At 41.4% G+C, this 72089-nt stretch overlaps 1 protein-coding gene and 1 non-coding gene across 2 annotated transcripts; both read right to left on the bottom strand.

The window, feature by feature from the left end:
* Window positions 1-16583: 16583 nt before the first annotated feature.
* Window positions 16584-58418, bottom strand: HTR3B (5-hydroxytryptamine receptor 3B). Its single transcript, XM_068556047.1, has 9 exons — window positions 58379-58418; window positions 52930-53090; window positions 29833-29877; window positions 29403-29512; window positions 28444-28613; window positions 27773-27930; window positions 18448-18658; window positions 18132-18314; window positions 16584-16819 (listed from the first exon to the last, which is right to left on the bottom strand). Exons 1-9 carry the CDS (start codon window positions 58416-58418, stop codon window positions 16584-16586), a joined length of 1314 nt encoding a protein of 437 aa, XP_068412148.1.
* Window positions 17346-17449, bottom strand: LOC137772777 (U6 spliceosomal RNA). The gene has a single exon (XR_011075579.1). It is a non-coding gene; the product is annotated as a U6 spliceosomal RNA (small nuclear RNA).
* Window positions 58419-72089: the final 13671 nt, after the last annotated feature.

The following is a 72089-nucleotide window of genomic DNA, read 5'->3' on the forward strand; positions in this document are numbered from 1 at the left end:
GCCTATCTCCACTTCATTTAGTTGTTTTTCTGGGGGTTTTTCTTGTTCCTTCATCTGGTACATAGCCCTCTGCCTTTTCGTCTTCTCTATCTTTCTGTAACTGTGGTTTTTGGTCCACAGGCTGCAGGATTGTAGTTTTTCTTGCTTCTGCTGTCTGCCCTCTGGTGGTTGAGGCTATCTAAGAGGCTTGATGGGAGGCTCTGGTGGTGGGTAGAGCTGACTGTTGCTGTGGCGGTCAGAGCTCAGTAAAACCTTAATCCACTTGACTGTTGATGGGTGGGGCCGGGTTCCCTCCCTGTTGCTGTGGCGGTCAGAGCTCAGTAAAACCTTAATCCACTTGACTGTTGATGGGTGGGCCTGGGTTCCCTCCCTGTTGGTTGTTTTGCCTGAGGCAACCCAACACTGGAGCCTACCCGTGCTCTTTGGTGGGGTTAATGGCAGACTCTGGGAGGGCTCACGTCAAGGAGAACTTCCCAGAACCTCTGCTGCCAGTGTCCTTATCCCCACGGTGAAACAGCGTCACCACTCGCCTCTGCAGGAGACCCCCCAACACCAGCAGGTAGGTCTGGTTCAGTCTCCCCCAGGGTCACTGCTCCTTCCCCTGGGTCCCGATGCACACATTACTTTGTGTGTGCCCTCCAAGAGTGGGGTCTCTGTTTCCCCCAGTCCTGTCGAAGTCCTGCAATCAATTCCCACTAGGCTTCAAAGTCTGATTCTCTAGGAATTCCTCCTCCCGTAGCCGGACCCCCAGGTTGGGAAGCCTGACGTGGGGCTCAGAGCCTTCACTCCAGTGGGTGGACTTCTGTGGTATAAGTGTTCGCCAGTCTGTGAGTCACCCACCCAGCAGTTACGGGATTTGATTTTACTCTGATTGCGCCCCTCCTACCGTCTCACTGTGGCTTCTCCTCTGTCCTTAGACGTGGGGTATCCTCCTTGGTGAAGTCCAGGGTCTTCCTGTCAATGATTGTCCAGCGGCCAGTTGTGATTCTGGTGCTCTCGCAACAGGGAGTGAGAGCACGTCCTTCTACTCCGCCATCTTGGTTAATCCTCTGAAAGAACTAGCTTTTAGTTTTGTTGATCTTTGCTATCGTTTCCTTCATTTCCTTTTCATTTATTTCTGATCTGATCTTTATGATTTCTTTCCTTCTGCTAACTTTGGGGGTTTTTTGTTCTTCTTTCTCTAATTGCTTTAGGTGTAAGGTTAGGTTGTTTATTTGATATGTTTCTTGTTTCTTGAGGTAGGATTGTATTGCTATAAACTTCCATCTTAGAACTGCTTTTGCCGCATCCCATAGGTTTTGGTCATCGTATTTTCATTGTCATTTGTTTCTAGGTATTTTCTGATTTCCTCTTTGATTTCTTCAGTGATTTCTTGGTTATTTATTAGCGTATTGTTTAGCCTCCATGTGTTTGTAGTTTTTAGCTTTTTTCCTGTAATTGATATATAGTCTCATAGCGTTGTGGTCGGAAAAGACACTTGATATGATTACAATTCTCTTAAATTTATCAAGGCTTGATTTGTGACCCAAGATATGATCTATCCCGGAGAATATTCCATGAGCACTTGAGAAGAAAGTGTATTCTGTTGTTTTTGGATGGAATGTCCTATAAATATCAATTAAATCCATTTTGTTTAATGTGTCATTTAAAGCTTGTGTTTCCTTATTTATTTTCATTTTGGTTGATCTGTCCATTGGTGAAAGTGGGGTGTTAAAGTCCCTTACTATGATTGATTGTGTTACTGTCGGTTTCCCCTTTTATGGCTGTTAACATTTGCCTTATGTATTGAGGTGCTCCTATGTTGGGTGCATAAGTATTTACAATTGTTATATCTTCTTCTTGGATTGATTCCTTGATCATTATGTAGTATTCTTCTTCGTCTCTTGTAATAGTCTTTATTTTAAAGTCTATTTTGTCTGATATGAGAATTGCTACTCCAGCTTTCTTTTGATTTCCATTTGCATGGAATATGCATGGAATTCTTTGCATGGAATATCTTTTTCCATCCCCTCACTTTCAATGTGTCCCTAGGTCTGAAGTGGGTCTCTTGTAGGCAGCATATATACGGGGCTTGTTTTTGTATCCATTCAGCCAGTCTATGTCTTTTGGTTGGAGCATTTAATCCATTTACATTTAAGGTAATTATCAATATGTATGTTCCTATTACCATTTTCTTAATTGTTTTCAGTTTGTTATTGTAGGTCTTTTCCTTGTCTTGTGTTTCCTGCTTAGAGAAGTTCCTTTAGCATTTGTTGTAAAGCTGGTTTTGTGGTGCTGAATTCTCTTAACTTTTGCTTGTCTGTAAAGGTTTTAATTTCTCCATCAAATTTGAATGAGATCCTTGCTGGGTAGAGTAATCTTGGTTGTAGGTTTTTCCCTTTCATCACTTTAAATATGCCCTACCACTCCCTTCTGGCTTGCAGAGTTTCTGCCCAAAGATCAGCTGATAACGTTATGGGGATTCCCTTGTATGTTATTTGTTGCTTTTTCTCTTGCTGCTTTCAATATTTTTTCTTTGTATTTAATTTCTGATAGTTTGATTAATATGTGTCTTGGCATGTTTCTCCTTGGATTTATCCTGTATGGGACTCTCTGCACTTCCTGGACGTGATTGATTATTTGCTTTCCCATATTAGGGAAGTTTTCAACTATAATCTCTTCAAATATTTTCTCAGTCCCTTTCTTTTTCTCTTCTTCTTCTGGGACCCCTATAATTTGAATGTTGGTGTGTTTAATGCTGTCCCAGAGTCCTCTGAGACTGTCCTCAATTCTTTTCATTCTTTTTTCTTTATTCTGCTCTGTGGTAGTTATTTCCACTATTTTATCTTCCAGGTCACTTATCCGTCCTTCTGCTTCAGTTATTCTGCTATTGATTCCTTCTAGAGAATTTTTAATTTAATTTATTGTGTTGTTCATCATTGTTTGTTTGCTCTTTAGTTCTTCTAGGTCCTTATTAAACATTTCTTGTATTTTCTCCATTCTATTTCCAAGATTTTGGATCATCTTTACTATCATTACTCTGAATTCTTTTTCAGGTAGACTGCCTATTTCCTTTTCATCTGCTTGATCTGGTGGGTTTTTACCTTGCTCCTTCATCTGCTGTGTATTTCTCTGTCTTCTCATTTTGCTTAACTTACTGTGTTTGGGGTCTCCGATTCACAGGCTGCAGGTTCGTAGTTCCCATTGTTTTTGGTGTCTGCCCCCAGTGGGTAATATTGGTTCAGTTGCTTGTGTAGGCTTCCTGGTGGAGGAGACTGGTGCCTGTGTTCTGGTAAATTAGGCTGGATCTTGTCTTTCTGGTGAGCAGGATCACGTCTGGTGGCGTGTTTTGGGGTGTCTGTGATCTTATTATAATTTTAGGCAGCCTCTCTGCTATTGGGTGGGGTTGTGTTCCAGTCTTGCTAGTTTTTTGGCATGGGGTGTCCTGCACTGGGGCTTGCTGGTCATTGAGTGGAGCTGGGTCTTAGCATTGAGACAGAGATCTCTGGGAGAGTTCTCACCAATTGATATTACGTGGGGCTGGGAGGTCTCTGGTGGTCCAATATCCTGAACTCCCCTCTCGGACCTCAGAGGCTCAGGCCTGACAGCCGGCTGGAACACCAAGGCCCTGTTAGCCACACAGCCAGGTACGTGGGGAGTTTCTTGCCTTTTGGGAAGTCTGAGGTCTTCTGCCAGCGTTCAGTAGGTGTTCTGTAGGAGGTGTTCCACATGTAGATGTATTTTTGATGTATTTGTGGGGAGGAAGGTGATCTCCACATCTTACTCCTCTGCCATCTTGAAGGTCCTTCTTCGAGAAATTTTCAAAGAAAAAACCTCACAAGCCCTTCTGGGATTCCAAACCCAAGTTTCTTCTAATATCTCACTTTAATTGCACTTTGTACACTTTGAATCATTTCCTTCCATCCTGTAGAAATGAGTTGCATCTCCATCCATCATCTCTGAGAGGCGGTGAGAACACAGTGGGCATTTCTGGACTCTTCCAGAGAGAAGAAAGCAGAGGCAAAGAATAATAACATTTACCAAACTTTGTACTGCACTGCATGGATTACAATGCACTTTCATGCATCTTCTCATTCCCTTTGAAATACTCTAGAGCACTCTGAGGGAGGTGACATTATCCTCACTTTATAAATGAAGAACTACCACATCGAGACATTTAGTAATTTGTTCAAGGTCACTCAGCTAATAGGTGGCCAAGTCTGCTAGGAACCCTAAGCGAACTAGGGCTACACTCATGAAAAACGGATGCTGTCATCTACCTTTTCCACTGAGGTAAGAAGCAAAGAGGAAGGAAACACAATACACTGTAATGGCCGTTGCCTCTAGGGAGTTGTGGAATGTGGATCTAAAAACAGGGTAGGCAGGGTGTGGAGGTAGTTTTTCTGTATCTACCTATTAAGCCTTTACATTTTGTACCATGTAAATATATTACCTATTCAAAAAATGAGTTTTTAAAAAGAAGCTATGGGAAGAATGGAATACAAGCCGGTTAGTCATGGCTCCATCATAATCAATCCGAGTGACCTTGGGTAAGTCAGCTAAACTGTCTATGCCTCAGTGTCATCACCTATCAAATGAGGATAAGGAGTAATTGCCCTGACTACTGCATTTACCTGCCTATCAAATGCACAGGACTTTTTTTGAGAGTAATCGTTCAGTAACTACTAATCTGGAATGGGAAAGGCAGTATCAGCATCACCTGGTTGAAATTACACACGCCCCCCCACCCAGATATTCTGATACCTGCTCCCCCTTCCCCACTACACAACTATGAAAACCATAATTCATAACCAGTTTGTGTTATGAAAAACCACAGAACCTGGAGTCAGACTTGAGCTCAAATCTCAGTTGCTCAGCTTACTAGTTGTATGATCCTGGTCAAGATACCTAAAGTGTCCAACCTCATCTTTCTCATGTCTAAATTGAGTGTACCATACTTATCCCTGTAGGTCACTGTGAGAATTAAATGAGGTGGTGGATGTAAAGCATGTAGCACAATGCCCAGGACCTAGTATATACTCAAAAGCTGTGTAGTATCCTTCTTATTACAAATAAAAGGAAAGCAATAGAATTAATAGCCACCATCCATTCTACTCTCAAATTCTATGAGTTCAACTTTTTTTTAAAAAAGATTTTACCTACAAGTGACACCACACAGTATTTATCTTTCTCTGTATGGCGTATTTCACTGAGCATAATGCCCTCCAAGTTCATCCATGTTGTCACAAATGCAAGGATTTCCTCCTTTATGGATGAATAATAAATATTCCATTGTGTTTATATACCACATATTCTTTACACTTAGGTCTTTCCCATATCTTGGCTATTAGACATGAGAGAGCAGATTTCTTTCTGAGAGTCTGATTTCATTTTCTTTGGATATATAACCCAGAAGTGGGATTGCTGGATCTCATGGTAGCTCTGTTTTTTGTTTTTGTTTTTTTTTAATTTAATTTATTTTTATTTTTGGTTGTGTTGGGTCTTTGTTGCTGCACAGGGACATTCTCTAGTTGCGGCGAGCGGGGGCTACTCTTCATTGCGGTGCGTGGGCTTCTCATTGCGGTGGCTTCTCTTGTGGAGCATGGGCTCTAGGCAAGTGGGCTCAGCAGTTGTGGCTTGCAGACTCTAGAGCGCAGGCTCAGTAGTTGTGGCGCACAGGCTTAGTTTCTCCGAGGCATGTAGGATCTTCCCGGACCAGGCCTCGAACCCGCGTCCCCTGCATTGGCAGGCGGATTCTTAACCAGTGTGCCGCCAGGGAAGCCCTGGTAGTTCTGTTTTAATTTTTTAAAGAACCTCCGTAATGTTTTCCATAGTGGCTGTACCAATTTACATCCCCTCCAACAATGTACAAAGGTTCCCTTCTCTCTACATCCTCACCAACACTTATTTCCTATCTTTTGATAATAGCCATCTTAACAGGTGTGATGTGAAGTTATATCTCATTGTAGTTTGATTTGCATTTCCCTGATGGTTAGTCCTGTTGAGCACTTTTTCATGTACCTGTTGGCCATTTTCTTTAGAAAAATGTCTATTCAAGTCCTTTGTCCATTTGTCATCAGGTTATTTGTTGTTTTTGCTACTAAGTTGTATGGGTTTCTTATATATTTTATGTATTAATCCCTTATCAGGTAATATGGTTTGAAAATATTTTCTCCCATTTCATAGGTTGCCTTTTCATTTTGTTGTTTCCTTTGCTGTGCAGAAGCTTTTTAGTTTGATGTAGTCCCACTTGTTTATTTTTGCTTTTGTTGATTGTGCTTTTGGTGTCATATCCAAAAAAATCATTGCCAGGACCAACGTCAAGGAGCTTTTCCCCTGTGTTTTCTTTTAGGAATTTTCTGCTTTCAAGCCTTGTATTTAAGTCCTTAATCCATTTTAAGTGAATTTTTGGGAGTGATGTAAGATAGGAGTCCAATTTCATTCTTTTGCATGTGAATATCCAGTTTTCCCAACACCATTTATTGAAGAGACTATCCTTTATAGGCAGGGAATTTTTTTAATCTGCTGTGTTGATTGTTGAATTCCCAGAACCCAGAAGAGTGCTTGTTACGTAGTAGATGCTCAATAAATATTTGTTGGGTGAGTGAACTAATGGCATTAGCAGAAGGGAAGAAAAATGGGGCTATTCTATCAAAATCCTCCTGTGCTTCACATTCCTACCAACAGTGCAAGAAGGTTCCCTTTTCTCCACACCCTCTCCAGCATTTATTGTTTGTAGATTTTTTGGTGATGGCCATTCTGACCGGTGTGAGGTGATACCTCATTGTGGTTTTGATTTGCATTTCTCTAACAAATTACCAATGGCGTTTTTCGCAGAAGTATCCATATTTTACAGATGAGTAAACTGAGGCTCAGAGAATTATTTAACTTTTCTAAGGTCACAGAGTCATTAAATGATGGAGCCAGGATTTGAATTTAGCCCTGGATGACTCTCTCCCCATCATCTTCTTTATTTTCTTTGAAGGAGAAGGCTCCCAGCCCTGGGCACCCCTAAGCCCTGCACCCTCTACTCCAGCCCCCACTAGCTCCACCACCTCCCCGGAGCAGCATGGCTTGTCACACCACAGTGCCAGCCTTCTTAGCCTCCTCCTTAAATCCGGACCTGGCCCATCCTGACTTGACCTGCGGTAGCCCAGCCCCATATCTGACCCCTTCCCCTACCCTTCCCACCAGCTTCGCTTCAACCTGGGCAGGGGAGCACAGGGGGTCCTCAGGATTCTTGTCCAGGATGGTGTGTGCATCTTCTAACCTGACGGCACGTGGGCAGGGCCTCTCTCCCAGCAGGGTTAACCTCGGGGAGGCGCACTGCATTGGGAAACAGAAGACCCCAGCTCTCCTCTGGGTTCTGCACTTGAGACTAATAACCCCTCATGTTTGCAGCTGCCACCCACTCAGGAGCTGATTTAACTCTGCCACAGCTCCCTGCGACAGGGAGGGCCCCGGTGATCATCACCACTTCCCTAAACTCTAGAGATACTAGATGCATCTAGATACTGACATCTAGATACTAAAGCTAACAGGTGTTAAGTCAGATAATCCTGAGCTCAAATTCTACTCTTTCTCTTACTCATTATGTGATGTTAGGCAAGTTATTTAACCTCTCTGGGCCTCTGTTTCTGTATCTGTAAATTTACCTGACCCTGTAAGATTATCAGGAGGACTAACTTATGTGCAATATGGGAAGTTCTCACATTTAGTAAGTATCCCATAGGTGGTAGCTGTCAGTAATCAGTATCATCACCATCATCTTTATCACTATCTACGGTTTATTGTTATTTTCTCCCAGCCTCATCTACAAAATGAGAGCTTTGAACGAGATGGTCTAATTCCCTTCCAAATTTGAGTGACTCCCTCAGACTCACACACACACACCCTGCTGCTCAAAGAGGCAGCGCAGGGGACCCCAGATTTACAAAGGCCACAGTGACAAGCCTGAGCTCTGCTCAGTTACCCTCAAGGGTCAAGTTCAGGGAGTAGGCAGAGTGTCATGGTGGCTGAAAGGCAAGAGGGCAGAGGGCGAGGGAGAAACAGGCCAAATGCCCAGAAGGATTAGCAGGGTGCAGGGGAGACCTAAGGTCTTGGAGTGCAGCCCCAGAGCCATCACTTGGAATCAGTGCCCCATAAAACCTAATGGGTGTTTGAAATATCACCAGCCAGGGAAGGTCTGGGAGTTGGAGAGAGCTTTCATCCCTCCCCGCGACTGGGGCTGAGACATGGCGGCAGGGAGACCTGGGTGGGGAGACAGAGCATCGTCTCCACTTGAGCGTCGCCTCCTCCCAGAACTGGCACCTATGGAAGGCAGGCAATGAGCGGTGACAGCAGCACGGCGCACCTTGTCACCTGGGGTTCTTCCCGTCCCCACCCCCGGCGCCCAGCGCTTTGATACAAGATGGCAGCAAAGCGCTTGCCCCACCGCAGCTTGGCCGGCTGCCTTCTGGGGAAACTGGAGCACATGTTCCTTCATCCAGAACTCGCAGTGCGCTACTCTGTGCGGGCCTGTGATTATATGCCAGATACGGTTAGGGCGACTGCAGCTCTGGTCGCAGGTCTACCTTCACCCGGTGTTCTGAGGCGCCAAGCTCTGGGGAGTGGCGAGGATTGGGGTGAACAAACCTGCTACATCTGTCAGAGGCCAATCCGTTAGAGGAAGCCCCTCCTGCGAGGGGAAGGATTCACACAATGGAGGTCCATGGAGACACCGTGGCCACGACCTGGCCGGCAGGAGGGCTCAGGAGTTTGCTGCATTGAGTTTGCTCCACGGCGAGTGGGCTCTGGGGGAAAGGGGCCACCTGATGGTTGGTGTCGGCAGCCTGGTTCTCCAGAAAAGAGGGTGTCTGCTGTCAGGGGGAGGAGGGCAGTGGAAGGGGCCTTCTTTTCCCTTCACTGCCCTCTCTCTTTGGACGGCACACACAGAGTCATCTCTGGCATCTGCCCACAGCCTGTAATTCAGCCACCCAGCTGCACTGAGTGTTTGGCTGCTCCGGTTGTGGGGAGGGCAGATTACCGAGTGGAGTGCAGTGATTGGCAGGTGCCTGGGGGGCCCGGCTGCCCTGGTAGCGGAGGCAGGCTCCACGTGACGCTGAACTGCCCGAGAAGCCCCAGCTCCCGGGACTCCTGTGTGTCCCCTTCCCAGAACTCAGACCGTCCCCCTTTCCCTTCATCATTCTTTAGATCCACCCTTCTCCAACTGTTATAAGCAAGTGAATCATCTGGGATCTGGTTAGAATTCAGATTCCAATTTAGAGCCCAAGATTCTGTATTTCCAACCAGTTCCCGGTACCGCTGCTGCTGCTGCAGATGCAGGGACAATGCTCTGAGGAGGACAGCTTTAGAATTTTCATAGCATTATTATGTATATGATCTCTGCTCTCATAACAGCCCTGTGGAAAGATTAATAATAATAATACTAACAATAATAATAGTAGTAGCTTATATCATTCTCATTGCCTCCAATGTAAAACACTGAGCCCCGAATTTCATAAATCCTATTTCAATCCTCACAGCACCTCAGCAAAAGAGCTCTCAGAATTTACAGATGAGAAAAAAGTTGACATTCTGAGATAACTTGCCAAGGTCATGAACCCAATGAGCGGTGGAGTTGGAATTCAAACTCCCAACTTCTAACACTGGTCCCTCCTCTATTTATATATAAGGTTGGCAAATTTAAGCTTCTTTTAAAAAGTAACGGTCAAGGGTGTAAGCTCTGGAGCCAGAGTGTGCCTGACTTTAGCAGAGAGCCCAAGAATCTGGACCCAGACTCTTAAGATTTGGATGCTAGCTTTGTCACTTGCTAGCTTAATGGTCTTGGGCAACTTATTTAACCTCTCTGTGCCTCAGTTTCTTTAACTGAAATGGGAATGATAATACTAGGGTTATTATGAGGATTATACAGTCAGCCTTCTGTATCTACGGATGTGGAACCTGCAGATACAGAGGACTGACTGTAAGACACTTGAGCATTTACAGATTTTGGTATCCACGGGGGTGGGGTCCTGGAACCAGTCCCCCTCAGATACCAAGGGACACTGTAGATACTATGATATCTCATTATATATGCATCTCATAATATATATAATCCTCAAAATAACCGTAGTATTATCTATCTATCATTGACCTTAAACAAATAGACAGTTATTTCTTCAGCAGTACATGGGTTTATTCAGGATCAGCAAAGAATTGTAATTTGGGGTCTGCAAGCATGGTGAGCCATGTGTAAGTCTTGTGCAACAAAGAGAGGAGAACTCTTTTATAGAGGGGGAAAGGAAGCTGGGAGGGCTATAGTAAACGTAGAGTCCATTGGAGGAATTGAGAGTTCAAAGCATAGTGGCTTTTCATTGGCTGAGCCCCTGCCAGACTAGAAGAGAAAGTTTTTCTTCTTCCTGTAGGGCTCTGCTATCATCCAGGGTGTGAGAACTCCTCCTTCTGACCTCCCAAGTCGATTTTCATTGAGGTTTCTGTTTATTCATTTTTATATTACCTATCCAATGAGATTAGAGACAGAGAGCACTTAGAAAAGTGCCTGCAACAATATCAGTGATATGATTACTTGTGAAATGGGGATATTGATACTAAGGATAAAGACTATCATTCAATCAAAGACTTTGCAAGTGTCAGACACTTTTCTACATGTAGTAACTCATTTAATTCTCATAATAGTTCTATAAGCTAGGTTTAATATTAATCACATTGTATAGATGAGGAAACCGAGGCACAGAGTTTAAATGACTTGCCCCAAATCACATAGCTAATAAGTGACAGAGCTGGAATTTGAACCCAGTGTAGTTCACGCAACACGTATTGATATATTGATTGTTTACAGTGTGCCAGGCACTGCTGTAGGCACTGGAAATACAGCAGTGAACACAATAAACCCCCTGCTCTCTAGGGGTCCTAGACTAATACCTCCTAAGCACTCAGCACAGTGCTTGGCACATGGTCCTAGACTAATACCTCCTAAACCCCCTGCTCTCTAGGGGTCCTAGACTAATACCTCCTAAGCACTCAGCACAGTGCTTGGCACGTGGCAAAACCCTCAGTGAACACTAGCTCTGCTTGTCCTCTTACCCTTCTCTTGCCTGTGGCAGACATCACTATTTGATCACAGCATTCTTTCCCGCAGAGCCTGCCTCTGTCCAAAAAATCTGTCTCAAGACAGCACTCCAGGCAGCCTCTGTTTGCACTGAGACCAAAGCTATGTCAGCTCTGAGTAACCATGCTATCATGGAACAAATGAACATTTCTGACCTCAAAGCCTGTGGTGTCAGCAGCCAGGAGGAGGCAGATGGGACAGAGACAGAGGGAGGCTCATATGGGGAAGAGCCGAGAAGCCAAGATGGACCAGGGAGGTGGGGAGGGAAAGCACTGCCAACAGCTGCTCAACTCCCTTGCTCTCGGCCTGGGGCTCTCCAAGGAGGATGAGTGAGATGACTGGGCGGGGGGCTGGCCATCCACATGCAGGTCTGTCCCTAGTGACACCAATTAGGGCTGATAATCCTGCTAGGCCCTCGTGGGCCCCAGGTCTTTGGAGCCTGGCATTAGGCTTGGGGAGAGGTAGAAGGTGAGGTAGAGGGCGAGCAAAGGGCTCCCCACCCCAGCTCTACTGCCTGCTATCGAGCCCACCTACTGCCCAGCAGTCCCCTCCCGCCCAGCAGAAAGCCTGGCTGCAATTCCCACTTTATGGCCTCTGCCAAATGAAGCACAAACTTAACTACATCACCCCCCTGACAGGACAGGGAGGGGCTGGGGTGGAACGCTGGGTGGCTTCAGCCCCTAATCTAATCACTGGCATGGGTCATTTCAATTCCGCACATCGGAGTGTGCTGGGGGCGTGGCAGCTCCTAAGAGCCTCCATGCTGGTGCTCAGCTAATTGTGAATCTCTTCCTGTCTCACAGGTGAATAGCTCAGGACTAAGATCTTCTGGCTGCTGAGATGGAGTGTGAGCTGGGGAACGGGACAGGGCAACACCTGAGATGGGCCCTGGGGCACAGATGGGGTTGCAGGGAGGGAGGCACAGCCTTCCTGGAGGGGACACAGGAACTGGGGTCCCTCCCCTGGGGTGACCACCCACCAACTGGGAATTGGTCTTAAAACCCAAGACCTAGAAACAGGCTCACAGACATAGAGATCAGACTTGTGGTTGCCAAGGGGGAGGGGGAGGGGGGGAGGGGGGAGGGAGAGTGATGAACTGGGAATTTGGGGTTGGTAGATGCAAGCTATTACATTTAGAATGGATAAACAACAAGGTCCTACCGTAGAGCACAGGGAACTATATCCAATCTCCTGGGATAAATCATAATGGAAAAGAATATTTAAAAAAAGAAAGTCTGTATATGTATAACTGAGTCACTTTGCTGTACAGCAGAGATTGGTACAACATTGTAAATCAACTATACTTCTATTAAAAAGAAAAAAAAAAACCAAGACCTGAAGTTTTCTGGAACCTCAGAGCCACAGGGTAGGGTAAAAATTTAAGTTCCACCCCTTCCTACTAACCTTGCCTTTAGATATATAATTAGATCCCTGAGAAGTGAGAGGGCCCGGGAAGCCTTGGGGCTTTACCAAGGGGAGGGCTAATGCCTTCGGGCAGCTTCAGGCTGGCTGCCTGCAGGGCGGTTCTTTGGTTCGTTTATGGGTCTGGCCCATAGAGGCTTAAAGCTGGACCCCGGAAGACTGGCTGAGTCATGGAGATGTAAGAGGTGAGGGGCTCAGCATCTTTAACCACACTGCTCCTCTCCTCTAGGACAACTGGAGAAGGAGGTGGGGATGTCTTGGGAGGAAATTGAGACCTCTACCATCGAATTATTGGCCATCCAACAGGCTGCAGAGACTGTGGGAGATTGTAGCAGCAGCACTTGGAAGTTTTTTCTGGATATAATGACAAATAGAGGGCTGCCTGTCTAGCCAGGGGTTGTGCTTAACTAACTCTTTATTCTAGATGTTGGTGAAGTCCCCAGAACTGGAGCTGTGATTTCTTGGTGAGTGCTGAAACTACCTGAGATTCTGGGAAACAGCAGATGGTAGGAGCATTCACAGCTGGGAAAATCCCATTTTTGCTCTGTTCCTCAGTTTCCTTCCTCTATGAAATGGGAATCATGAAAGGTATAAACACTTGGAGAGGCTGAGCTAATGCTGCCCTGTAAGTAAGGGCTGCTGGTGCCCTATCTTCGTCCCACTGCAGAGGGACACTATTCCAGGAGGAGGGCTCTAGTGCCATTCGCTAATGATGGCTTTGCTTCAGGATGCAGACCTGACCCAGGGCTTAGAATGAGTCCCTGGCCACCATGTTGCCATCAGGGCCACTTGGCACTTGGACAGAGGAGGTCCACACACTGGGGCCTGGCTCAGCAGCCAGGCTTCACTCCTGAAGGGCTGCTAACATAGGGAGGCTGGGAGATATTCCCTAGGGAGGAAGCCAAGGTGAGCTGTATGGGAAGTGAAATGGGAAGTCCCTTGGGCAGCACCCACCCCCACCCCACCCCCGCCCGGCCCGCAGCCCAAGTCCCTGACAAGGAGGCATATGGTGGCTTCAGCCCTTGGCCTTCGGATTCTGGAATAAAGGCCCTTCTGAGGAATCCAGTCCATAAATGGATTCTGATAGAGGTAGCTGGAAGAGGACCTCACAGCAAAGACTAAAGAATGGAATCCGTCTGTTGATAGCAGGCAGGTCTTTTTATTTCGCAATATATGATTTACTTTTCCAAGTACTCTTAAATACATTGCTTCATTCTGATCCTCAAAATTCTGTGATATGGATAGACTAAATATAAGCAGCCCTGATGTCAAATAGGGTAAGCCGAAGCTCTGAGAGGTCAGTCTCAAGGTCCCCTGGCTAGGTAGTGATGGAGCCAGGAACAAAGTCAGGCGCTTTCTCCAAGACAGAGGTCTAAAGGAAGGAGACTCTGTAGTGGGGACCTCACTGCAGATCTTTTCCTTTTCTAATAACCGAGGCAGTGAAGAAAGATTTGGGGTCAATTTAGAGGCTAACTGAGCAGGTCGAGGCAGAGGAGACCAGGAGCAGGAAGTAGGAAGCGAGGAGGGAAACAGGTGGAGGTTTGCACGGACACTTCCTGTTCACAAACTTCTTATGCTCCTCATTTCATTAACAGCAGCAGTGGAATTTCATGGACAATTGGCGTTGAGCACTAACTGGGAGGTAATGACAGAGGGAGGATGCGGGTAAAGGCTGTTTGAATTTAAATTCTTTTTCTTCGGGGGGATTGGGGGGGCAGATTTTTTTTAAGGCAATTTTAGTGCTGGAAAAACTTCCTAGCAAACAGCAGTCCTCTGTGAGCAGTGTTAGGAGTAATGCCTTACCCTCAGCCCACTGTGTTCTTCTACCCACCAAATCCTGGTGGTTGCCCTGAGTGAGGGATGCTGAGGGACTGGGTGTCTGACCCTGGGCAGATTCAGTCCCTCAGACTTGGGGAAACACACTAGAAATGTGTCTACCATCAGCCATGAGCTAGAATGAGTTTCTCTGCAATAGTTATGGCAGAATCACCATGATAAAAACTCTGTATGGACCTGGGCAGAGATGAGGATGACCTAGAAATAGAAAACAAGATTTCTGTTTTAGGACTGTGCGATCTATTTGACAGGCTATACACACACACACAGAGCCACAAAACATTCAAGGGGAGAAGGATAGGAGATAATGTAAGTCTGAAGTCAGAGGAGAGCGGTGATCAGGTGGGAAGGGTGGGGGAAGAAGGCTGTTTTTTGAGCCAGGTCCTTAGACAGGGACCTACAGATTGGTGAAACAGAAGAAGACTATGCCAACTAGAAGTAGATGCTTAGATGGAAATGAACCCCTTCCTGAGCAGGATGGCAGGCAGCCTGGCTTGGCTAGATTGAAGGTTCTGTAATAGAAGGCAATGAGAAATGAAGAAAGTTAAATATAAGGGGAGGGAAATTTTGTCGAAGGCTTGAATTCTAATCTTAGGATTCAAGTTATGAGGCCACAGGAACTGCCATAAGATAGGATAATCAGTACAGAATTGGCTACTGAGGAGAATGAACCAGAAGTTGATTAGTTACCCAAGTGCAAGGTGATCAGGGCTCTTCTATCTGGACAGATGGCTGTGGGCACAGATGGGAAGCTAAGGGGCCGTCAAGACTCTGATGACTAATTTTGTGTGTCAACTTGGCTGGGCCACAGATATTTGTTCAAACATTATTCTTGATGTTTCTGTGATTATTCTTGATGTTTCTTGATTTCTTAGATGTTTAAAGTCTTTAAACCAGTAGACTTTGAGTAAAACAGATTGTCCTCCAGAATGTGGGTGGGCTTCATCCAATCATTTGAAGGCCCTAATAGAAAAAGACCAACCTCTCCAGAAGAGGAGAAAATCCAGCCAGCAGACCGCCTATGAACACAAACTGCAATTCTTTCCTGAGTCTCTAGCTTGCCAGAATACCCTACAGATTATGGATTTGCCAAGCCTCCACAATCATGTGAGTGTTATGGGCTGAACTGTGTCCCCCCAGAATTCATATGTTGAAGTTCTAACCCCCAATACATCACAGTGGGACTGTATTTAGAAACGGGGCCTTTAAAGAAGTAGTTAGGGTTACATGAGTTCATTAGGGTGGGCCCTGGTCCAGTGTGACTAGTGTCCTTAGAAGAAGAGGAAATTTGGACACATATGTGTCCAGAAGAGAACCACAGGAAGAAGGCAGCCGTCTACAAGCCAGGGAGAGAGGCCTCAGAAGAAACCAACCCTACCAACACTTTGATCTTGGACTTCCAGCCTGCAGAACCGTGAGAAAATCAATCTCTGTTTAAGCCACCCAGTTTGTGGTATTTTTTTATGGCATCCAGAGCAGACTAATACAAGGATAGCATATTATAATAAACTCCTTGAACCCAAGGGCCATGCATTAAGCCTATCCCCCAGTGCCTTACACATGGTGCGTGTTGATGAAATGTGCTAGATCTGGATCCCCTCCAATAGGAATGCGCTGCTGAGAAGGCACAGGGGAAGATAGACTCACCTGGGATGAAGGGAACAAGAGCTCCAGGATACAGATAAGGTGGGAACTTTGTGTTCTGGTTGGAACAAGGTTCCTCAAGGATCAAGTCAAGTGAAGAATGATCTGAAACTGACTTATTTTGTACTCTCTGGTGTGCCTAACACAAGGCCTAGGGCTTAATCAACACTCAATACAAGTTTTGTTGAATGACTGACTGATTAAGTGACCAAGACAGGACTGGGAGATGGAGTGCTCTTATACCTTTTAAAAAACCGTTTAAACACACATGTATGCTCGCATGTGCTAGAAATTTTCTGAAAGAGGTTGCTAACGGTGGTTACTTCTGGGGAGTGAACTGGGTAAGAGGGCAGGATTACTTTTCACTGGATACCTTGTACTGTTTATGCATTTTCATCATGAATGCATTACTCCTGGGTCATTCAATAGCAAATTAGATGATGTGCATCCCTGGGCTGAATGAAAAGAGGCAACGGGGGCTGGAGAACTTTTTACCCCATCATTTGTCCCCTTCCAATATCCCCACAAAAACTTTTCAGCCTTCCCCAAGTGCCATGCAAACACGTTGATGGAGACCAGCAAACTTGGGTCTTCATGAGCCACTCCACAGCACCCAGAGGGAACACAGGGTGATGGTGTAGAACCCCAGCACAACGAGATAGCTTTGGAAGAGCAGTCGGTCAAAGCGTTCCAGGAGGGCCAGCCACCCAGCCTCCTGTCGGTCCGCCTGGTCCTGGGTCTGCAAGTAGCTGCTGATAGACTGAAGCTGGGACCAGACTTCCCTCAGGGTCCCTGGCTGGGCCTGGTGCTCTTGACAGATGGGGGGCTCTACATGAGAGGAAGACACTCTAGGTGAGCCAGGGGCTACCAAGGCTCCCCCGGCCTTCCCACTGAAGCCGATGGCCTCAACCTTCAAGAAAGGTGGTGGGCAAAACTGGGCAGTGGGTTAGTTAGGATTGGGGACCCTCTCCCTACCTGCTGAGGGGAGGCAAGACTGCACTGAAGGAACCCCTGGAGAACACAGCAAGTAAGGTGATGTGTAAGTAGGGTGTTGTGTAAGTAGGGTGTCGAGGCTACATCCATCCAGGAGATTTTTCTGAGCTAGCAGCCACCCCACGTTGACTTAGAGCTTTAGGGGCTGGAATGGTTCTTTTTTTTTTTTTTAATTGAGGTATAATTGACATATTATATTAGTTTCAAGCGTACAACATAATGATTCAATGTTTGTATATATTGTGAAATGATCACCACAATAAGCCTAGGTAATATCCATCACCACACACAGTTACAAATTTTTGTTCTTGTGATGAGAACTTTTGGAATGTACTCCCTTGGCAACTTTCAAGGATACAGTGAAAATGCGGACTGCTTCATGACTTTGCATGTCATCCTTGCACAGGGGCCATGCTAACCTCTGTATCATTCCAGTGTTAGTATATGTGTTGCCAAAGGGAACACTGGGATGATTTGTATACTTTTGCACATTAAGCGATCAGATCCCAAATGTATACCAACTATTTGTACGTGTGTGTGCGCGCACGTGCACATGCACGCACTCTGCTATTCTGGGGTCAATGGTTCCAAACTGGAAAATAAAACAAGCTAAGGGGGGCTTCCCTGGTGGCACAGTGGTTGAGAATCTGCCTGCCAATGCAGGGGACACAGGTTCGAGCCCTGGTCTGGGAAGATCCCACATGCTGCGGAGAGACTAGGCCCGTGAGCCACAATTGCTGAGCCTGTGCGTCTGGAGCCTGTGCTCCGCAACAAGAGAGGCCGCGATAGTGAGAGGCCCGCGCACCACGATGAAGAGTGGCCCCCGCTTGCCGCAACTAGAGAAAGCCCTCGCACAGAAACGAAGACCCAACACAGCCATAAATTAAAAAAAAAAAAAAAAAAAAAAAAAAAGCTAAGGGGACTGAGGCCTAGATCTCTAGGCTGACACGTGGCTTTCTGGCAAGCCAGCAGGAGACGGTCTTCAGTCTCCAGGGAGGTAATGTAATATGCAGGGCAGAGGTTAAGAAGCAGGTGTTTCCATTTTTTCACACAGCTGACTCAAGACAGCCTGCTGTTCCACCCATGGGAACTAAGGCTGAGGGTGATAAAGCAGAACCAAGCAGGGACCTCAAGGCTTCTCACAAACCTGTTACCCCAGCGAGCTGGGCCCAGGGATCCATTCTAGGCCCTTCCTCATCGGTGTCCCCTCGAAGGCACAAGAGGGTCCACTGCCGCCGGCTGCACTGCTCATCATGGAGGAATTTGACCAACAGGATGGACTTGGATAGGCTGAGAACCAAGAAGGCCATGCAGACCGTGAAGAAGACCCCTGAGGGAAGGAGCCAGAGGAGGTGGAGTTAGCAGGGGTCTCTGGGCCTCTTCCTTCCCCATCTGAAAGGCAACATCAGATCTTGGACAGAAGTGATGCAAGACAGGTACCTAGCGACCCCGGAGCTGCTTACCAATCAGAGGGGTGCTCACTGTGCTCTTCGGCACCTCATCAGACATGTTGACCCTGAAGACGGTGTAGCCCACCAGCACGCTGCTCTTGAACACAATCCTGGCATGGCAGGTGGGCGGGAGATAGAAGCTCCCCAGGTCCACGAGCATTAGGAAGATGCTGGGAATCAGCAGGTTCACAACATAGACCAGTGGGCGCCTGCGAATCACCACCTGGGCAGGGACGAGGAATCTGTTGACAAGAGGGTCTAAGCCAATGGACCAATGTTTGGCCAAACCCCTAGCCAAGAACGCTTTCTGCCGTCCCAACATTTCTGTGTAATATGAAAAGTCTATGTAGTTTAGAATAGGAGATTATCTTGTGGTTTAGAAAACAGAAAAAAATCCTTTAAGCTTTTACATAGAACTAATATTAATATTATTAATCATTATAAGAAGAAGTTACCATTTATTTAGCACTTGCTCTATGCCAGGCACTGGAATAAGTGTTTCATATGATTTGTCTTATTTAATCCTCACAACAACTCTGAGGGCTGGGTATTATTATTATTTTTTTTAACGATTTTATTGGAGTATAATTGCTTTACAAAGGTGTGTTAGTTTCTGCTTTATAACGAAGTGAATCAGGTATACATATACATATATCCCCATATCTCTTCCCTCTTGCATCTCCCTCCCTCCTACCCTCCCTATCCCACCCTTCTAGCTGGTCACATAGCACCGAGCTGATCTCCCTGTGCTATGTGACTGCTTCTCACTAGCTATCTATTTTACATTTGATAGTGTATATATGTCCATATATACACTACCACTCTCTCACCGGGCTGGGTATTATTATTTCCATTTTACAAACCGGGAAACTGAGGTTCCTAGAGATTAAATTGCTTGTCCAAATTCACATAGCTAGTGAGTGAGAAACTGTTTTAAAACCAGGTCTTACACCATAATCTTTCTTTTTAAACCATTTAGTTTGCAACATATTGTATTGGTTTTGGTTTAGTCTCTCTTCTTACCTGGAATGCAAACACTTTAGCACCTGTGTATCTGTCAGAGTCTGGTTAGGAACAAATAGCACAGTTAAACTGGGAAAGTTGAGGAGGGCTTGACAAGGTGTGGGCAGGACATAGAGAAACCACAAGGAGGAGGACAATACTCCTGGGATTCGGGGGACTGCGTCAGCTGTTCCTACCCTTAGGCCTGAAGGGACCAAAGACCGGGAATGTGGTTGGAACTTGAGGGGACAGAAAGCTGGTTGGACTTGTGGCTTCCTCTTAGGAGCACAGCCAGCTGGCGGAGACGCCACGGGGTGGGGAGAAATGGAGAGATAAATGCTCCACTCACTCTCCCCCTCCTTCCAATCTCCTGCCACTGTCTCCCCTGCCCGCTACTGGCCAAACATGACCAGGAGTCCCAACTCTACAGGCCGCAGACCAGCCTCCAGGAGCAAAAGTAGATGTGAGGTGGGGGCAACTGCAGATACCCAGCAGGACCTGCAGCACCGCTGGGCAGAGAGCTGCTGAGCAGGTTTTTTAGCTGGGAATTTAAGACTCATAAAATTACAATGATGGCTGTTGCCATTTTGTTATACATAGCTTCTCTGGGATGGGAATAGGAGATGCCTGTAATTAACACAAAATCTATTCTCATCCTTCCTGGAGAGGAACTATGATATGACAGGGCTGTTTCCCCATCAGACACTTACTGCTTTGCAATGACCATTTTAGGGTGAAAATGGCATTTTTTAATCCTTCATGGGGCCAGAAATAATACCTATCTTACAGTGGGTATTCGATACATGTTTACTGAACAAATGAATGTTCTGGGCCATGTTGCTGTTAGATTTGGAAAAACATGATGTCTGAAATCTCCCATTTCTCTGATTCACCAAACAGCTGACCGATTTCTACGTGTCAGATAGTGTGCTAGATACTTTTTCACGTGGGATGTGATTTATTTACTCCTCACTGTCAGTTTGTTGGCAGGTAATAGAGCATCCCCACTTTACAGAGTTTTAAAAATAAAGCTCAGCCCCCTAAGTCAGCTGAGTAAGTGGCAGAGCTGGGGTGTGCTCCCACATCTTCTGGTTCCAAGCCCTGTGCTCTTTCCCATACAGCCTACTCTGAGCTGAGTTCAGGGTCTTCTCTCTCACCTCTGCCTCCCTCTCTGGACGCGGATCACATAGACGGGAGCCAGGGCAGAGAGCAGGGACACAGCAGAAGGTGGTGGGCGAAGAGCCTGGCTGGGTGAGACCAGATGTCACCTTGCTGGTGAGAGCAGGGCCTCCCCAGTCTTTGGGTCTGGAAGCACGTCCTGACTCAGTGGAGTTCTGCAGACCAGAGCCATTCGGCGGATTGTAGTCTGGCTATTGTCTTTCACATGAGACATAACTGGCTGCAAATATCTAAACCAGAGTGACACTCACTGCTTTGCAATCATTTGGTTAAAATACATTTTTACCCAAGTGCAGTCAACAAGGAAAACCATGACCTGTCATCAACCTGCACCTTTCTACTCCCTTCGTTGTGCTGTGACAGACATAGCCGTGGTTAGGAGGTGCAGGGGGAAGGGAGTCAAGGGGCCAGAGTCCACAGGGGCTCTTGTGTTGTGAGCCCCACCTGGGCTGTTGGTGATCTGGCCATATGGGGAGATGGGGGCGACCAAGCCTGCTGTCTCTGGAGGGTAGAAGTGGGAAGACCCCCAGAGACTTCATGGTGGATATTAAATAAAGGAGATGAAAGGAATAAGAATACCACCCTAAAGAAAAGTACCAGTAGGCATGTTGGTTAAGCAGAAAGAGCCCAGACTTAGAGTCAAAGGAACAGCAGAGTTCCCAAGCCCCTCAATTTGATGTGCTGGTTTAAGTGGTTCTGGGTGGTATCGAACCTCTCCATGCCTTGATTTTTCCCTTTTTAAAAAAGCAGTTTACTTTTGCTTTGCCAAGCATCTTGGGTACAATTGAGATTAGCTGTTGTACTCCTTAAATAAAGTTCCCATGTAAATAGCACACGCTGAGATGACTCTTTTCCACCTAGAGGCTGATGCAGAGAGTGAATGGAAATCTGGGACAGAACCAAAGACGGGCAGTGTGGCTCCTTAGGGTCCCTGGTTCCTAGGAAAGTGCAGTTTCACCAAACCTCATGCTCCCCAAGGTGCCAGGGGAAAGGCCTGGCAAGAGCTAAGAGGCTGGGAGGCAGGCCAGCTTCATGCAGTCACAAGGAGCCCTGCACTGAGATGCGCCCACGCTTGGGTTTGTGCCATTTTGAAATTCTTAATAATTTTTAAGCAAGGGGCCCTGCATTTTCACTTTGCACGAGGCCCCACAAAGTATGTAGCCTGTCCTGTTGTGAGGATACTCCTCACTGGCTATCAACAATAGCTGAAAGTAAACAGGTAGGTACAAGTGTGGACAATTAGCTTGGGCTGTGACATAAAGCAGAAAGCTCTATGTCTATGTTTGGCTTGTAAAATCGTAAAACTAGACAGACCCTCCAGAACAACCTTAGCCGTTTTTCTGCCTTTTAGCAAGGATGTTCCAATTCCTAAGACAGATCAAATGTTTCCTACAGTTTTGGTTTTCTTCAAGCACAAAGGACCCACCTTTTTCTTTTAAGTTGATCTGGGGGCAATGTTACCTATGGACTAGACTAATTTTCTCTACAAGCCCAGTGCAGCCTAAAGGAACTCTAATGTTATCCCACAGTTTTCGGAAATGTTTTGATTTCATGATCTCCTTTGGTTCTCAAAGCCCTTTGTTCCCCCGCTCAAGAAACATGAATCGAGCATGAACAGAGAATCAGGCACTATCCTAAATAATAGAGTTAGAACTGGTGACAGGACAGGTCTCTACTCTTGCCCCTCAAAGCCCCAACCCACGTCTTATGGGATCAGGAACCAGATTCTGATGGTTAGATATTTCACAAGTCTGCAGATCGAAGTTTGCCCCAAAATGGACCATACCCACGGTCTATACTTGATCTGATGACAAGATTTGGGACTTTCTGAGTTTACGTTTAGGTGATATTCTGGTCTTAGAATCAGTACTGGAATGGGTTAAGACATCTGGGGATGTTGGGATAGGGCGTCTATATTTTGCACATGGGACAGACATGAGTTTGGGGGAGTCAGAGGGTGGCAGATGGTACTGGATTGAATAATGCCCCCCAAAATTCGTGTCCTTCCAGAAGCTCAGGATATGACCTTATTTGGAAATGGGATCACTGCAGTTGAAATAAGTTAAGGTGAGGTCATATGGAATGGGGTGGGCCCTTAACCCAACATGACTGATGTCCTTGTCAGAAGAAACGAGACATACAAAGGATAAGGCCACGTAACGACGGAGGCAGGCATTGGAGTGATGTGTCTACACGCCGAGGAAAGCCAAGGACTGCTAGCAACCACCAAAAGCTAACGGAGAGGCATGGAGTCGTCTCTCCCTCAGAGTGCTCAGAAGGAACCAACCCTGCCAACACCTTGATGTCAGATTTCTGACCTCCAGAACTGTGAGAGAAGAAATTTCTATTGTTTTAAAGTGGTACTTTGTTACAGCAGCCCTAAGAAACTAATACAGGCGACTTGGCCAGTAACACACAGTGGAAGGATGCCACAGACTGGGCTGGAATATTACTGCTTATCCTTAGTTGTGTGTCACCATCATATAGGATTAGGCACATAGTTTCTGGGGTCAAGTCCAGGCTCCACCAGTCACCCTATAACCTTGGTTAAGATACGTAACTTCTCTGCACCCCAATTCAAACATTTGTAAAAACGTGGATCCTTAGAGAGATGTGAGGATTCCAGTACGACCTCTTAAAACAGTGCCTGATTTGGAGTCAGTGCTTGGTTTTGTGGTTACTGTTATCATGTCTCCCTGGGCAGATTTTGAGGCCCGTGATAGGAACCAAGAGTCTTGTTTTATTCATGCTTGTGCCCTCAGTGCTCAGCATTGAGCTGGGTGCGTGATAAGAACACAAAAGGTGTTCACTGAGCTGTATTAGAATCTGTTAATAACGCTTCTTTTAGCCCCAGTGGGGTGGGAGAGTGGAGTGAGCCCAAAGGGGGGCTCTCATCTTAAGGTCAGTGTTCAGAGGGCTACCTCTCTGCAGGTCATGTCAGGCAGTGACCCCTGCATGCCAGGGGACGGTATGTCACCAGCTCAGTGAGATACCACTCTCTGCAGAACTGCCCCTACCTAGAGCCCATCATTTCTAATGGACTAAAGGAGCTGGTGCCTTTAAATTCCACAGAAGGGGAAGAAAAAGCACTTTGGTTTCAGTCCGTGTTCTCCATTAGACACCCTTCAGGTGTTAGCAATATTATGCCAGAATTTCATTATCCATTAAAGCCAGGTAATAATAAGTACACAAAGGTATTTGGAGCCTACTGATGTTAATGAAAGAGATCAATCTAATTCAGAATGTGTATGTGGAGAGCTCCTTGGAGATGGAATAGGCCCCAAGGTTAGCCTCTAATTGCCTCCTTGATGGTAGACCTCACCAGTACTCAATTTTGCATGACCATCTTTATGACATAGTTGGAATTTTGACGCCCAGACTCACGCTTCATACAGAAGCCCATTTTCCTCCTCTCGCAAGCCCCTCCCAACATTCCCAATTCAGAAAGAATGGGAAAGCTGCAGCCATTTCAGTAAGATCCTTGCACAAGAGTGAGAGTTTCTTGGATCTAGACCATGGGTCGGGTTGGATTAGCAGAAAGTCCGTGATTCCAGGGTTACTTGAGTGACCCTGGAAGGGCTTCTAGGGGTCTAAATTCTCTCTCTCTCTCTCTATGTGTGTGTGTATATATATATATATATATATAGATATAGATATAGATATAGATCTATATCTATATCTATATCTATATCTATATATATAGATATATATATATATCTGTGTGTGTGTGTGTCTCTCTCTCCTCTCTTTCTCTCTCTCTCTGGAGTGACCTAATAGAGCTTAGAAGGATCTTCTATCAAGTTTATGAGCTGCATTCAATGGATATCTCAACAAAATTAATCTACCCTACTCTAGAAAGGAAAATTACACCTGAAAATGAGGGTAAACAAGGCGACTTTCTTTCCCAGATGCCCTTCTGCATTTTTCTAGGAGTCCCCTGTGGGCCTCCCAATTCTGGCCGCATGAGCATTTAGGCAGTGAGAGGACATCTGTGGTCGGGCTCACTTTAGTTCCCACAACGGTCCACCCTTTTCTATCCAACATGAGTTCTCAAATTTTATTTCTACCGCCTCTCACTTCTACCCTCATTCTTTAAAAAACAAAAAAGAAACAAAACACTACCATATAGAAATCAAATGTTCACCCTGCTGTTTCTGGGAACCAGCACCTCTGACAATGTATTGGAGGAAACCTCCCCTCCCATGGCTGCTGGATCGGGTGCCAGGCTGCATACAGACATCCTCGTAGGCAGAAGTGCCTGTGCTCTGGGCCCCCTGTGGAATGCAGCCTGACTCCAAGGTGTCAGCGGTGCCCTCTGATCAACAATACATGTCCTGGAGCTGCAGACAGGATTGCACGTTAGCCGGGACTAACGGGGCACCCGGAGCATTTGGTTCAGTATCAACGGCAGCATGTACATCAGGCCCAGGCTGATGACGTATTTAGAATAGATCTTTGTTCCTCCTGCCTGCCCCACTCGTTCCCTACCCTCTGCTGGGTAGCCTGGACTTGGACACAGGAGGTGATTAGATTGAGAGGGAGCTGGCCCTTTGCTGTCAGGACCCTGGGCAGGCCCAATGTTGGCATGGAACCGGGCTCTGAATTTTGCGTTATTGGCTAAAGGTCGTTGAAGGACCCCAGGGTGACTTGATGGCTAAATTCACAGTAGGATGTCTGGCACGGAGTAGGAGAACATGAGCCGACACGGTGCACATAGTGGGAATGCGGAGTCAGGGAGGCTGAAAGAGGTCGAGGGGGAAAAAGAACTGAACTGGAGAGTCACTCAATCTACTTTGTCTTCCAAAGTTGCAGGAATGCTCCTGAGTCTGGCTCCCCGCCTTACCAAACACGATCTGTGGCTCTTCTCAGGATTCTTTCCCTACTCTGTTCCCGAGGGCCAGGGTGGAAGGCAGCCTGCTAGATAACCAACCTTAACCCCCAGGGCAAAGGTCCCCAGGCAGAAGTTCCAAGAGCATGAAATCGAATCGATGTCCCCTCCAGCCCCCCTCAATGTAAACAGTGAATGGAGAAGAAGCGTGGCAGTGAAGACAACAAAGGAATGGAACCTTGGTCCCTGAGATCCCGGGGGGGAGATCGTCTCCTCTCTTTAACAATCTTTTACGCCTCTGTTCATCATATTTAACATGGAGCTAGGACATAGAAAACCTCGGTGGCTCAGCGGTTAAGAATCTGCCTGCCAATGCAGGGGACACGGGTTTGAGCCCTGGTCCGGGAAGATCCCACATGCTGCAGAGCAACTAAGCCCGCACACAAGCCACAACTACTGAGCCCACGTGCCACAACTACTGAAGCCCGCACGCCTAGAGCCCGTGCTCCGCAACAAGAGAAGCCACCGCAATGAGAAGCCCACGTGTAGCAACGAAGAGTAGTCGCCGCTCGCCGCAACTAGAGAAAAGCCTGCACGCAGCAACGAAGACCCAACACAGCCAAAAATAAACAAACAAATAAATAAATAAAGTAAAAAAAGAAAACCTCTTGCCACTGTTGAGAAGACAATTAATATTTAGGGTAAAGGGTGACATGTAACTACAAATAATGCCTGCTCTATGGAGAGAGTTCATTTGTGCGCGCGGGAGCACACACTCCTGTTTACCTGCCCCGTCTCCCATCTTTGTTTCTCTCCTCCGTGCAGTGTAGGTAATGGTGTGTGCAGCGTTCTCCGGAGTGCTTGATAGGTGACTGTGTTCCACCTTGCACGTGCTACTCCCTCACATTTCCCTTTAATGCTCTCCATTATTCGGGCTGCATCAATAATGTTTGTGGGCTGATATCTTTAAAATTAATGAGGTGTTTACTCTTAGCCAAGAAACTCATTGAAATTAAAAAAGCTTTCTTTTTCCCCCTCCCTTTCTCTTGGTAAAAAAGTGGACAAACAAGCCACAATGCAAGCTTTGATAAAAACCAAGCAGAAGAGGCAAGAACCCAAGCCCTACCGCAAGGAAGGTATGAATTGGGATTAGCTGGTACCCGGCGTTATAGATTAGTCAGGTTCAAATCACAGCTGTGTCTAAGAGGCCTTGATTTAACAAGAGCTTTGCTAGAAAGCTGCATACCGCACCTTTTAACCAATGGAGGACTTCTGTGCCCTCAATAATCGCTTATTTCATCACCACCACTCCACTTAGCATATGATTATCCATTGTAACAGTAGCACCTTAGTCTAGTCTGACTTTTCCTTCTTATTCAAAAGGTTTGTTTCCAGGAGACTTCATCTGTGTGAATTCATCTGTGCAATCCTGACCTGTCTAGTCTCTACTTTTCAATCAGATTACCTGGCATGAAAGACCCTCCCACTGCCCCCAGCTCCCACCACCAGCTGACTTTGTGCAGAAAAGCAGGGCTGAATACTAATGACAAGTCTGCTGGCTGCAGAAACTTGCTGCAGACCACATGTCAGGATGGTTTGCCAGGAGGGAAGGAAGAACGGTGCCCCTGGACTGCAAGGTATCAGGCTTCACTGTCCTGCTCCCAACTGCCCCCCAGGTGTCTGCTGGACAAATTTCCCCAGGAACAGTGCAGCCAAGGGCATTCCCGGTAGCACATCTGAGAAGTCTGGGTTCTTATCACGTCGTTCTAGAGTAGTTGTTCTCTCTGATCCGGAAACCACCAGTGGTCTCTGTGGATCCTGCAGGTGATTTGTTAGCTAATCCCTCAAGATACTCAAGTTAATAATATGATAATTTTATGCATTTGCATCTGGGATTAATTAATAATTTACTCAATTGCAAACAGGACATTAATGTTGAAGAGACACTCTTCTCCCAATTTTTTGTTGCTGTTGTTTGTGGGTTGTTGTTTTTTTTTCTCTCTCTCTCTCAGTAGCAATTAACAGTGGGGCTGTTATATGTATTGAAAGGCTTGAAGATTTCTGCTGTAGTGGCTGGTTCAGGTCTCTGTCTGAAAACCATTCTCTTTATATTCACATATGGAATAGCTACAGCAGGAGTCCAGGATCTGTGGCTGAATCTCTGGTCTCTGAAATGCCAAAATGCAAGTGGATGTTGGAACCATTGGAATCACCTGTACTTAGGTGATAACGAATGAGAAGATGTAGGAGAGAGACTCCTCAGCCCAATAGAGAAGGTGAAAGACTGCAGAGAAGTGGGCAACAGGGACAGGAACGGGGAGGACTTACATTAAACTGAATCTGTGCAAAGTTTCCAGCGCTGCTCTGCAGGATGTTGTATGTTGAGGACACAGAAAGAAGTTCCCACTCACTGTCATTCAAAAATGCTTTTTGGTCATGTGTAATGTCTTCTCTGCTTCTCAGGAAGGCCAGGTCTACATCTTCCACTGAAAACAACAGAAACAGTTGACTTCCCATGGAGAGAGGCACCAATATTAACCCACTTTTCCAACTCGCAATTCAAATCCTTCCTTTTTACTCCTGTCCCCACATGGACAGTCTTATGGAGATGGGGTTCAATATACCATTTTGAATTAGGGGTAGGGATGGGAGATAAAAACTTTCTGGTCATGAAAAAAAGCAGCTATGAACTGAGGGTTTGTACTCCATTGTCTATAGTATGAGACTTCTATAACGTTCTCAATGGCAGTAGAAGCCTAATATTGTATTTTCAAACCAACAGCAGCAAAGGGCAATATCTCTGGGCACAATACTGTACTTAGTCTGAATTACAGCAGGAGCCAAATAACTGCAAGAAGAGATTTAGATTTATAAAAAGTCAATTATGTGCAAGAATAAAATAGACCTGAGGGACAGCATAATATAATAATTTCACCTATGTGTGCCAACCCAGCACAAGTGTGTTTGCCCACTAGCAGGCTCCACCTCTCATGGCTTACCTGTGTGCAGAATGCTATTGAAGGTTAGGCTGCAATTCTGGATATCGAATGGAAAAGCGTATGTGTCTAAACTGCATGCAGAGACAAGTTGGATGGGCTTAGAGTGCTTAATGGTCCCAGATGAGTTCACGTAAACATAGGGAAGATCAGGTGATCTTTCAATGTCCACACTACATGAAACACAAAAGATCTTTGTTACAGAAAGCGCTTTAGTCATTCCAATACATAAACAGAACTGATCATAAGATGATAGTGACCGTAACACCCAAGACTAGCCTAGAAGTGCAAAGACAGAATCACACTTTACATGAGATAGCCACCCTGGCAAAGGTGGGTTCAGCAATGACACCCTTGTAAGTCAACTCACTTGCTAATGTTAAAACACAGACATAGGACTTCCCTGGTGGCGCAGCGGTTAAGAATCCGCCTGCCAATGCAGGGCACACGAGTTCGAGCCCTGGTCCGGGAAGATCCCACATGCCGCGGAGCAACTAAGCCTGTGAGCCACAACTACGGAAGCCCGCACGCCTAGAGCCCATGCTCTGCAACAAGAGAAGCCACTGCAATGAGAGAAGCTCACACACCGCAACGAAGAGTAGCCCCTGCTCGCCTCAACTAGAGAAAGTCCACGTGCAACAACAAAGACCCAATGCAGCCAAAAATAAAAAATATAAATAAATAAGTAAATTTATAAAACACACACACAGACACACACACACACACACACACACACACACACACACAGAGACATAATCCATGAGTAACATCAAGCATTAGCAATCAAATCTGTATCTTAAATGATGTCAACTCATGGTACTTCTAACCTGAATACTCCCAACAGTATGCTCTTCTTCAAGTTGAGAAACAAAAAATAGTAACCATGACTTAAAGGAAGCAGCAACCGGCCTGAATATTCTAAGCAGCCTAAACCCCACAGAAACACACCCCAGCACACTTACAACTCATTTATGATGATATCAGGAGCCCAGACGGCACTTAGAGGTAGGGAGATCTCTCTAATCTCATCAAACATGCTGGAGTTCCAGGATAAAAACTCATCATCCCAAACCTGTAGCCAAAAAGGAAACATCGCAAAGGGGCAATGTCAATCTCATCAAAGAACTGAAGAGGGATTCGGATGAATAACTCAATTGATCAGCCTGTTGGTTCTATCTGTCAGGGGAGAGGACTTTCCATTCAACTCCTAAAGAGGGTTGCCCCAACCAGAAACCATGGCCATGTAACTTACTCAGATTCTAAAAAATCAGGTCTGCTGCAGACATAAAGAACTAGAAACACAAGATAGTATCTATTTCTTCTAATAATTACATCTTGCAACAGATCGAGTTCAGGAGTCCAGCATGCACGGAAGAAAACAGAATCATTTACCTCACGATACCATACACTTGTCTTTAATTTTTGATTCTGTGCATCCTGCAAAGCAAAAAGAACATCCAAACCAAATCTTAGAGTGTCAGTAAATCAAAGCCCAATTCAACAGTATGACAATTCAGAGGAAGAAAATCAAATCCAACGAAATAATGCTGATTTTAGAAACATTACCTTGACTCTTCAAGATCTGAGTATTCTCAGTTCTTATTTATTACATACACCTGTCGCTATGAGCTTTACTATATTATCTATGAAAAAATGACACACTAACTGCACTTGACATCTTAAATAATTTGCTAATCTCTTTCCTACTCTAATTGTTACTCTGCCATTAATCAGACTAAAAGATGATATGTAGTCGTAGCTAACTTTGGATTAAAAGATGAGACCATGCTTTTATTTGTAATCAAAATGTTATTCATGGGCTTCCCTGGTGGCGCAGTGGTTGAGAATCTGCCTGCCAATGCAGGGGACACGGGTTCGAGCCCTGCTCTGGGAAGATCCCACATGCCACGGAGCAACTGGGCCCGTGAGACACAATTACTGAGCCTGCGTGTCTGGAGCCTGTGCTCCGCAACAAGAGAGGCCGCGATGGTGAGAGGCCCGCGCACCGCGATGAAGAGTGGTCCCCACTTGCCGCAACTAGAGAAAGCCCTCACACAGAAACGAAGACTCGAAACAGACAAAGACACTTATCGAGGATTAACCAAGATGGCGGAGTAGAAGGACGTGCTCTCACTCCCTCTTGCGAGAGCACCAGAATCACAACTGGCTGCTGGACAATCATTGACAGGAAGACCCAGGACTTCACCAAGGAGGATACCCCACGTCCAAGGACAGAGGAGAAGCCACAGTGAGACGGTAGGAGGGGCGCAATCAGAGTAAAATCAAATCCCGTAACTGCTGGGTGGGTGACTCACAGACTGGCGAACACTTATACCACAGAAGTCCACCCACTGGAGTGAAGGTTCTGAGCCCCATGTCAGGCTTCCCAACCTGGGGGTCCGGCAACGGGAGGAGGAATTCCTAGAGAATCAGACTTTGAAACCTAGTGGGAATTGATTGCAGGACTTTGACAGGACTGGGGGAAACAGAGACCCCACTCTTGGAGGGCACACACAAAGTAATGTGTGCATCAGGACCCAGGGGAAGGAGCAGTGACCCTGGGAGAGACTGAACCAGACCTACCTGCTGGTGTTGGGGGGTCTCCTGCAGAGGCGGGTGGTGGCTCTGTTTCACCGTGGGGATAAGGACACTGGCAGCAGAGGTTCTGGGAAGTTCTCCTTGGCGTGAGCCCTCCCAGAGTCTGCCATTAACCCCACCAAAGAGCACGGGTAGGCTCCAGTGTTGGGTTGCCTCAGGCAAAACAACCAACAGGGAGGGAACCCAGGCCCACCCATCAACAGTCAAGTGGATTAAGGTTTTACTGAGCTCTGACCGCCACAGCAACAGGGAGGGAACCCGGCCCCACCCATCAACAGTCAAGTGGATTAAGGTTTTACTGAGCTCTGACCGCCACAGCAACAGTCAGCTCTACCCACCACCAGAGCCTCCCATCAAGCCTCTTAGATAGCCTCAACCACCAGAGGGCAGACAGCAGAAGCAAGAAAAACTACAATCCTGCAGCCTGTGGACCAAAAACCACAGTTACAGAAAGATAGAGAAGACGAAAAGGCAGAGGGCTATGTACCAGATGAAGGAACAAGAAAAAACCCCAGAAAAACAACTAAATGAAGTGGAGATAGGCAACCTTCCAGAAAAAGAATTCAGAATAATGATAGTGAAGATGATCCAGGACCTCGGAATAAGAATGGAGGCAAAGATTGAGAAGATGCAAGAAATGATTAACAAAGACCTAGAAGAATTAAAGAACAAACAAACAGAGATGACCAATACACTAACTGAAATGAAAACTACACTAGAAGGAATCAATAGCAGAATAACTGAGGCAGAAGAACGGATAAGTGACCTGGAAGACAGAATGGTGGAATTCACTGCTGCGGAACAGACTAAAGAAAAAAGAATGAAAAGAAATGAAGACAGCCTAAGAGACCTCTGGGACAACATGAAACGCAACAACATTCGCATTATAGGGGTCCCAGAAGGAGAAGAGAGAGAGAAAGGACCAGAGAAAATATTTGAAGAGATTGTAGTCGAAAACTTCCCTAACATGGGAAAGGAAATAGCCACCCAAGTCCAGGAAGCGCAGAGAGTCCCATACAGAATAAACCCAAGGAGAAACACGCCGAGACACATAGTAATCAAAGTGGCAAAAATTAAAGACAAAGAAAAATTATTGAAAGCAGCAAGGGAAAAACGACAAATAACATACAAGGGAACTCCCAAAAGGTTAACAGCTGATTTCTCAGCAGAAACTCTGCAAGCCAGAAGGGAGTGGCATGATATACTTAAAGTGATGAAAGGGAAGAACCTACAACCAAGATTACTCTACCCGGCAAGGATCTCATTTAGATTTGATGGAGAAATCAAAAGCTTTACAGACAAGCAAAAGCTAAGAGAATTCAGCACCACCAAACCAGCTCTACAACAAATGCTAAAGGAACTTCTCTAAGTGGGAAACACAAGAGAAGAAAAGGACCTACAAAAACAAACCCAAAACAATTAAGAAAATGGTCATAGGAACATACATATCGATAATTACCTTAAACGTGAATGGATTAAATGCCCCAACCAAAAGACATAGACTGGCTGAATGGATACAAAAACAAGACCCAGATATATGCTGTCTACAAGAGACCCACTTTAGACCTAGGGACACATACAGACTGAAAGTGAGGGGATGGAAAAAGATATTCCATGCAAATGGAAATCAAAAGAAAGCTGGAGTAGCTATACTCATATCAGATAAAATAGACTTTAAAATAAAGAATGTTACAAGAGACAAGGAAGGACACTACATAATGATCCAGGGATCAATCCAAGAAGAAGATATGACAATTATAAATATATATGCACCCAACATAGGAGCACCTCAATACATAAGGCAACTGCTAACAGCTATAAAAGAGGAAATCGACAGTAACACAATAATAGTGGGGGACTTTAACACCTCACTTACACCAAAGGACAGATCATCCAAAATGAAAATAAATAAGGAAACAGAAGCTTTAAATGACACAATAGACCAGATAGATTTAATTGATATATATAGGACATTCCATCCAAAAACAGCAGATTACACGTTCTTCTCAAGTGCGCACGGAACATTCTCCAGGATAGATCACATCTTGGGTCACAAATCAAGCCTCAGTAAATTTAAAATCATATCAAGCATCTTTTCTGACCACAACGCTATGAGATTAGAAATGAATTACAGGGAAAAAAACGTAAAAAAGACAAACACATGGAGGCTAAACAATACGTTACTAAATAACCAAGAGATCACTGAAGAAATCAAAGAGGAAATCAAAAAATACCTAGAGACACATGACAATGAAAACACGACGACCCAAAACCTATGGGATGCAGCAAAAGCGGTTCTAAGAGGGAAGTTTATAGCTATACAAGCCTACCTCAAGAAACAAGAAAAATCTCAAGTAAACAATCTAACCTTACACCTAAAGAAACTAGAGAAAGAAGAACAAACAAAACCCAAAGTTAGCAGAAGGAAAGAAATCATAAAGATCAGAGCAGAAATAAATGAAATAGAAACAAAGAAAACAATAGCAAAGATCAATAAAACTAAAAGTTGGTTCTTTGAGAAGATAAACAAAATTGATAAGCCATTAGCCAGACTCATCAAGAAAAAGAGGGAGAGGACTCAAATCAATAAAATCAGAAATGAAAAAGGAGAAGTTACAACAGACACCGCAGAAATACAAAGCATCCTAAGAGACTACTACAAGCAACTTTATGCCAATAAAATGGACAACCTGGAAGATATGGACAAATTCTTAGAAAGGTATAACCTTCCAAGACTGAACCAGGAAGAAACAGAAAATATGAACACGCCAATCACAAGTAATGAAATTGAAACTGTAATTAAAAATCTTCCAACAAACAAAAGTCCAGGACCAGATGGCTTCACAGGTGAATTCTATCAAACATTTAGAGAAGAGCTAACACCCATCCTTCTCAAACTCTTCCAAAAAATTGCAGAGGAAGGAACACTCCCAAACTCATTCTATGAGGCCACCATCACCCTGATACCAAAACCAGACAAAGACACTACAAAAAAAGAAAATTACAGACCAATATCACTGATGAATATAGATGCAAAAATCCTCAACAAAATACTAGCAAACAGAATCCAACAACACATTAAAAGGATCATACACCACGATCAAGTGGGATTTATCCCAGGGATGCAAGGATTCTTCAATATATGCAAATCAATCAATGTGATACACCATATTAACAAATTGAAGAATAAAAACCATATGATCATCTCAATAGATGCAGAAAAAGCTTTTGACAAAATTCAACACCCATTTCTGATAAAAACTCTCCAGAAAGTGGGCATAGAGGGAACCTACCTCAACATAATAAAGGCCATATATGACAAACCCACAGCAAACATCATTCTCAATGGTGAAAAACTGAAAGCATTTCCTCTAAGATCAGGAACGAGACAAGGATGTCCACTCTCAGCACTATTATTCAACATAGTTCTGGAAGTCCTAGCCACGGCAATCAGAGAAGAAAAAGAAATAAAAGGAATACAAATTGGAAAAGAAGAAGTAAAACTGTCACTGTTTGCGGATGACATGATACTATACATAGAGAAGCCTAAAACTGCCACCAGAAAACTGCTAGAGCTAATTAATGAATATGGTAAAGTTGCAGGATACAAAATTAATGCACAGAAATCTCTTGCATTCCTATACACTAGTGATGAAAAATCTGAAAGAGAAATTATGGAAACACTCCCATTTACCATTGCAACAAAAAGAATAAAATACCTAGGAATAAACCTACCTAGGGAGACAAAAGACCTGTGTGCAGAAAACTATAAGACACTGATGAAAGAAATTAAAGATGATACCAACAGATGGAGAGATATACCATGTTCTTGGACTGGAAGAATCAACATTGTGAAAATGAGTATACTACCGAAAGCAATCTACAGATTCAATGCAATCCCTATCAAATTACCAATGGCATTTTTTACGGAGCTAGAACAAATCATCTTAAAATTTGTATGGAGACACAAAAGACCCCGAATAGCCAAAGCAGTCTTGAGGCAAAAAAATGGAGCTGGAGGAATCAGACTCCCTGACTTCAGACTCTACTACAAAGCTACAGTAATCAAGACAATATGGTACTGGCACAAAAACAGAAACATAGATCAATGGAACAAGATAGAAAGCCCAGAGATTAACCCACGCACCTATGGTCAACTAATCTATGACAAAGGAGGCAAAGATATACAATGGAGAAAAGACAGTCTCTTCAATAAGTGGTGCTGGGAAAACTGGACAGCTACATGTAAAAGAATGAAATTAGAATACTCCTTAACACCATACACAAAAATAAACTCAAAATGGATTCGAGACCTAAATATAAGACTGGACACTATAAAACTCTAGAGGAAAACATAGGAAGAACACTCTTTGACATAAATCACAGCAAGATCTTTTTTGATCCACCTCCTAGAGTAATGGAAATAAAAACAAAAATAAACAAGTGGGACCTAATGAAACTTCAAAGCTTTTGCACAGCAAAGGAAACCATAAACAAGACGAAAAGACAACCCTCAGAATGGGAGAAAATATTTGCAAATGAATCAACGGACAAAGGATTAATCTCCAAAATATATAAACAGCTCATTCAGCTCAATATTAAAGAAACAAACACCCCAATCCAAAAATGGGCAGAAGACCTAAATAGACATTTCTCCAAAGAAGACATACAGACGGCCACGAAGCACATGAAAAGATGCTCAACATCACTAATTATTAGAGAAATGCAAATCAAAACTACAATGAGGTATCACCTCACTCCTGTTAGAATGGGCATCATCAGAAAATCTACAAACAACAAATGCTGGAGAGGGTGTGGAGAAAAGGGAAACCTCTTGCACTGTTGGTGGGAATGTAAATTGATACAGCCACTATGGAGAACAATATGGAGGTTCCTTAAAAAACTAAAAATAAAATTACCATATGACCCAGCAATCCCACTACTGGGCATATACCCAGAGAAAACCGTAATTCAAAAAGACACATGCACCCGAATGTTCATTGCAGCACTATTTACAATAGCCAGGTCACGGAAGCAACCTAAATGCCCATCGACAGACGAATGGATAAAGAAGATGTGGTACATATATACAATGGAATATTACTCAGCCATAAAAAGGAACGAAATTGAGTCATTTGTTGAGACGTGGATGGATCTAGAGACTGTCATACAGAGTGAAGTAAGTCAGAAAGAGAAAAACAAATATCGTATATTAATGCATGTATGTGGAACCTAGAAAAATGGTACAGATGAGCCAGTTTGCAGGGCAGAAGTTGAGACACAGATGCAGAGAATGGACATATGGACACCAAGGGGGGAAAACTGCGGTGGGGTGGGGATGGTGGTGTGCTGAATTGGGCGATTGGGATTGAAATGTATACACTGATGTGTATAAAATTGATGCCTAATAAGAACCTGCAGTATAAAAAAACAAACAAAACAACTAATACTAAACTTTCATTGGGCTATTTGTATGGAAATATGTTAATATAAATGTTTCAGACATTACATGAAATTTCTAAAAAAAAAAAAAAGAAACGAAGACTCAACACAGTCATAAAATAAATAAATAAATAAATAAAAGAACGTGAATTTCTACAAAAAAAAAATGTTATTCATAATCTTTCAATGAGTGTTATCTCAACTGCCATTGGCAGCCATTCCTGCTGTTACCTTATGCTTGGGTTTCTCTGCTTATAAAACAGACTGAATGAGCTTAATCCAAGTGAGGTATATTTTTGGTGATATAAATAGATGTGGCTTCCCATGTGTGCAATGAGTCAGTGATTTAAAAAAAAAGATCTCCCCAAACAAACAAAAAAACCCACTTTACTAATTTCTTTTCATATTGAATCTAGTAAAAACATGCTAAAATGATTATGTTCTTAGGGATTAAAAGAAAAGGAATATCTCATACCATATACAAGCATTAACTCAGAATGGATCATAAACCAAAATGTAAGAGCTAAAACTATAAAACTCTTAGAACAAAACATAGGAGTAAACTTCATGACTTTGAATTAGGCAATAATTTCTTAGATATGACACCACAAGCACAAGAAGCAAAAGAAAAAGTAAATGGGACTTCATCAAAATTTAAAACTTTTGTGTTTGAAAGGACATCATCAGGAAGTCAAATGACAACCCACAGTATGGGAGAAAATATTTGCAAATCATATACCTAGTAAGGGGCTTGTATCCAGAATATATAAAGAACTCTTACAACTCAACAATAAAAAGATAAATAACCCAATTTAAAAATGAGTATCAAAGGACACAGTCAACAGAGTGAAAAGGCAACTCATGGAATGGAAGAAAACATTTGTGGATCCTATACCTAATAAAGGGTTATTATCCTGAATATTAAAGAACTTCTACAACTCAAAACAAAACCAATATCCTTATTTAAGAGTGGACAAAAGACTTGAATACACATTTGTCCAAAGTAGATATACAAATGGCCAATAAATACATGAAAATATGCTCAACATCACAGCTATGGACCAAACTGTGTTCTTCCAAAATTCATACGTGACTGTATTTGGAGACAGGACTTTTAGGAGATAATTAAGGTTAAATGAGGTCAAAAGGGTGGGGCTCTCATCCAATAGGATTGGTGACCTTAGAAAGAGAGGAAGAGAGAATGATCTCTCTTTCTCCTCCCTGTGAGGACACAGTGAGAAGGCAGCCATCTGCAAGCCAGGAGGAGAGCTCTTACTAGGAAACAAATTGGATGGAACTTTGATCTTGAACTGCCCAGCCTCCAGAACTGTGAGAAATAAATTTCTGTTGTTTAAGCCACCCAGTCTATGGTATTTGTTATGGCAGTCGGAGCTGGCTGATATAATCTCTAATCATTAGGGAAATATAAACCAAAACCACAAAGAAATACCATTTCACTCTCATTAGGATGGCTACTAGTTTTTTAAAAAGCAGAAAATAAGTGTTGGTGAGGATAATTGGAATTCTTGTGCACTATTGTTGGGAATGTAAAATGGTGCAGCTGCTGTGGAAAACAGTATGGCAGTTCCTAAAAACTTAAAAATAGAATTACTACATTGTCCAACAATTCCTCTCCTCGGCATTTACCCAAAAGAATTGAAAGCAGGGACTTGGACAGATATTTGTACATCCATGTTCATTATTCACAATAGCCAAGGGGTGGAAGCAACCCAAGTGTCCCTCAGTGGATGAATGCATGAACAAAATGTGGTATATATATGCAATGTAATATTATTCAGTCTTTAAAAGGAAGGAAATTCTGACACATGCTACAACATGGATGAACCTTGAAGACACTATGCAAAGTCACAAATAAGCCAGTCACAAAAGGACAAATACTTTATGATTCCACTATATACAGTCTAAGTACCTAGACTAGTCAAATTCATAGAGACAGAAAGTAGAATGATGGTTACCAAGGGCTGGGGAATGGGAAATGGGGAGCTGGTGTTTAATGGGTGCAGGGTTTCAGTTTTGGAAGATGAAGAGTTCTGGAGGTGGACAGTGGTGATGTTTGTACAAAATGAGCATGTACTTAATGCCATTGAACTGTACACTTAAAAAAGGTTAAGATGGAAATTTTATATTATGTGTAGTTTACCACAAGCAAAATTAATAATTTTAAAATAAGCAAAGGACTTGAGTAGATATTTCTCCAAAGGAGATATATAAATGTGGCCAATTAACACTTGAAAAGATGCTCGACATCATTAGTTATTAGGGAAATGCAAATCAAAACCACAATGAGATACCACTTCACCCCACTAGGACAGATAAAATTAAAAAGACAGAAAATAAGTATTGGGAAAATGTAGAAAAATTAAAGCCTCCCTACATTGCCAGTGGGATTATAAAATGGTGCAGCCACTTTGCAAAACAGTATGGTAGTTCCTCAGAATGTTAAACATACAGTTACCATAAGACCTAGCAACTGCACTCCTAAGTGAATAACCAAGACTCTTGAAAACAGAAGTACACACACACACACACAGTGTGTACAGGAAAAAAAGCAAACTTGTACAGGACTGTTCATAGCAGCCAAAAAGTAGAAATAACCCAATGTCCATCAACTGATGAATGGATAAACAAAATGTGGTACATATCCATTCAATAGAATATTTTTCAGCACTAAAAAGTAGCAAGTTCATACATGCTACAACATGGATGAAACTTGAAGACATTATGCTAAATGAAAGAATTCAATCACAAGAGGCCATTTATTGTATGATACCATTCATATGAAATGTCTGGAATAGGCAAATCTACAGAGATAAAAAGTAGATTAGTGGGACTTCCCTGGCAGTCCAGTGGTTAAGACTTCACCTTCCAATGCAGGGAGTGAAGGTCTGATCCCTGGTTGGGGAGCTAAGATCCCACATGCCTTGCAGCCAAAAAAAAAAAACAAAAACCCCAAAACATAGAACAGAAGCAATATTGTGACAAATTCAATGAAGACTTTTTAAAAAATGGTCCACATCAAAAGAAAACTTAAAAAAAAAAGTAGATTAGTGTTTGCCTAGGGCCGGTGGGGGTGGGGTGCAGGATGCGGCTGCTAATGGTATGAAATCTTTGGAAGTGATGAAATGCTCTGAAATTAGATAGTGGTGATGGTTGCACAGCTCTGTGAATATACTGCAACCACTGAATTATATACTTGAAATGGATGAGTTTTGTGGTTGTGTTATATCTCAAAAGAACTGCCATTTAAAAAATGTATTAATAAAGAAAAAGAAAATCATTATTTTTTGGCCACGCCGTGCAGCATGCGGGATTTTATTTCCCTGACTGGGGATAGAACCCGTGCCCCCAGTAGTGGAATCGCGGAGGCTTAACCATTGGACCGCCAGGGAAGTCCCAGGAAACCATTTTTGAAGATGTTTCAGGGAATGTATAAGTAAGAAGGCTGGTACAAACTACTGATGAAACCATTCCTTTCCAATTGCATCCTTCAAAGAGAATAAGAGGCATGGAAAATCCAAGATGAAAACATGTGAAATAAAATGTGTAAAACACTTCCTTACTGATTTTGGTTCAAAGCTAAGGAGTCATTTAAATAACATTTGTATTGCAGCTGGAGGAATCAGGCTCCCTGACTTCAGACTATATTACAAAGCTACAGTAATCAAGACAGTTTGGTACTGGCACAAAAACAGAAATATAGATCAATGGAACAGGATAGAAAGCCCAGAGATAAACCCATGCACATATGGTCACCTTATCTTTGATAAAGGAGGCAAGCATATACAGTGGAGAAAAGACAGCCTCTTCAATAAGTGGTGCTGGGAAAATTGGACAGGTACATGTAAAAGTATGAAATTAGAACACTCCCTGACACCATACACAAAAATAAACTCAAAATGGATTAAAGACCTAAATGTAAGGCCAGACACTATCAAACTCTTAGAGGAAAACATAGGCAGAACACTCTATGACATACATCACAGCAAGATCCTTTTTGACCCAGCTCCTAGAGAAATGGAAATAAAAACACAAATAAACAAATGGGACCTAATGAAACTTAAAAGCTTTTGCACAGCAAAGGAAACCATAAACAAGACCAAAAGACAACCCTCAGAATGGGAGAAAATATTTGCAAATGAAGCAACTGACAAAGGATTAATCTCCAAGATTTACAAGCAGCTCATGCTGCTCAATAACAAAAAAACAAACAACCCAATCCAAAAATGGGCAGAAGACCTAAATAGACATTTCTCCAAAGAAGATATACAGATGGCCAACAGACACATGAAAGAATGCTCAACCTCATTAATCATTAGAGAAATGCAAATCAAAACTACAATGAGGTATCATCTCACACTGGTCAGAATGGCCATCATCAAAAAATCTACAAACAATAAATGCTGGAGAGGGTGTGGAGAAAAGGGAACACTCTTGCACTGTTGGTGGGAACGTAAATTGATACAGCCACTATGGAGACCAGTACGGAGGTTCCTTAAAAAACTACAAATAGAACTACCATACAACCCAGCAATCCCACTACTGGGCATATACCCTGAGAAAACCATAATTCAAAAAGAGTCATGTACCAAAATGTTCATTGCAGCTCTATGTACAATAGCCAGGACATGGAAGCAACCTAAGTGTCCATCATCGGATGAATGGATAAAGAAGATGTGGCACATATATACAATGGAATATTACTCAGCCATAAAAAGAAATGAAATGGAGGTATTTGTAATGAGGTGGATGGAGTTAGAGTCTGTCATACAGAGTGAAGTAAGTCAGAAAGAGAAAAACAAATACAGTATGCTAACATATATATATGGAATCTAAGGAAAAAAAAAAAAAAAAGGTCATGAAGAACCTAGTGGCAAGATGGGAATAAAGACACAGACCTACTAAAGAATGGACTTGAGGATATGGGGAGGGGGAGGGGTGAGATGTGACAGGGTGAGAGAGTGTCATGGACATATATACACTACCAAATGTAAAATAGATAGCTAGTGGGAAGCAGCCGCATAGCACAGGGAGATCAGCTCAGTGCTTTGTGACTGCCTTGGGGGGTGGGATGGGGAGGGTGGGAGGGAGGGAGATGCAGGAGGGAGGAGATATGAGAACGTGTGTATATGTGTAGCTGATTCACTTTGTTATAAAGCAGAAACTAACACACCATTGTGAAGCAATTATACTTCAATAAAGATGTATAAAAAAATAACATTTGTATTTCTGTAATATTAAGTATAATACCAATTTCAGTAAAATAATAGAGTTGGGGAGTTATGGCATGAAAGCAAATAACAGCTCCATTTTCCTCCCCAGAACAAAGTATATTAAATTAATTATCCAGTCAGTTATCCAATCACATCAAAAATATATAATCTTTGTGCATAGGGTCAAGACTACCACTCTCTTCAATCCAGGTTGGGTGGGGGGTAGGGAGGAGCCATTGATATTTACTTCTTGCGGGGGGTGCACCTGGAATTGTGTAGTACTCAGACTATACAGGTGTACACAGGATGGCATCATTTGAAAGAGAAACAATAAACTTTTAAAATTAAAGTTCCCCCTTTTTGCAATCAAAAAAGCAAGTTGCTATTGAATAAACATTTCTAGGTACCTTGAGAAAAAAGGGACTGTGCACAGATACAGAGGGACTCTAGTGGTTCAGCAAAGGTTAGACTGAGTGAACTTGCTCTGCAGATTTTTATGAACTTCAAATAGATACTTGAGAAAGGCAGGTTTTAAAATGGTATACAGTTGTCCCTCAGTATCCATGGGGGATTGGCTCCAGAACCCCCTCAGATACCAAAATCTATAGATGCTCAAGACCCTTATGCATAAAATGGAGAAGTATTTGCATATAACCTACACACATCCTCCAGTATACTTTAAATCATCTCTAGATTACTCATAATACCCAATACAATGAAATGCTACGTAAATAGTTGTTGATGCATGGCAAATTCAAGTTTTGCTTTTTGGAACTTTCTGGAATTTTTTAAAATAAATATATTTATTTTATTTATTTATTTTTGGCTGCCTTGGGTCTTCGTTGCTGCATGCGGGCTTTCTCTAGTTGCAGAGAGCAGGGGCTACTCTTCGTTGTGGTGCGCAGGCTTCTCATTGCGGTGGCTTCTCTTGTTGCGGACCGCAGGCTCTAGGCACGTGGGCTTCGGTAGCTGTGGCACATGGGCTCAGTAGTTGCGGCACATGGGCTTAGTTGCTCTGCAGCATGTGGGATCTTCCCGGACCAGGGATCGAACCCTTGTCCACTGCATTGGCAGGCGAATTCTTAACCACTGCACCACCAGGGAAGTCTCTGGAATTTTTTAAAAATATATTTTCGAGGCACAGTTGGTTCAATCTGCAAATGCAAAACTCATGGATATGGAGGACTGACTGTACAAAATGAAAACACTGAATTCACAAGTAGTTCCCCAAGAAACAGCTTGGAGGAGGTACAGAGGGGACTCCCAGCCAAGATTGGCTCTGAGGGGCTCAGGGCAGTTAAAAAAAGACCCCTAGTGAGAGCCCAAGATTGGGTGACACCACTTTCTTCCAAGTTTTACTGGCTGAGAGAGCCTGAAATAGATCATATCTCACCCACTAACACACAAAAGGCACAGTTCTAGGCTTAGCTGCAATCAAAGAGGGTCCCCTCTTAACAGGGGAAAAAGTCCAAAATGTTGTTTCTATTACTGAGAAATATAGCTTTTAGCTACTCTTTCATAACAAATATACTTTTACATCTATGAAATGTCCCAACCAGTTTCTTTATCACTGTCATGCCAAGTTGTGAATATAACTCGTTGACTCAGTCATGTGGCTGGGGAGGAAGGTCTCTATGTCTTAATGTTTCATTTTCACTGTCATTTTATCTAGTTGGTTCTTATTAACTGCCATGTTGATGCCTTCACTTGTTTTTCGCTTCCTGCCAAGCACTTTGTCATGTTACACGTAACAATAGTGTTAAGATTTTTTTTCCTAATATCTTATGGGGATGTCTGGGAGGATTTGTCATTCCGCCCTAAAGAACACAATGTCAAAAAGAAGTTTGAGGCTAAAACTGAAGTCTTTTTTTTGTCAAGGGAAACAAGTTTCTCAATGCCAGCTGGTGAACATAATTGGTTCTCTGGTGGCATTATTCACAGCTTTTCCCTCTGTGCATCTCTTTCTTTTTTTTTTTTTCTTTAGATGCCTTCCATCTTGCTTGTTAAAAGCAAAGGATATTTCAGAGAATTGGAATTCATTAGTCTTCCTAACAGAGGGAGTCTATTTAGATCTAAATTGGTGGTTAGCAAATATACAGATAATTCCCGCACATTCTTATTTATCTTTCCCAGTTCCAAAGACTATAGAAACAGATGCCTCAACGTCTGGCTGGGAGGCTCTAGTCAATGGACTGGAATACAAAGGAATCTTGGATTCAGAATTGACAAAACTCAATAGAAACAAATGGAAACTCTTCCCTGTTAGTAGATTATCTCTATAATCAGATTTCCCTAAGGTACACATAATACCCAGAAATTCTAAGACAAGACTGTAGTCTTTCATGTAAACAAAACAGGAGGCAAAACATAACGGAAGGGAGGGGCACTGATGAAAGCTGGGCTGAAAGCTCTTCACTCCAAACAAAAGTTGCCAGCAGTTCAGCTGCTGGTAGATGCATCCAACAAGTTATCTATTCACATTGGGAGTGTCCTTGTCTGAGCAGAATTTGTGAGCAATTTTTATCAAGTCCTTCAAACCAGCCCTGCCTCTGGAACGAACTTTAGGAGCAGCCCACCTGAATGTAATAGAGACATTTGCAAAGTATATTAGACTAAGTCGTTCATAAAGACAACCCTAGAATTAATTGTACTCACATATCTTAATTAATTGGTTAGACAAATATCTACCCAGTAGCTTTGAAGTAAGATATACTATGCTGCATATTGTGGGAAATAGGACCATGAGTTAGAAAATCCTTCCCTCAAGTAGCTATTAGTGTATGTGACATTTTAACAATTAACTATGGGCATTAAGAAATATACATACTTCGTTGGATTCAAAAGAGGGAGACATTGCTGTCAGTTTGGAGAATTGAGGAAAATTTCTCTTAGGAGCTGAGATTTGAGGACTATAATATTTGATAGATGGCAAATGAAGAGGGAAACACATTCAGTGGAGGAAATAGAAGAATTAACAGCATATAGGCAGGAAACAAGAAGTTCAGGTTCATTGTAGCATTGAGTACATGTAGAAGATAAAGTTAAGACAGTAGATAGGAATAAAACTAGAGGGATGGAATATAAGATTTTCCCATATTCCTGAAGGCAAGTTTTCCAAATCCAATAAAATATGTCTAACATACTCTTGTAAAAAGTTAGTATACTTCACAACAGTGGAGAAAAGTATATCTTTGAAAAAATAATGGTGTTCTCCTTACCCACCATAAGGGATATAATTTTATTTTCTTTTGTTGGGGTAGGAAGAAAGAGTTAGATTAAAATTTTCAATTTGATACAGCTGTTCCAAGGGAATTAGTAATATAAAGACTTTACTCCTTTTCTTTATCTCCAAATAAGCCTCTAAAGGAAAGCCTGAGCAATTCTACTTCACCTTCATCAATATGAAGTCAGAAAGTAGAAGAATGAGGAGAGACCTAGAAACCTGTCTTCAGCTCTTAACTCAAGGCTGATTCTATCTCTTCCCTGGAGTTTCATATAACATGGCTCATATCGTGTCTTTATTCAAATCATGCTTTTCCCATTGGACAATGTCCGATAAACAATATAGACATAATAACCCACTGACAACTAAATAGCAAGGACTAATATCTCTTAAGTAAGTGAAGATGCAGCCCCAGAAAATTGTCTCCAAAATTCTAGTTCAACATCCAAATAGAAAAGAGATTTAAAGGAGTTTTCTATTGGAGCTTTGTGTAAGACTAGGTCTTTTGGAGAGTAAGGGTGGGCGTTTTCTGGCATTTAATTAAACAGTATTTTCTAGGATCTTAGATATAGTACTTTTACTAGTGTGAGTGGGAAAATAAAGCTGAGAAAAGTGAAATTGTGTGCTAAAAGGAGGATTTTTTGTGTTTCATTTAAATGTACCTGCTTATGGCCGCATAGCACAGGGAGATCAGCTCCGTGCTTTGTGTCCACCTAGAGGGGTACGATAGGGAGGGTGGGAGGGAGACGCAAGAGGGAGGAGATATGGGGATGTATGCATATGTAGAGCTGATTCACTTTGTTATACAGCAGAAACTAACACACCATTATAAAGCAATTATACTCCAATAAAGATGTTAAAAATAAATAAATAAATGTACCTGCTTATGAAGAGATAATGAGTAGGGGTTTATCTAAGCTCAAGGAAAATTATGCTAAAATAACTTCATTAGCTAAAAAATAATTTAAACCGTGTTATAACAGAAAATTTATACTTTCAGTTTTAAAGTATTTATTTTTCATCAATTTCAATACCTGAGTCTCAGTCAAAAAATCAGAGTCTCTGATTCATAGTGCAGCACTAAGATATTAACATAGAGAAACACCTCCATTAAAATAAATTAAAGAGAAATTATTGAATTATTTTTTTAAAGTACATTAAAATAATAATATTGTATTGTAGGGCGTATTATGTATGTAAATGTAAGGGGAACAGGTAAATAGAATTTTACTGTTGTAAGATTTGTACATTTTATATGAAGTGTAATAACATTAATTCTAAGTACATTGTATTAAGTTAATGATGGGTATGGAAATACCTAAAATAACATCTAAAAATAATACACAGAGGGATTGCAAAAAAGCTACTTTGATTTTAGAGGAACTAAAATCAAATATTAAAAAATATTTAATTTATCCAAAGTAAGGCAGGATAAGGGGAGCAGAAAACAGAAAACAGATGAGACAGCTAGAAAACAAATAGCAAGATGGTATTGGTAAATGGACAAAACACTTCCATTAAAATGCATAGATTGATGGGTTAAAATAGCAATACCCTGGAACACTACTCATCAACAAAAAAGAGTGAACTATTGATACACACAACAACTTGGATGAACCTGAAGGGAATTACACTGAATGAAAGAAGCCAACCTCAAAGGTAAGATACTACATGGTTCCATTTATATAATATTCTTGAGATAACACAATTATAAAGATGGAGAAGGGATTTATTGGTTGCCAGGGGCTAAGGGTTAGAGGGGAGAAAGGATTGTGGCTATAAAGGAACAGTACCAGGGAGCCCTGTGGTGATGATTGTGTAGCTTGATGTGGTGGTAGTGGTGGTTACACAAAGCTACACATATGATAAAATTATAGAGAAACATACACACACATGCAAATGAGTATATGTAAAACTGGAGAAATCTGAATAAGCACCAAAGTCCATTTTCTAGTATTGATACTGTACTGTATTTTTGCAAGATGTTAACATTGGAGGGCATTGGGTGAAGGGTGCACAGAACCTCCCTATAAATTTATTAGCAACTTCCTGTAAATTTATAGTTATTTCAAAATAAAAAGTTTAACAAAATGAAAGACCAAACTACATGCTCTGTCTAAGAGATGACTTTGAGTACCACAGAAATTGAAAATAAAAGGATGGCAAAATACATACCATGCAAAAAGTAAGCATGAAAAAAACTTCAAGAAAAAGAATATTACCAGAGATAAAGAAGGGTATTTTATAATGGTAAAAGGTTCTGTTTGTTAAGAAGACATACGATCTTAAATGCGTATGCATCTAATAACAGGGAAGAGAAATAGACAAACCACAATTATAATTGGGGATTGTTATACCCCTCTCTATGAAATTAATAGAACAACTGGACAAAAAAATTGTTATAGGAGATTTTAACAAAATTATAAACACATTTATTGAATTTACATTTATAGAACAGTGCACCCTTCTATTCAACATTGCACTAGAGGTTCGAGTCAGGGCAGTAGGCAATAAAAGGAAAGAAAAGCTATAAAGATTGGAAAGAAAGACGTACAGCTTTCATTATTCGCAGACAACATGATCTTCTACAGAGAAAATCTGAAAGAATCTACAAGAAGACTCAAAAATTAATGAGATGGCAGGGTCACAGGATCAAGGCCAATATATACAAATCAGTTATATTTTTGTATGCTAGCAAGTAACAGAGACCCAAAATTAAAATACATTTATATTATTAAAATTTTAATTCTCTTTCTTATCAAAAAATATCATTTATAATAGCATCAAAAATGTGAAATACTTAGGGATAAATTTAACCAGATATGTGCAGAACACTGAAAAACACTAAACATTATGCAAAGAAATTAAAGAACTAAACAAATGGAGAGATACACTGTTGTCATGGATTGGAAGCTTATTGTTAAGATGTTGATTCTCCTTAAATTGATCTATAGATTTAATGCAATCTCAATAAAAATCTGGTAGTCTTTAAAATAGAAATTGATGAATTTTCTTAAGTTTATATGGAAATGCAAAGTACCTAGAAGAGTCAAAACAATTTTAAAACAGAAGAATAAGGTTGGAAGACTCACACTATCTGATTTCAAGACTTCTGTAATGCACAGTAATTGACACAGTGTATTGATGTAAGGAGAAATATATTGATTAGTTGGACAGAATAGAATGCAAAAATAGACCAAAACTATATAAAGAACTTCTGCAACTCAATAATAAGGTAATAAACAACCTATTTTTTTAAAAGTAAAAGATTTGAGCGAATACTCTATTTTAAAAGATATACAGTTGACAAGTAAGCACATGGAAGGATGTTCAACATCATTAATTTTTAGTGAAATGAAAGTTTAAAACCACATCGAGATATCACAAATCTACTGTGTGGTGACAAATCTACTAGAATGGTTAAAATTTAAAGAGATTGACAATATCAAGTGCTGGCGATCATGTGGAGGAACTGAAACTCTCAGACATTGCAGGTGGAATGCAAAATAACACATCCACTTTGGAAAACAGTTTGGCAGTTTCTTATAAAGTTAAACATAGACTTATACAACTCAGCAATCCCACACCTAAGTATTTATCCAACAGAAGTGAAAACGTATGCAAATGTTTATAGTGACTTTATTCATAATTGCTCCGATTTGGAAACAACCCACATCACATGTCCAACAACTGGTAAATAAGTAAACAAATTGTAGTACATTTGTACAATAGAATACTGCTACTGATATATGCAACAACACAACACTGATGGCTCTCAAAGGCATTATTCTAAGTGAAAGAAGCCAAAAACCAAGAATAAAATACAAAATGATTCCATTTATATGACATTCTAGAAAGGCAAAACTATAGGGAGAAAAAAGAAAATCTGTAGTTGCCAGAGACTGGGGCTAGGGGGAAGGGACTGGCTTAAAACAGATGAGTTTCAGGGACTTCTCTGGTGGTCCAGGGGTAAAGAATCCCCCTTACAATACAGGGGATGCGGGTTTGGTCCCTGGTTAGGGAACTAAAATCCCACATGCCGCAGGGTAATTAAGACCGTGCACCACAACTACAGATCCCAGGCACCCTGGAGCCCACGCGCCACAACTAGAGAAGAGAAAACCCACATGCCACAACTAGAGAGAAGCCCACACACTGCAATGAAAGATCCTGCATGCCTCCATGAAGATCCCTCATGCCGCAACTAAGACCTGATGCAGCCAAAAATAAATAATAAGTAAATCTTTAAAAAAAAGATGAGCTTCAGTCTATATAATTTATACCTCAAATTTTACAATGCATCAAAATTTCATAGGATGCAGTTAAATTAGTGCTTGGAAAACTTATAACTTTAAATGCTAAAATTATAAAAGAAAAAAGGTTTAAAATCAATGATATAACTTTCCACTTTAAGAAACAAGATAAAGAAGAACAAATTAAGTACACAGTAAGTAGAAGAAAGGAAATAAAGATAAGAGTAGATATCAGTGAAATAGAAAACAATAAGGAAAATTCAAAACCAATATTTGGTTCTTTAAAGAAATAAATTAAATTGATAAACATTTGGCAATATTGGTCAAGGGAAAATAAGAGAAAACACAAATTACCAATATGAGGAATGAAAGAGGCAGTATCACTGGAGATCCTTTGGACATTAAAAGAATTAAAAGAGAATATTATGAACAAATAAATTTGCAACTTTGATGAAATAGACAAATTCCTTGAAAAATACAAATTACCAAAACGGACACAAGAAGAAATAGAAAATTTGAATATTCCTATATATGTTAATGAAATTGAATTTATATTTAAATACCTTCCCACAAAGATAACTCCAGTCCCAGATAGTTTTACTGGTGAATTTTATCAAACATTAGGGAAGGAAATTATCCATGTTACACAATTCTTTCAGGAAATTGAGGAGGGAACACTTTTCAACGAGTTTTATAAAGCCAGAATAACCCTGACACCAAAACCAGACAAATACATTACAAGAAATAAAACTATAGCCCAATACTCCTCATTAACATAGATGCAACCTGCAATAAGTAGGAATTCAAATCCAGAAATATATATCAAGATCAAGCGGAGTTTATTCTAGGAATGCAGGGGTGGTTTAACATTTGAAAATCAATCAAAAATAATTTACCATATTAACTGCATAAAACAGAAGAATCATATGATCATTCAAATTGACTGAGAAAAAATTTGATGTAATTTAGTATCATTCATGATTTTTAAAATATCTCTCAGCACATAGCAAATAAGAGGGGACTTTTTCAACCTGATAAAGATCATCTATGAAAAATCTATAGCTAACATCACACTTAGTGGTGAAAGATTTTTCTGTAAGAATGGAAACAAATAAAAATGTCTGCTCTCACCACTTCCATTAACACTGTAGTAGAGGTCTTAGGCAATGCAACAAGACAAGAAGAATAAAGGGCATACAGATTAAAAAAGAAAGAAGTAAAACTATTTGCAGATGAAATGATTGCATATGTAGAAAATATTAATCTGAAAAACTACTAGAATTAGTAAGTGAATTTTGCAAGGTCACAGGACACAAAGTCAATGTACAAAATGAATCCTATTTCTTTATAATGACAACAAATAACTAGAACATTTAAAATTTTAAGTAATATTTATAGCCACATCAAAAATACTTTGGGATAAGTTTAATGGAAATATGTATAAAACTTCTACATTTAAAATTATAAAACACTGCTGAAGACCCAAATAAATGGAGAGACATACCATATTCAAAGACTGGAAAACTCAGTGTTGTTAAATGTCAATTCTCCCCTAAATTTCTCTGTGGGTCCCACACCATTCCAAGCAAACTCCCAGCAGGTTTTTTATTTTTAATGAAGTGTGACAAACTGAATATAAAATTTATGTAGAAGTACAAAGGTTCTAAAAAGTCAAACTATCTTAAAAATGAAGAACAAAGTTCAAGGACTTACACTATCTGATTTCAAGATATCAGACAGTCTGACACTTATAAGTTAACTTAATTTTCAGCCAAGACATCAAAGCAATTCAACGGGGAAAGGAAAGCCTTTTCAAAAAATGGTGATGGAACAAATCCTTTCTAAATGCAAAAACAAAAACAAAACAAAACACAAAACAACAGCAATGACCTATGCCTCACACCATTACAAAAATTAATTCTCAAGATCACAGAACTAAATCTATGGAGCTAAAAACTATAAATCTTCTGAAAGAAAATATAGGAAAATATTTTGGTAAACTTGTAGTAGCAAAGATTTCTTAGACAGTACCCAGAAAGCACTAACCATAAATAAAGAACTGGTAAAAAAATGGACTTCATTAAATTTTAAAATTTCTGTCCATCATAAGACCCATTAGGAAAATGAGTAGGCAAGCCACAAACTGAGAATAAACATTTGCAATACATAGATGACAAAGGACTTGTGTCCAGAATATATAAGCAATCCCTATAAATCTATAATAAAAATACAACCAACAAAATAAAAAATAGGAAAAGACTTAAACAGGTACTTCACAAAGAAAGATATATAAGTGGCCGATAAACACATAAAAAAAGAGCCCTTAATTATTAGCCATGGGAAGTATAAAGAAAAACCACAATGAAATATCCCTACACGCTTACCAGAATGGCTAAAATTAAAAAGACTGATAACACTTAGTGTTGGTGAAGATGTGGGGAAATGGGAACTCTCATAGCTGATGGGCGGGAGTATACAATGCACAACCACTTTGTAAATCAGTCTGGCAGTTTCTCATTAAATGTACATCTATCCTATGAGAAGTGGCAGTTATTCCACTTCTAGGTTTTACTGAAGAGAAATAAAAACATATGTACACCAAAATACTTGTACAGAAATGTTCACAGCAGCTTTATTCATAATATACTAAAACTGGAAACAACCCATATGCCTATCAACAGGAGAATGGATAAACAAATCATGGTATAGCCATAACCAAATACTACTTATCAATAAAAAAGAAAAACTACTGATATGCACAACAACATGAATGAAGCTCAAAAATATGATGAAAGAAATCAGAACAGCGGTTGTCCTCGTGGATGGAGGGGATGATGATTGACTGGGAAGGAAATGGGAGATCTTTCTGGGGTGATGGAAATGTTTGACCTATTGATAGGGATATGGATTATGTGGGTGCATGCAATAATCAAAACTCATACTGTGCATTTCAATATCTGTATATTATACCTCAATTGGAAAAAAAGTTTTGAGAAGTAAATTGAAAAACAATTATTAAACTACTTTAACAAACAAGCTCAGTAAAGTCTGCTTTTAAAAGAAATCAAAAGAAATTTGGGATCTATTGATACTGAAGACTTTGTAATTAAGAAAAAGGAGAAAGAAGAAGCAGAGATAATTACACGGGCCATCACTGAGGGCTTCCTAAGACCTCTGCTAACTGCTTTACATGCACTTTCTCATTTAATACCCACAACAACCCATTTTTCAGACATAGTAGGAAAGATGAGCTTTAATAAACAAATCTTCCCACTACCCTTAGCAAATACCTTAGGTATAAAGTCCCTTAAAAACTCAGGATAGCAAGGCACTTTTTCCCCCCTTTTAAAATTTCAGGCAGTGAGTTGTAGAAGTTGTTTCTATCATAAACCCACTACTATCACTAAGAAATGTGAACCATAGAAAATAATGCCTATTACCATTTTGGGTTTCAGCAATGCTCATAAAATATGTTCTGTGACCTATGACCACAATTCTTAAAACATCTTATTTCTGTGAAATTCCTATTTCTAGACTATCTGCCCTCACAATATAAGTCGGGGGCTAGAAAGCATGATTTGCCTAATAAATATTTACCCCAGGCTCACTGCTGAGTCTAGCACAACTTCTCTATCAGCTCAACGAGAGTCTCAAGAATAAAACTTCTCCTAGACCCCTGCGTAAACAGCGGGTAGTTTTACAAAAGAATGATGGGACTAGGAGATGGTAAGATGGTCCTTACCACATCCAACACAGCGCGGACAAACACATCCAGGTATACTGTGGTGGCCTGGGTCCAGTTGTGAACTGGCCTCACTTCCTTGCGATATTTCTGTAATAGCTGCTTGGTGAGATGATGCAGAGCCGAACTCCTGGGATGAGGGGTATCTATGGCCAGGATTCCTGAAAAAGAAAACTATCATCGTTTTCATCGTTTATGAAAAGAAAAGGAACTTAGCATCTTTAGGACACTTCAGGCTGCTCAGAACTCAGTGGCTCCTAGCAGGATATAGTTTTCAGCTCATCCAAACTGCTTAAGTTCACAGCCAACTAGCGGGCTTATTGGCAGACACTTATTTAAAGTAAGCTGATGACATAGAAAATAAACTTATGGTTACCAAACTGGAAAGAGGGGGAAGGGATAAATTAGGACTTTTGGATTAACAGATACACACTACTGTATATAAAATAAACAACAAGGACCTACTGCATAGCACAGGGAACTATATTCAGTATCTTATAATAACCTACAATGGAAGAGAATCTGAAAAAGAATACGTGTGTGTGTGTGTGTGTGTGTGTGTGTGTATAACTGAATCACTTTGCTGTATACCTGAAACATTGTAAATCAACTATACTTCAATTAAAAAGCAAAAAAAAAAAAAAAAAAAAAAAAGCAAAGTAAGCTGATGGTCTAAGTGCCCAATGGAGAAATCTCATTGTAAAGATAAATAAATCAACCCCATCTCTGAGGATGCAAACTTGCACCTACAGTTCCATTTTTACAACAATCTTGCATCTTGGAGACAATATCCTTTCTTTTTTCCTGTATCACCCCCTCCCGGTACATAGGAAAAAGCTTCCTATGCACTTAGCCAACATTTAACTTCCTCTTTGGATTTTTCTTTGGATTTTCCATTCATAATTCAAAATCACATAGAAAGCCCAAGCAGAAACATGGACAAACCAGTTGAACCCAGAGATTTGTGTGGATTTCTGAATAATGGGATTAGTGAGATTCCAATTCATATTTTTCTCCTCAAAAATATATCTGTTCTCTCACTCTGCCTTAAAATGCACTTGTCAGAAAATGAGATCTTCATTTTGGGAAAATTCTCTGTGGTTCCAGGGAACAACCATTTCCTATGACCCAGGAATCTTGATTTGTAGAGGAGCCGTGATTGGTGTTGAGGCCGGGAAGGCCAGGGGAAAGCAAGCAAGAGAAATGAGCACCAGCAATTGGAAGTGACAAATCTGTGAGGACTTTCTCAGAATTGCAGAAAGATATTTTGTTCACCAGCTTTGCCGGCCCCTGGGGGATTCAAAGCTTCGCTAAGTCATTGGACTGAAGCAAATTGCACACCTCCCGCCAACAGCGCCTGAGTGAAACCTGTCCGTAGTGTCCTGCGCGTGAATTCACCTCGGCTCTCAGCAGTTTTGATGGTTATTTTGATGAGCTGCTGAAGGCACGCGGGATCCAACAGAAAACTGTAAATGAGATATCCTCTCCCCATGCGACAATCCTGTTTATGCCCATCTCTTTATGAATGATGCTGTGTCACTTGCTGCCGCAGGCAGCAATTTCTATATTTATCAATGTCGGTGTGACCAAAATGCTAACAACGGTGCTGGCGGTGCAATTCCAGACTCATTGTGGGCAGTGGAATATTCACTTTCATTACCATCTGAACTGGGAATCTAATTAGCGTTTTAACTCCCTAACTATTCACCCGACAAGACGCCAGAAGTGGCAACAGCTATGCTGGCATGCGGGACTAAGGTGGGTGGCTCGCATCAGGCATCATCTTTAGTTTTTGTGAACTGTGATTGTCAAAAAACGTGCTGTGAATCTCTCTACCTGAGACTGTTTCTCGCTGGCGGACCCTGGGGGGAGAGAATTCTGGAGCCCAAAGCAAAGCTGCTCTGGTGCTTTTCCTGAGAACTTCGCTTTGGGCGAGTTCACTCTTACCTCCCTTGGAAGCTCCCAATTCAAGTCCCAGTTGGGGAACCACTGAAATGTGCCTGTTTCAATACAGGAAACCACTTGAGACAGAGTTAAGACATAATTCTGAGAAATGAATGTGTGTTCCCTATACCCTCTGTTCATGGAGACTCAAATTCCCCTCTGATACCTTTTCTAGGAAACAATCCAGAGGTCCCCTATGGGTAAACACATACTTTCTAGAATGTGTCAAAGTCTTTGGGTAAAAAGAGAACGTTCTGGAAGCTGGAAATAGGAACAAAAGAGAAACAGGCAATGATTGGAGAAAAATCAGAAGCAAACGGAAGTATGCTTAAATAAACTACAGAGGGAAAGAGTTCTTTGTTTAAAATGGGAAGAAATAATGAATTACATTTCTACTATGAGTGCAAATTTGCCTGAGAAGAAAGATCAATTAGAGGAGAGAGATTAAGGATTTAAGTGACCATTAATTAACAGTAAATTATGCCCCTTGAAAGCTAATGTGACATTCACACAGGCACTAAATGACTCACAGTTCAGTGATGTTTCAACAGACACTGATGGAAACTATCAACAGACCCAGGAGAGATTCCTCACTAGCACTGCCTCCTTGAATGACAATAATCAGCTTCAAATAATTCACTTGTAAAATTTCTGGAAAGTAGAATGTGTTAGGAACTGAGCTGTGAAGCACTTTTAGGTGAAGAGAGATTTAAAAAAGATAAGAATACAGTAGAATTATTCCTTTGTTTTCCTTATTTCAATGAGTTACACACACGCCTATCTTAGAGTGTTCTGGGCACTTTGATGAAAAAAGCTCTTTTTGCTTTAGTGAGTATACCACCTTTAGGATTATAAGAGAGTGATACTGAGACAGGCTGGGACCTGGGACCTAGTGCTTTGCTGCAGTGCTTACACCTGGACAAACACCTCCTTAAGAAGCAAAATACAAAGAAACTAAAAGGGACTAAAAATAACTGTGTGCATGTGCAGTTAGGGCAAATTATGGACAACAAGATACAAAAAGACCCAAAAAACCCAGCTGCCACTTCTGAAGAGCAGGGGGCAAAAGCAGGGTATTGCACATGCCCCCTGCACACAGCACCACCAAAGGGGTGGGCAGACCACCTCAGCCACCGCTCCGACCCGACCCCTGGACCCGCCCCTACCCTCACCCCATGTAAGGAAGCAGCTCGTCCCACCTCAGGAAGCAAGCAAGGGAACCTGTTACTTGTTTTTGCTCCTCCCTGCTATAGTAGGGGTCCCAGTAGAGCCTTGCCTGAATTTCTTGTCTGGCCTCTTATCAATTTCTATTGATTAAGGAAGGCCAAGAAAACTGGTTGGTAGCAATACATATATCTGAGATGTTACAAGGAAACAGAGGTTTGGGTGCATGGTACTACTGAATACCTAATACTGATTAAATAATTTGTTGTGTGCCAGGCACTGGGCTGAGAGCCCTTTACATGAATTATCTCATTTAACTTCTACAAGAATAGGTACTCTACAGCCCCGTGAAGGGTCACTTACAGGTGAGGGACTCTAGGCCTAGTGAGGTGAGTACCACTGAAGATCACACAGCTTGTAAGTGAGGAGGCCGGAATTTAAACAAGACTGATCTGGATGCAAAGGTCAAGCTCTTACTCTGGCACTACCCTGAACTGGCTCCCTGAGAACACTAGGAACAGCAGTGAGTAACCCTTCAAAAGGAAGAGTTGCATGTTGTACATTTTTGGACAGAAACAGCCCATTGTTATTTTCTGTGTTTGTGGGTTTTTAAAAAATATTTATTTATTTGGCTGTGCCGGGGCTTAGTTGCGGCACTCGGGATCTTTTAGTTGCAGCATGTGAACCCTTAGTTGCTGCCTGTGGGATTTGTTCCCTGACCAGGGATCGAACCTGGGTCCCTTGCATTGGGAGCACGGAGTCTTAGCCACTGGACTGCCAGGGAAGTCCCCATTTGTGTGTTTTCAGGTCAGTGATATCTTACATTTGCATTGCACCTTACAATTTCATAATGCTATCTTCTTCGGTCTTCATGAATATACAAAAGAAACAGTTAACTTACAGGGAAACAGAGTCTCTAAGAGGTTAATTGACTTGCCCGGGGTCACGTGGCTGGTGAGTAGAGTGGCAGGAACTAGATGGCTCTAATCCAGGCCTCCTACCCCAGCACACTGTCTCCTGGGTGCAGCGGTGAATTGGTGGTTGGTTCAGGGCTTTAATGTTTACAAATCATCTTGATATTAAACCAGTAAAAATTCCAAAGCATGAATTTTTCTGCAACAAATGTTCTCAGTATGATTTATGGTCAAGCACTGATTATGAGACACTATTAAAACACTTTCTCTGCCACAGTTAGAGCAAAAATCAAGCATAATGCAAAACATTAGAAAGAGAAATCATTAAGAAGAATTTCTTCTGTTTTCAAACCTTCATTTTTCTATTTTACCTTACTTAGTTTAATGTTCACAATTATTTTCTGCTAAGAAACCCGTTTGACATTTAATGAAATTCCCTCTGTTTTCATTTTTATAATTAAGATATGCTTTTATCCTTTAAGTTCAACACCCAGCATTTTTATACTTTAATGATAAGTGGCTATTTTTCTTCTCTACCCAATAAAAAAAATCATTGCCAGCTGCTTGGCTACCAAATTCCTTCCTCATCTCCGTAATTGACTCATTCCACTTTCAGTTATATTTCAAAACATGGAAATTCAGATACGAGCTCTAGGAGAACCCTCAAGAAAATGGGGTGTTGGGAAACACCAGCATAAACATAACTTTTTGATTTGTGTATATTTCCTAAGAACCAATTGTATCCTAATTCAAATGGCTCAGTTCAGTAGAGTTAATACTGGCACTACGGAATTTTAGTTCCAGAAATTTAGGGAAAGAAAACATATATACATATATATATATATTAGTTTCTAAAGTATTTTTCAGGGGAATTGTACACTCAAAACATGCAAGTTTATAGAGCGCATCTTTAGAGAAACACTCATCACCTACACAGACTTTGTACGGCTGGATGTAAAGCCCCTAATACCAAAATGACATCCAGGTTTCTGTAGCCCTGATGGATCCAAGGGACTCTCTCCCTGGGTTACTAAAAGCCAAGACTACTTTGGATAATAAAAATATACTATTCAGACATAAAAGTAAATCTGAAAGAGAATACCCCAAACTCTCAATGTCAATTGTTGTAAAGAAAGCTTGATTTCTAAGGAAGCAGAAATTTATCAGACAATTATAACATTTCAGAGCATATTTTCAGCCATGTGTAAAGCCCCACTGTGTGACCCTAGGTGTATATACATCTATAATTGTAGGAGCAAAGTCGTAACAAATTGTTGGTCTCTGTGTAGCTTCACAGGACCGACGTTTTATAGATGGTAAATAAAAACAAACACTTGTGAGGAATTATACAGCACAACGTAGAAAACCATGTCTCTAGCTTCTAGGCGTTAATATTCAAAGCCTAGTAATATCATTAAAGGACTCACCTGAGGTGGCCACCAGGACCAAAGGCCACAGAGGGGCCATTGAACGTGCCAGTGTTCCCCAGGCACTTCCAGAAGATGAGAAACACGAACTTGCCTATTGGATGGAATGCCACTCAATCTTTCCTGAAAGACCTCCTTTCCATTCCGTTCTTCTCTGTTTGCCAGTTTATGCTGTCCTTGCTGGTGCTATTTTGTAAACACTAAATGGGACCAAGGGCAGTACCAGCACCACACAAATGTTTTGGAATTGATGCCATTGCAATACCTCTTAACTTCTCCATTTGGTTCTGCCCCAGGATCAGATCTTGGCCAACATTTCAATTTCCCTGACAGGAGATAGCTAAGTGAATAATGTAATCTAAGAGGAGCCCCTAAGGAGGGGAAATTCCACACTAATGTGATTTCCTTTACAGCGTTTACCTAAGGCAGTGCTCTTGCTGACATTTAGGACACTAATTTCATTAATAATTGAGATCCAAATAGCTGATCTAAATCAGACTTATGCAGTAACATCTTCAGCATTTGACTATGATTTTTGGACTCTTGAATTACACTAAGCTAATGGAAACCTGGTATTGTCAAATGAAGAGCAACTGCTAACAGTACAGTGGGAAGAGTGCCTTTTGTTTCTCCTAAGCCCCTTTCATTAAAAGAAACATCGATTTTTGATAAATAGAAATGCTTCTTAAATTCTCACTGCCCACAATTCAGAAAGTAACTACGTAAGAGAGAATGCGTCTAGGCTTACTGAAGATGAAAACTACTAAAGTTTAACATCACTCAATAAAAACTGGGTTTTTTTTGTTCACTTTTTGATTGAGCCCCATTCACTTTTCATTATTAAGGAAAAAGATGCATCATTCCACATTACTCTATCTTGCATTGGTAGACCCCTAGATGCTCTAGAAACAAAAATTAAATTTCATACCATTTCCAACATCTGCCTGCTTTTTACTATAGATGGAATGTAGAGGCACAGGTCTGAGAAAAGTTTTCACAGAACAAACTGAGGAGGGGGGAAGTATATACCTGATCCTTGTTCTCCTAATTATTTGGTCCCTTTGTTTAGAATCCATGAAGCTCTCTTTTTAATTTTCATCTACCAGTAAAATATAGATGTTGGTGAAAGCAGTTACAAATATGGAAAGGGAGAAAACTAGGATGAACCGTGTAGTGTTGAGCTGGTTTTGGAAGTATCAGAGTGAACTCTTGGTTTTCAATACATGTAGCTAAATATTGAAATACATACAAATATAAGCGTGTGTGTACATGTGTTCATACATGCATATGTTCCTAGCTCTGTCCACTAGAGCACCTGAGAGCAAGAACACCCTAACAAAAATGAGTACACCTAACACCCAGATCTTGGTCTCTAAATAGCATACATACCTACAAGGAAGAAATGGAGAAATGCGTGATGCCAGGGCCAGGGCAGGAAAGTAGAAAAAGAGCCTAGAACGCTTCCTTGTATCACAAAGCAAAAAAGTGCTAAAAGAATCATGGGGACAGGATAAAAGGACAGAGTCAGCTTGAAGGGGCTCCCACTGGCCAAATCTGTGATGATTCAAGCATCAAAATCAATAATGATGGCAAAGAATTATAACTCATGAAGTAGAATAACAATCCATGAGTCCATCCTGATTTAAATAAAGAGATGAATGGGAAGAAGAGAAAACTTTTCCCTTAAATTAGAATTGCCAACTAATAAATGTAGAAGAAATAATGGAATCTTTATAGTGATAATTAATTCACAAAAGAAACATCAATGGGTGATAAAAACTAGTGGGCAAAAGTTTGATGAGGAACAGGACATTAACACAAAATACTTATTAAATACAAAGATTTAAAAAAATCTTTCAGGATTTCTCTGGTGGCGCAGTGGTTAAGAATCCGCCTGCCAAGGCAGAGGACACAGCTTCAAACACTGGTCCAGGAAGATCCCACATGCTGTGGAGCAACTAAGCTCGTGTGCCGCAACTACTGAGCCTGCACGCTGCAATTACTAAAGCCTGCGCGCCTAGAGCCCGTGCTTCGCAACAAGAGAAGCCACCGCAATGAGAAGCCCGCGCACCGCAACAAAGAGTAGCCCCCGCTCGCTGCAACTAGAGAAGACCCAATGCAGCCAAAAATTAATTAATTAATTAATTAAAAAAAAATCTTTCAATGGAGAAGTCTGGCAGACAACACCTTAATCAAATGATGAAAATTAGCATCACCAGTTATGGGAGTTGTGCACCGTGAGATCTGAGAAGATGCAGCAGCCCTTCTGCTGTCATCCTGCCAAAAATTCATAACTTGAATCTATCCAGGAGGAAACCCCGTATTGTGGGACATTCTACAAAACAGCAGGCGTGTAATCTTCAAGTGTCAAGGATATGAAAGTTAAAGGAAGACTGAGAAACCGTATCAAACAAAAGGAGATTAAAGAGGCATGACAACTCAGTGCAACGTGCGATTCTGCAGTGGATCCTTTTGTCATAAGAATATTTTGGAGAGAACTGGTGAAACTCAAATGGGGTCTGTGGATTAGATGGTAGTAATATAGCGATGTTGAATTCCTAATTTTGATTGTATTGAGATTATGTAAAATAATGGCCTTGTTTGTAAGAATAATGCTCTAAGTAATCACAGGTGGAGGGTCATCATGTTGGCAACAAACTCTCACATGGCTGGTGGGGGTGGAGAGTTCTTTCTACTTCCTGTGCTTCCAGTTTTGCTGGGCATTTGAAAATACTTTTACTTTTTCAGAAGAAAAAGTAAAAAAACGAAATATAACCTGGTAGAGGAAATTGGATACAAAGTTATGGAAAGTTTGAGAAATACCCTTGAGATCGGGTAGAAAAATAAATGGGGCTTCATCAAGAGGTAAGATCATCAAGGACTGATCCGGCCATCAAAATCCCATCACTTCCCATCAATGCTTTGAATTGTTGGCTTCTACCTATGAGATGAATTAGGACAGGAGAAAGGCAAGCTGCAGGAAGCAGACCATTTTTTATTTTTTTATGGGCAGGGAACACAGAAGCTTGCCTTTATGCAAAGGTTTAATTGAGATGGTAATCAACATTATCTTCTTCCCACACATTTTAGTAAGCCATGGCTCTAAGTCAAACCTGCTGGGACACGCTTGCCCTCCCTTCCAGCTCACTTTCTCATATACCCATCTGTTGCTGGAAGGCCACTGCTAATGACGTGTAATACAGGTACATTACGACCTTCATTAGCTAATTTAACAACAGTCTGGTGATCCTGCCTATTACAGCTCTTTATTGACTGATGAATTTTGCAAAGACAGGAAAGGTTTGTGTGAGTGACTTGTCTTCAAAGTCGTTTATATACAGATATTTCCTGATCTTCCCTTGATCGCCCTGCTCTGCACCACCAGATGGCTCAGAGCTTTCTTTTCCCAACCTTACTGTCCTGTCTAGGTTCAGTTTATATACTCAGTGCCTTTACATTTGGTATCTGTCCCTTGCTCAACCTTTAATTTTACATGAAAACCATCTCTTCTCAACTCCTTAAATTCAATACTGTTTACTCACATTGTTTCTTGCAATCCATTAGTCAAAGATTTCATCCCCCTTAGACATCTCTTTAGGAAGGATGAATGCAGGGTGAACCCTGTTCAGACCCTTCAAACAGGTCAGGGTATTAAAGTAAAGAAAATGGAATTGTCAGGGGATAAGCATTCAGGCTTCTTAAATATCACCTGGGGAAAAAAAGACCTATTAATCTGAAGTTTGAATCTGCCATTCTCTGAGAGCAGTTCAGGCCAGGCCTAACATTAAGAGAGTACCTAGAAATATATTTATTTCGGAAGTCCCCTCTCCACATTCCTATGAGCCCTTGCACTTTGTTTTTCCATTATTTCCAAGTGAGATATGACACCTCTTGGACCAGTTTTTTGGAAGAAGCAGTGGGAGAGTGTTTATTATGCAAACATAATAAGGAAGTGTTTATTATGCAAACAGCAACTGAGTTATGTGTCCTTTAAGACTACTAAATAGTTTTTAATTACTGCTATATCAGTAAATCCCATAAATATGCAAATGCAATTAGTTGACAAAATAGGCCTTAAATATCTTTATTCCTCTCCAACAAAGTTCTTTGAAGTTAATCGCTAACTCTCTTTGTTCACTCCCTTGGCAGTAGTGCTAAAATTGACAGGAATTTTGACAGATGTACATATTCAGGGAGAATGAAATTTTCTGAGCACATCTGGTCAGGCTGGAGGAGAAAAGCAGAAATGGACACTCTAGCCAAACTCAAATATTTAATGAGTAGAGTCCCATATGAAATTTCTTTTATTCCATAGCATTGTCTTCTGAAATAAATATCAAGGTAACCACTTGGGTACCACTTCAAGTTCAAAGCTACATTGAACATTTGCTTTTTTTTTCTGGCACAGGATTTCATTTTTTAATAATAATGCACATTTTCTGGTCCCTAAAAATAAACAAATAAACAAAGAAATATGGTCCGCCATGACCCTGGCCTTTCGTGGTTATGTGACATTGTTTTCCATGAGAACATAGGAGCTAAGGTTCCAGGCTTTGGAGTCAGACACACCTCATTTTGCCACCCAGCTCCATCACTTGCTAGCTGCTCATGGCCTTGGTCAAATTGCTTACTGTTTCTAGGCCTCAGTTTTCACAACTGTAAAAAGGGTATAATAGGCTCTGTTTAGTTTTCTATGGTTGCATAACAAATTACCACACACTTAGCAGCTTAAAACAAAGCTTATTTGTGAGCTCAAAGTTCTGTAGGTCAGAAGCCCAGGCACAGCAGGGATAAACTCTCTGCTCAGGATCTCACAAGGCAGAAATCATGGTGGTATGCTGGAGCTGGCTCTTACCGCATCAAAAGGGCCAACTGTGGGGACTTCCCTGGTGGTACAGTGGTTAGGACTCTGCGCTTCCACTGCAGGGGGCACAGGTTCGATCCCTGGTCAGGGAACTAAGATCCCGAAGGCTTCCCTGCACAGCCAAAAAAAAAAAAAAAAAAAAGGCAGAGGGGCAACTGTGTACATCCCTTCCCAACCCCGTGTTCAGGTTAGTAGCTTGAAATCAGCCACGACGGAAGTATCTGCCACACGGGAACCAGCAAACACTAAAAATCAGGTCTCCTCTGACCAGCTGGTTACTAAACACCCACTAGCACCCCAGGGCCCACTCCCTTGAACTTACAGGGCTTCATAGACACCTCCATTATGGCACTTAATTCAAGTGTATTATGACTATTTGTTTACTTTCCTATCTCTCAGAATTCTGTGGGTTCCTTGAAGGCAGAGCACTGTATCTTATTCATCCTTCTATCTCCAGCACAGAGCTTGGTACCTAGTGAGTGCTCATTAAATGTTTGAGAAGGATGGAAAGAGGAGAGGAAGGAAGGAATTAACAAATAGGCAGAAAAGAATTTTGGTTTATGCAGGAAAGATGGCACCAAGAAGGGCCTAGCTTTTTCACAACCACATATAATATGCTATCTTTTCACTACCCATCTCACAAAGGATGGTGAGAATGATGACTTGGGTTCAGATCAAGACTGCTTTTATTTAGTTTGCTCCAGAACTAGCCAGCAAGCCGTGAAAAGGATAAACATGGGACACAAATGCAGGAAGTTCATGCCTCTCTTTGAGTCTCTCAGAGGGTACCTAAAATTCGGGGGTCTTGTGATCACCAGGAGTGAGATGTCCCCCCAGAAGCCAGAGGAATGCAGACCTGGGGGCTTGCTGCTTCTGTGTATTCCTCCAATGACAGCAGTTCCAGAAGTTGCTTAGACTGCAGTGTAAAGCAAATAGTCTGACTCACGATGCCATGCTGGTCAGGCCTTCTGTACAGATCATGAGCCTTCACGTCTTGCTGTGCCAGCACTGGGGAATCTCTTGTGACCTGTGGCTCACCGCAGAGCCCAGGACTTTTCCGTTTAGGTTATTTAGGAGTCTTCTGTGGAGAGGCCTGGATACGGTCAATCACAGAAACCAGTAAGATATTCTGGTATGGTCTAAATTTCTGGATATTTCTATCTCTGCTGTGGACTCAAGATGGGCAAGGGCTTTGATCTTTTAGAGCTTGCTTTATTCGTTCATTCATTCACTCTGTGGAGAATTGTGGTAGACACTGGGGAGAGAAAGATAAGGGAGTTCAAGGAAATTGGGGTGGAGGTAATAGGTAAGAAACACCTAGAATACAATGAGATAAATGCCAGCAGATGAGTGAAGTGGGGGAAAATAGAAGTAAAAAAAAAAAATGGAGCCCAGATTTGGGGTGAGGTGAGGAGAGGCTTTTCACAAGTGACATTTGTGCTGGGTAAAGATAGGTAGGTGAGGAGAGAACTAGGAGAGCAAAAGGAAAAGCATGTGAAAAGGCTGGATGGTGAGATGAAAGAGCACGATAGAATGAAATGATGCCATTTCAGCAACATGGACAGACCTAGAGATTATCATACTAAGTGAAGTAAGTCAGACAGAGAAAGACAAATATCATATAGTATCACTTATATGTGGAGTCTAAAAAAATGATACAAATGAACTTATTTACAAAAGAGAAATAGAGTCACAGACATAGAAAACAAACTTATGGTTAACCAAAGGGGAAAGGTCAGGGGGGAGGGATAAACTGGGAGTTTGGGATTGATATGTACACACTACTATATATAAAATAGATAACTAATAAGGCCCTACTGTATAGCACAGAGAACTCTACTCAATACACTGTAATGACCTATATGGGAAAAGAATCTAAAAAAAGAGTAGATATATGTGTATGTATAACTGATTCACTTTGCTGTACAGCAGAAACTAACACAACATTGTAAATCAATTATACTCCAATAAAAACTAAAAAAAAAGAAAAGAAGAGAAAGAGCATGGTACCTTCCAGGGGGCTGCAAGCCTCACTGTGTAAAATTGGGAGGCAGATAATTCCAGATTCACATGAGTTGAGTGGATTAATAAGTTCGTGTTAAAAAGCGTTGAAGAGAGAATAAAACGGAAAAGTGAAATACTGTATGTCTGTATAAGTGCTGTTGTTATAAACCTGTCTTCAAATGGCCTGTAGCAATTATTCTAAAATGCACAACAGCTGTATTTGTCCCCTTTCTGCCATTGCTGAAATTTACACTGTCATTGCTCCAGGAGGAAGGCTTGGCACTAATAATAGGCTGGCTGACTATGGCTGGAGTGTGACAGACCTCTAGTCAGAGCCCTTCAAGACTGCAGAGTGGGAAAAGGGAAAGCTACTTGGAAGTCAAAGTGAATGTAATCAGAGCGCTGCCTTGTGGCAGCTGTCATACCTGCAGCCCCAGAAAACGCCAAGCTGTTTTCTATTTTATTACACGGTGCACTTTTACGTGACTTGAAAGTCACGTCCCACCTCTGTTCGTGTCACCACTCTTTTTTCTTTGTTCTGACTGTCCCTCTTTAGATTCCCCAACATCAACTCACACCAAGCTGTCTAATCTATTTCCATGCTGCTTACAAATGTCAACCAATTCCTCCCTGCTCACTTACTTTTGTTCCTCCAAACTCTTTGTTTCTGGGAGTTTCCCAGTGACTCAGTGACTTCCCTACTCTGTTCCTAAGAGCAGGAATAGGTAAAGCCTTGATGCTCCTTATCTGAAAAGTTATAAACAGTTATTATTAAAAGTCATATAGAATTTTAATATTAGACAGAAAGTATAAAATTCCATAAAGCTGAATGTCTTAGATTGGGTTTTCCTGAAACATACCTGAGATAAGGATTTGTGAACGCGTGTTTATTGTAGAAGTACTCACAATAGAAATAGCTAAGGAAAAACAGTGGTCATAGCCTCACACTGCAGGGAAACTGACAGAAAGCTACACTAACACTTTGTTCGTTAGTAAGGGAGCCTGGTGGCATACTCACACCTGTCCGTCATTGGCTTTGGGCCTGGGGGGCAGGGGTGACAGGGAGTGAACTCCCAGGCATCTTCTGCTCTTTTCTTGGGCAGACAAAACTTTAGTAGCCCAAGGAAAGTTCTACAAAAGTTCTAGGTATTGGCATTTGGAAGCAATAGCACATAGAAGTTGAGATAAGGGAGCACAGAAACAGTAAAAAGGGATCTGAGAAGAGCTGGGAAGATCACTGAAGGTTTCCACTGAAGAGTCAGCAAAGATGTGTGGGAGATACTAAGTTTCTTATTTTTCCAGAAGACTGTTACACTCTAAGGAACCTGATGATCAACTTTGTTTCAGAGCCTAATCATACAGAAATATAAAAAGCTACCTTTCACACCTGAAACTAACACAACATTGTAAATCAACTACACTCCAATAAAAAATTTTTTTTAAATAAAACAAAAAGGTACCTTCAAATTAATACTACCCCACCCTGAAGGAAGCTCTTCTCTCCCCAAAATATTCAATGATGATTTTGCCATAAATTTTAGCAGAGGCACATGATTCCTAACTTGATCACATCTTTTAAGAATAATATATGAAGGGATTTCCCTGGTGGTCCAGCGGTTAAGACTCTGTGCTCCCAATGCAGGGGGCCCAGGTTCGATCCCTGGTCAGGGAACTAGATCCTGCATGCTGCAACTAAGAGCCTGCATGCTGCAACTAAGAGCCTGCATGTCGCAATGAAAAAAAAAAAGAAAGCTCCTGCGGGCCGCAACGAAGATCTCGTGTGCTGCAACTAAGACCTGGCACAGCCAAATAAATAAATAAATAAAAAATTTTAAGTATTAAAGAATAAGATATGAAACCATAAAATCGGAAGTCTAAATTATAATGGCATGAAGTCTAAACAAGAAGTTTGCAACCCTGGCAGCACACTGGGATCATTGGAGTGCTTAAAAACTTTAAAAAAATTACGTGGGTCCCAACTTCACAGATTCTGATGTTAAGGTAAAAGGTGGGAACAAGGCACTGGCATGTTTTTGAAACTCCACAGGTGACTCTGATGTGCAACCAGGTCTGAAAATCACAAGTTTAAATCAGTGCAAATAGATGCACTTGTAGATGGATGGAATGAATTTCGCTTCATTCATTATTGAATTCTACTTTGAGGCTTGTAAAAAGAAACTGTCAGGATATTTGCCCTGTGTACACTTCCTTTCTTTGATAATTGCCTCCTTCTCCAGTTCCCATGGCCATGTGTGTATTGTCTTCCCAACCACTCTGATCAAAGCCAATAGGACAAGGGGTGGACATCTGGTCCAAGTGGACCACTAGACTCTCTCCCAGAACTTGGGGGATAAGTCACTGGCCAGTTGGTTAGTGGTGCTGGGGCTGGGAAAGTGTCATGGACCTGGGGCCGGGGGAATGTCAATTTCCACCATTTCCACAGAGAAGCAACTGGACGACAGAGAATGAGAAGAAAACAGACCTCTAGAGAGATCAAGGATGAGAAATCACGTGGCAGCAAAGAGAAGAGTAACTGATTCCTGATGACTCTCCAAGAGTTGGTTTCAGTGCTCCTGTGGCCCAGCTATGTTACCAAGAAGTTGCCCTGTGGCCTCCAAAAAAGCCTTCCTTGCCCCTTTTTACTTAGAGCTTCTTTGTGCTGGTTTCTCTTACTTACAACTAAAAAGCCTTTGTTAAAACAATGGTAGTTTGGCCAGGTGCTAAGTTTGTGCCCCAGAATAACTTTCCGTTAGGTAAAGTATTTGAGCTGATAGTGCGTCTACATTTCTGAGTCTGTGTGGAATCATTCTTCATCACCATGTTTGTCTGCCTCACTGAACTAGAGGGCTCTTAAGGGAGAGAGGCTATGCCTTAATCATCCAGCTGGCATCGAGCACGGTAAAATGGTACAGTGAAGGTTCAGTACTTGATTGTTGAATTCAACTATGAGGCTTGTCAAATAGAATAGTATATATTAGTCTGCTAGGGCTGTCATAACACAATACCACAGACTGTGGGGCTTAAATAATTTATTTTCTTACACTTCTGGAGCTGGAAGTCTAAGATCAAGACATCAACAGGGTTGGTTTCTTCTGAGGCCTCTCTCCTTGGCTTGCATGTGGCTACTTTCTGTGTCTTCACCTGGTTGCCCCTTGGTCTGTGTAAGTTTCTGTGTCCTAATCTTTTCTTATAAGGATCCCAGTCGTGTTGAACTAAGGGCCACCCTAATGACCCCATTTTAACTTAATTACATCTTTAAAGGACTTGACCACATATTCTCCACATAGTAACATTCTGAGGTACTAGAAGTAATGGCTTCAACATACACATTTGGTGGGAGCACAATTCAGCCCATCACAATGTGTGCTGATTTATTTATTCAACTCACTTTTATTGATTGTAATGAAATAGGTCGAGTGTGATCCTTCAAACTAAAGACTCTAGGGTGCTCCATCATTGCTAAATATGCCAACTCCTTCATATTCTTAGTTTATAGCTCTCAGAGAATCTTAGAGATTGAATTAACTCCAAATTATATGATTAGCCCTCAGAGGAAATCTAAGGCTACAAACTTCAGAAAAATAGGTAAGTTCCCAGCACATAATCTTATTATTAAAACCAGTATAGATAGAGTTTTTAAATTTTTGCTTCATTATTTTTTTAAATGAAGACTTTATTTTTTAAAGTAGATTTAGGTTCCCAACAAAATTAAGGGGAAGGTACAAAGATTTCTCATACACACCCTGCCCCACCCAACACACGCAGAGCCTCCCATATTATCAACATCCCCCACCAAAGTGGAGCATTTATTGCAATTGATAGACCTACACTGACATGTCATAATTTCCCAAAGTCCGTAGTTAACACTACATTTCACTCTTGATGTTATACATTCTATGAGTTTGGAGAAATGCATAATGAGTGACATGTATTAATCATTATGGTACCATACAGAGTATTTACATTGCCCTAAAAATCCTCTGTACTTTGCTATCCCCTATGCCCCCTCCCCCAACTCCTTGGCAACCACTGATCTTTTTACTGTCTCCATAGTTTTTTTATTCCAGAATGTCATATTGTTTGAATCATACAGTATGTAGCCATTTAAGACTGGCTTTTTTCACATATGAATATGCATTTAAGGTTCCTTCATGTCTTTTCATGCCTTGAGAGTTCATTGCTTTTTAGTGCTGAATAATATTCCATTGTCTGGATGTACCACAGTTTATTTATCCATTCACCTACTGAAAAACAGTTCAATTGCTTCCAAGTTTTGGCAATTATGAATAATTATTACTATAAACAATTGTGTACAGGTTTTAGTATGGATATAATTTTCAACTCCTCTTGATAAATACCAAGGAACACAATTTCTGGATTGCATGATAAGAGTATGTTTAGTTTTATAAGAAACTGCCAGACTGTCTTCCAAAGTGCTGTACTATTTTGCATTCCCACCAGAAATGAAGGAGAACTCCTGTTGCTCCACATCCTCACCAGCATTTGGTGCTGTCAGTATTCTGGATATTTTTTTGTCATTGATTTACAATATTAGTTTCAGGTGAAAAACAAAGTGATTCAGTATTTTATAGATTATACTGCATTTAATGTTATTATAAGATATTGGCTATATTCCCTGTGCTGTGCAACATATATTTGTATCTTACTTATCTTATACCTAATAGTTTCTACCTTTTAATCCCTCACCCCTATCTTGCCCCTCCCCTCATTCCTTTCCACACTGGTCACCACTAGTTTGTTCTGTGAGTCTGTTTCTGTTTTGTTGTATTTATTTGTTTGTTCTATTTTTTAGATTTCACATATAAGTGATAACATAGAGTACTTGTCTTTCTCTGTCTGACTTATTTCGCTAAGCATAATACCCTACAGGTCCATCCATGTTGTTGCAAATGGCAAATTTTCATGGCTGAGAAGTATTCTGTTGTATATATACACCATGTCTTCCTTATCCAGTCATATGTTGATGGACACTTAAATTGCTTCCATATCTCGGCTATTGTAAATAATGCTGCTATGAACATAGGGAAGCATATATCTTTCGAATTAGTGTTTTCTTTCTTTTTTTTCTTTTTTGGATATATACCCGGGAGTGGAATTGCTGGATCATATAGTATTTCTATTTTTAGTTTTTTGAGGAACCACCATACTGTTTTCCATAGTGGCTGCACCAATTTATATTCCCACCAACGGTCTATGAGGGTTCTCTTTTCTCCACATCCTCATCAACATTTGTTATTTGTGGTCTTTTTGATAATAGCCATTCTGACAGGTGTGAGGTGATATCTCATTGTGATTTTGATTTGCACTTCCCTGGTAACTGGTGACACTGAGCATTTTTTCTTGTGCTCATTGGCCATCTGTATGACTTCTTTGGAAAAATATCTGTTCAGGTCTTCTGCCTATTTTCTGATCAGGTTCTTTGTTTTTTGATATTGAGTTGTATGAGCTGTTTATATATTTTGGATATTAACCCCTTAACAGACACATCATGTGAAAATATTTTCTCCCATTCAGTAGGTTGTCTTTTCATTTTGTTGATGGTATTCTTTGCTGTGCAAAAGCTTTTAAGTTTAATTAAGTCCCATTTGCTTATTTTTACTTTTGTTTCCTTTGCCTGAGGAGTCAAGTCCAAAAAAAATAAAATATTGCTATGACTTATACCAAAAGTGTTCTGCCTATGTTTTCTTCTAGGAGTTTTATGGTTTCTAGCCTTACATTTAGGTCTTTAATCCATCTTGAGTTTACTTTTGTATATGGTGTGAGAAAGTGTTCTAATTGCATTCTTTTACATGTAGCTCTCCAATTTTCCCAACAGCACTTGTTGAAGAGATTGTCTTTTCCCCATTGTATATTTTACCACCTTTGTTGTGGATTAATTGACCTTATATGCATAGGTTTACTTCTGGGCTCTCTATTCAGTTCCACTGATCAATGTATCTGTTTCGTACCAGTTCCATGCTGTTTTGATTACTGAAACTTTGTAGTATAGTCTGAATTGAGGGAGCATTACAACTTCAGCTCTGTTCTTTTTTCCAAATATTGCTTTGGCTATTCAGAGTCTTCTGTGGTTCCATATAAATTTTCTAGTTCTAGTTTTGTGGATAATGTCATGGGTATTTTGATAGGGACTGCATTAAATCTGTAGATTGCCTTGAGTAGTATGGACTTTTTTAAAAGTTTTTTTTAAATTGAATTTGTTACAATTATTGCTTCTGTTTTATGTTTTGGGTTTTTTTTGGCCAAGAGGCATGTGGGATCTTACCTCCCAGACCACGGACCAAACCTGCACTCCCTGCATTGGAAGTCAAAGTCTTAACCACTGGATCACCAGGGAAGTCGCCTAGTATGGATATTTTAACAATATTAATTCTTACAATCCATGAACATGGGATATCTTTCCAATTCTTTGTATCATCTTCAATCTCCTTCATTAACATTTTATGGCTTTCAGAGTATAGTCTTTTGACTCTTTGGCTAAATTTATTCCTAAGTGTTTTATACTTTTGGATGCAATTTTAAATGGGATTATTTTCTTGCTTTCTTTTTCTAATAGTTGATTATTATTGTATAGAAAAACAACAGATTTCTGTATATTAATCTTGTATCCATCAACCTTGCTGAATTCATTTATTAGTTCTAATAGTTTTGGGGTGGAGATTTTAGGGTTTTCTAGATATACTACCATGTGATTTTCTGCTCTGATCTTAATTATTTCCTTCCTTCTGCTAACGTTGGGCTTTGTTCTTCTTTTTCTAATTCCTTTAGATGGTAGGTTAGGTTGTTTCTTTGAGATTTTTCTTGTTTCTTGAGGAAGGCCTGTAT

Source organism: Eschrichtius robustus, chromosome 11 (assembly GCF_028021215.1).
Source record: "Eschrichtius robustus isolate mEscRob2 chromosome 11, mEscRob2.pri, whole genome shotgun sequence".
NCBI lineage: Eukaryota > Metazoa > Chordata > Mammalia > Artiodactyla > Eschrichtiidae > Eschrichtius > Eschrichtius robustus.

Coding starts and splice junctions, on each gene's coding strand:
- HTR3B (XM_068556047.1), bottom strand. CDS start 58,418: ATGGCCCCTCTGTGGCCTTTGGTCCTGGTGGCCACCTCAG. Junction 29,878..52,929: donor TCCGCGCTGTGTTGGATGTG/GTAAGGACCATC, acceptor TTTGCTTTGCAG/GATGCACAGAATCAAAAATT. Junction 16,820..18,131: donor CCAGCTCGCTGGGGTAACAG/GTTTGTGAGAAG, acceptor CCTCTCATGTAG/AGCCCCCCATCTGTCAAGAG.